At 31.7% G+C, this 72089-nt stretch overlaps 1 protein-coding gene across 1 annotated transcript; it reads left to right on the plus strand.

The window, feature by feature from the left end:
- Positions 1-481: 481 nt before the first annotated feature.
- LOC139527673 (somatomedin-B and thrombospondin type-1 domain-containing protein-like) lies at positions 482-51031 on the plus strand. Its single transcript, XM_071323258.1, has 4 exons — positions 482-1652; positions 14121-14327; positions 35739-35868; positions 47488-51031. The coding sequence occupies exons 1-4, from the start codon at positions 1376-1378 to the stop codon at positions 47780-47782; spliced, it is 909 nt and encodes a 302-aa protein (XP_071179359.1). The 5' UTR covers positions 482-1375; the 3' UTR covers positions 47783-51031.
- The last annotated feature ends 21058 nt before the right edge of the window (positions 51032-72089 follow it).

Genomic DNA, 72089 nt, shown 5'->3' on the forward strand with positions numbered 1-72089 from the left:
TATGTCTTTCATAGTCTAAACAAATATATGTATCCTCGTAATCTATTACGGACATATCGCACATAAATTATATAAGGGTCCATAATAAGATGTCCCATTCGTCAATTGTTGTCTGGGTATAATCGACCCAGACTAACAAGGCGACTAAATACACCATTCGTGAAAAACACCAGTCAATTTAAGGACATATGATCACAAACTTTTTATTGTGATTAAACGCTGAAATTAATTTTATTAAAAGAATATATAAAAACCGAAATATTAGGTTCCCATTTAATGAAGAAAACCAAAATAGTACATTTTATATTTGAAATTAAAGCATTTTTTTTTTATAATCTGATTCATTATATGTCATTTTTTGAAACACGAAGACTAACTATACATCTCTAAATGAATAAAACGCTTGTTTAAAAGATGTACAACTTCATTAATCCATTCATTCATCTATCATCCTAATAATTAATCAACACAGAAAATCTTTACAAGAATGCATCAAATTTCCTACTGACATTCAACTTTAAATATCGTTTTGATATGACTTTCTGGAGACATTATGTAAACTGAAGGAAGAAAAAAGATAGTATTTTAAAGGTCTAGCTGATAAAGATGAACCGAAATATTCAAAGACGAATATGACTGAACTTATTATATAATGTTCGTGAAAGATTACGAAGACAAACTCGTAAGATATATTCGAGTCAGTCCAGTACTCTCCCAGTACTATCTTCCATTAACAAGTTGAATATTTTCAGAGTTGTCGACCTTTTGGTGTTTTGTTCGAGGAAAAAAACAAAGCGTATGAAATTTAATTAGTATCAATGTACATTTAATTATGGGTCACACACCTGGCAAACAATGGGATTTAATTTTAGAACTTCAAACGTTATGATTGAATTAGCACCCATTTAGTTGATTGCAAAAATAACACTTTCATCTGTCAATCTTATGAATATGTATGAGGTGGGCAGTATTAAAGGCGCTTGCTATTTACAAAGTACCCATTCATATGAAAACCATAAATTTGTACAGAGGGACTTTGCCGTGGACGTGGGATTTAGTTCAGATTATCGTTTGATCAACAACACCACATTTGATTTTCTGAGGATATTTTTTTTTATTAATTTTACACTAATAGGTATCATCATCTTCAACGGTTTTGAAACGCCCCCTGTGTAAGCGTGTGCTCGTACTGATAGACACGGTATTTATCACTGGTAACAAAAAACTCGGAGAGTCTGCAGTGTTTAAGTTAGGGAATAGGCAGACTTCTCGTAAATTTGAAACTAGATGCACCACAACAAAAATATACGTAGTTTGCATTAGCTCTTGAAAAGTTTTTATTATATTCAGGAATTTACACTTGTATCGTTTCATTATGTGGAAATCATTATCAGCCGTTTTATTTTGCTTCATTTTGTCAGTAGTGCTTTATTCCAGTCTCACAGATGCACAAACGGCACAACGGACAGTTAATAGATTCCAGACTTGCAGAGATGTGAATTTCTGTTGCCCTGGACGAAATAACACGTGCTATGCTTTCGGACCACGAAGGGACGGCAACGTAAATGAATCAAAATGTTTTTGCGATGATAATTGTAGAGCAATGAATGATTGCTGTATAGACCATGAAAGTTATTGTGAATATCAAAGAGGTGAGTGTTTCTAATCATTATAGTATGTATAAGTGTGTACAAAAATGTATTTGGCAAATGAGACGCACTTGCGTAAGATGATAGCACACGTGTATGTAATTTATCAAAGGTGAAGTTATATTTAGTAGAGTACACCCAACTTGCATTATGTTAAGACAATCATTATTGAATTCCTTACTTTGTCACTAGATTTATTTGGGGAGGGGTGTCCGGCCCGGACGGCTTCTCTTAGATGGGGCTACATTTATATGGGTATTGCAAATGTTGCATCTGTTCCCCTCAAACTTTGCTAGTTTAGAGAGCCACCGTCCTCCTTTCAAAATTTGGGTCTTTATCTGGTTTTGTTGGTAATTTGGGGGATTGTTTAAACCGGGATGTGAGAAAGTGCGTGTGAATAAGTTGGGGGTAATTTCCGTATTCATATTGCAATAATTCAACTGTAAAAACAAGATCTAATAAGAAAAGCAACTATTTTATACCCATTCAAGAGGAAAAGTCTTTATTGGCGAGAAAATCTAATATGTGAAAAACCTTTCCACTAGCAAGAATTTGTGATGAATTGATTCTTGAAAAATCAGTCAGTTGAAAATGACAAATTATGTTCATTACCCACACTTGAACAGCAATACACAAATTGTATGTGCAACAATGCCGACTTTTAGTAGCTGTCTGTTGAGTACATAGAGTAATTGTCTTTAAACATCACATAAAATAACATTATTTATTTTACAAATACTTTGACAGAGACTTAACTCTTTTATCTCCTGAGAAAATGTCATGTCACTTTGATCTTCAATTATTTTTACCTGATAAAATCTTCTTTTTACCTGCAATGAAATTGTAACAGAATTATTTGGAAAGATGTTCGGCAAGGATGACATGAAGCTTAACACATTATTGTCTTGAAAAAATATTGTAAATTTGATCTTAGAAAAACTCTTGGAATGTTTATACAAATATTGTCAATCATGTTACAATGGAAAAATAATCAATCTGAAAATGCAGCTACATACATGCCAAGTTCCATTGGAAAAGGATGAGAAATTAACACCTGTAGTTGAGAAATTTACAAATCTTATTAAAATAAATGACAATATGATTAGGCAATGTATGATATATTTATTATTTGATACACCCATCTATCTTTGGAGAGATAACAAGGATCCGGTCATGTCCAGGGGGCAGGTTAGGACTTACCTGACAAAATTTAATTACATATTTTACAGTTATGTCATTGTATGTGTAATAGATTTGTTGTTGACTTAAGATTAAGGTAGCTAGGGGAGGGTGGAGGAAAATTACTTGTACATTGATAGATTTTGTTATCCTCCCAAGTTCTACCACAACAATACCTAAAATCCTTTGAAGCTTGATTTATTTCTTTGTCAAACAACATCCTTTGTTTTTGTTTTCCACATTATGTCAGTGAAATTTATTTCTGATAAATTTGTGATGTAATTGCATCTTAATAAGTTTTATGAATAATGTGAACACTCTTTAGTGTTTTCGATGGTGTAGAAGGATCAAATAAAGTGTTTATATGTTGCTGATCTTGGGGTGTTTTGAGTTTAACGCCTTTATTATTAACAGTATTAACCTTGCACATCTGTTAAGGTAGCAATTGAAACCTAGGTATAAAATTAAAAGATAAAAGTGCATCTTTGTTAACCTACAGACTTGACAAAGCTCTTTACCAGACATGTAGATAATAGACAAGTATAGGACATCATTTTGACCGCTTGACCAAAAGACCCATGCAGTAGCCTAAGGAATGATGTCACATACATGTACGATAAGATATAAAGATTAAATTGTCCTTATTGTCCAGTGTCCATCAAAAACACCTTAACTGTGACCAGAACATGATAACTCATTATTGGTCAGCAATGGTCAGTCATGTCAGTTTTGGTTTGAAATCAGACAAGTGGAAGATTTTCATTTTGTATCTAACACAAAGTTTAATGAAGCATAGAAGATGGATATTAGACCTCATCAGGTCAGATAAAAGACCAGAAGCAACTCTGGTAATGGAATATTAATGAATTTTATGAAAAGCAACTGATGGTTTTAAAATGAAAAAATAAAATGGTTTTATTAAACGATTATATCAAATTGACAAGAAAATCAAATTTGTGTTAAGCGAAAATATCTTGTGTAAACACTAAAAAAGGTATAACTTTTTGACCGAACTTTAAAAATGAAATTGGTTTTATTATTATTTAAAGTTTTAATCATGTTAATTTGTGAAAAAAATAGTTAAATTAATGCACAAAGAAAACTATGTGATAGAAACTTCAAAAACATGTATATTTAGTTTAGAATCTGTTGCAGTACCCTCTATGTCCTTGTCTAAGGTCAAACCAAAAACTATAAATTGTTAATTGTTATTATATAACAAGCAGCATTAAAAGCATTGAGACCATTTGACTTAAATCAGAATGTTTTTGAATTGAATGATGTCTTCTTGAGCCAGCCGTTAGCCTTTGAATTTAGCTTAAATATGTAGGTTAGATACAAATTTATAAACATTTACATGTAAATCACATTATTACGTTCTTATCCTGAAATCTGATTCTGCCCTAGCTGATTAACATCCCTGATTGGAGGAAACTAGTCTAGATTGTCTTCCTATTTTTTTTTAACTTTTATTTTGACTAAGGAATAGTTTAATATCATATACACATTTTGATCAAGTTATTTGGCTGATTTGTTGTTTACTAGTTTGTGATCACTGACGTTTCAAGTGCACTTTTTACCAAGTTTCTGTTATAATTCATATTACTGCCAAAAAGTTAGATATTATTCAAAAATATCTCAAATATTATTTTGATTTCTAAATTTCATAATTCATAGAAAGAGTTTGAATAGTCATATAGTAAAAAAAGTTAAGAACATGTGTAAACTTATAAGATTATTTAACTTTTAATCAGTTAAACATTTATTTAAAGTTCTTTATTCATTGACACATGAACTAAATATGGTTTTACATGTATTTAAGCCCCAACTGGACGAAATTCTTCCTGCCCTGTGTAACACCTGTTAGTTAGGTTATGCAGGAGCAATGTTAGGTACATTTTAAGATTAACTTATGATTTTAAAAATTCATGCCTCAATGATAATCTTTTGGAAGGTATGGTTAAGAGATTGGATTAGTATATAAATATATGGAAAGTTGAAATTACAAACTCATGTTTATATAGTGCCATTTATGCTTGTACTAACTAGCCACAAGCTAAAAGTAACTTGTATGTTTTATAATACATTTATTTAACTAATATAAACTACATTTATAAATATACAAAATACATTAATTTGGACCACATGAATATAAATCCTTACTAAAACATTGTAAAAAAGAAAAAAACTGCAGGGAAAAAGTATGCACACTTTGAAAGAATAGAGAATGGAAAAGGAGAATGTGTCAAAGAGACAAAGACCCTTCCAGAGATCAGCCCAAGGCCATAAATAACGAGAAAATCCAGCATCTGTAGGAGAGTTTCAGTTGGCCCTTAAACAACTAAGTATACTAGTTCAGTGAAATGGCCACCACACTAAATTGCAAAACATACAAATGAACCAAATTAAAAAACCAACACAAAACTATCAAAGACTATCTAAGGTTCCTGACTATGGAGAGACACAAAAATGCAGGATGTTTATGAGAACTTGTTACCACCCCTCCATTTCCCGACTACCGAAACCTATAGCTGGTGTTGAATAAACAGACACACAGTAAAACTGTTTATAAAATAAGTTTTAGTCAGATGTAAGAATAGGTAACAGGAAACTAATCTAAATATCGAGGTCTATTTTAGTATCTAAAAATTCAAGACTTCTTGCTATTTCTTTAGTTCATTGAATATGCTGTTGACAATTAAAAGATTGCACTTAACAATGCTTAAACTTACATCCTGTGCATGTTTTGAAATAATAGCCACTGAGTCTTATAATTCGTCTCTTCAGCATCAGATTTACAAGTCACAGATTGTACATGTTAAAACTAAAAGACAGAGGGAAATTTTGCAAATCAGACTATAAACTGTTCCCTCGTGATAAACCATACACTGTAGGTAAAAATTAGGGTTAATCTGCAGCTTTACTTAACTAATTAACACTAATAATACTCAAAATGCATAAAAAATCTGTGTAAATTCAGTAATTTTTGAAAATCTTCTGAGATAATTACCTTCATGCTGTAGAGATAAATAAAAAGACTTCTTCAGACACCTAAGTACTTAAACTACATGTATACAGTGTACTTTTTGATAGATCAGACACTTTGCATGTTTATATTGTGATAACACACGACCAGGGTTATCAACTTATTCTTTTTACACAGATAACAGTAGTTCAGTCAATATTTACACCAGAATGAATCTAATAAATGTTTACTTTAATAATAAAGACTCATGTCCTAAGACAACAGCAAACAGTGGTAAATTAATCATATCCACAACCTTGATAACATGCTTGCATACTTTATCTAAATATTGTGTGCTAAGCAAAATTGTCTCATTTGGTATCTAGGGTGGGGACATGAAAAATAGCTTGATAGATTTTCAACAATCAGAAGATTAACTTTTGTCCAAATTTGTTTTGATGAAAGAGCTGTAATCCTTATTTAATTTCAGTGTAGTTGAATGATCATTTGGAGGTTGTTTGATTCAATAAGAAACTTTATTTTTCTGATAAATTTGGAGTATAACTTTCAATCTCAATTGTTGATATTTTGTTTGCATGCTAGAATCTGCAGTATTTAGATCATATATTGCACTGACCTGTTTTTAATTACATGAATTTATTTAGCTTTGAATATTAAACTAGGTTCTGACATTTTTTTCACTTTTGACTCAGCTGTCAGAAACTTGACAATTCTGACTCAACACAAATTTATGACAAATCTGAAACTTTTTTTTATAGTTTTCCTCTTGTTACAAATATGAAAAGTCTTAACTTGTTTATATCGGTATGGAATCTGTAATAAGCTGATGTCCGTCAAAGAAGTTATAAGCTTGAAAGAGAATTTTACTACATGTAGTACCTTTAACATATCTTTTGCCCTTAGCAGATCTTAGCAGGAGCTGCCATTGTCTAAAAATGTCTAAAATATATTCATTGAGATGATTGCAGACAGATGTATAAGTAAATGTTCTGACCCATTATGTTCTTGACCACATGTTGTTTGCATAACAATTCACCTTTAAATGTAGGTAAGATGACCTGACTTTGTTGCTCTGGTCGTTTTTTAGGGTAAAGTTTTAGAACTGATCCATATCTATTTTAACTTGCAAGGCTGCTTTCATGGGAACAACAGAATATGTAGGTCTGAAGATGAATTTGACCTAATAATGTGTAACTGTTATCCTTTTGCTTATCTTGTAACCTTGTTCCAAGTGGAGGGTTTAGGAGGGGGATGTTAAACTCGGTGACTTATCAATATTCAATAAAATGCTCAAATTGTTACCTTTACAAAGAATGATGCACACCTAAATTCCTTTTCATACAAATGTATGCACTCAGTTTTAAATATAAAATAAACACTGGTTTTGAGGTTTTTGAATAATAGAGCATTATAGATGTATAGATCTATGGTCAGATGAACAATGTAACATTGATTTTGAATATTCTATGAATTGTCAGTGCAAAATATTAAAGTTCATAAGCCTAACATGAAATTTTGTAATAAGAAACTTCAGTAAATATAATTATGAGTATTTTTTTTTTTTTTAAATTATTCAGAATCATGCTTTTTCTTAACTTAATTATAGTTTACTTTGATTAATATTCACCTTGATGTAAATAGATGATCAGATTTAAGGATTCAGGTAAAATTGAAAATGATTGGTTAAGTCTGTTGCCCATCAATACCAGTCTTCAGGTGAATAGTGTCATGTGAGTAATTCTGTATGGAAAGAATTAAACAGCAATAAACATTGACCTGTAATTAGACAGTATGTTGTATGCAATAGGTCATTGTGTTGAGGATTAGTATTATTTAGAATTGTATAAGAAATTGTTTTCCTGTGATCATTGGTGGATTTTGGACAGCCCATAATTTATTGTGCCTCCAGAAGTCAAACCACATCTTAAAAGCTTTTAATATGAATGTGATTTAAAATATTTTAAAATTGACTTTCTATCAATTATTATGTTTGGTCTTGGTTTATTTTTGTGTTAACTAATCAGATATACTTTAAAAATTAAGTACATTGGGTTAGTTTTGATACAGAAATGATTAATTGTACTTAGTATTAAATTAAAGTTTAAAAAAAAGCTTCCCCATTTTATCATTAGAGTACTCTCAGTAAAACTTAAAAATTATGTCAGTTCACGTCTGTGGTATGAACCAGAGGGGAGATAAACCTAAATGAAAAATGTAAGGGAAATAACTCTTATATACTTTAATTACTTAGTAAGTTCAATAAAATAAATATACATATATATATTAAAAATATAAAATGTAGATAGACATACAGAAATAAGTGTGGTCATTAACAGTCAAATGGTGAACAAAGGCAACACTGTTTATAGAGTTTAAAGTTGGTATTTATTTGGATTGAAAATATTTTCCCAATGCCTGGCACTTCCAAACAGGAAAAATATACTTTAAGTAAAAGTGATAAAATCTTAATGATAAGTGTAGTCAAGATGAAAGAGCACACAATCCATGCATGCTAAATTGTAAATATTTTATTATCTTCATAATATTTAGATCTTTTATGATTTATGATGTATATTAAAGTGATGACATTATAAGTAATGGATTTTTTTTTCAAGTTGTGTCAGTGATAAGAAAATCTAAATATTTAGGAAGGTTGCAGTACTAACAGCTTAGGAAGACAGGCCTTTCATCTCATTTATGTTATGTTTAAAGGTTTATTAAGTTTATTAAAGATTTAGAAAAATATATATGAAAACAATATCACTTTTATCAGTAAAAAAAAACCCTGAAAAGTTTGAAACATGTGATGCTTTATTATAACATGACCATAGCAAGTTCAGTTTCTAAAAAAATTTATTCAACCTTGCAAGAATTAAAAAAGTAATTTCATTTAAAAAAATATATTTAGAGGTTATTAGCCCTTTATTTAAATATTCGCAACAATTTATCATCACAGCAAATGTCTGTAATTTAGTTAATACTGTGTGTACCATCACCCCATCTTCTGAAGCCTCAATTTATTTGATTTCCAGACAGATAAGCTAATAAAACATGACTTCCACATGGTTAACTAATAAGTAGAGGTGTATAAACACTCCCAAACACCTGTTAAAATTACACTTATCTTCTGCATGTTTAGAGAGAGTGTGTGTTTGTGTGCATGTACCACGTTACTGCAAAGCTAATCCAAACCTTTTATGGGTTTTTAAGAATGTTTGCTTCTGTCAATAGCTGCTGTTGGTGAACCTCTTCTGAAACAAAATCTAACTTCAGTGAGTAATTCATTTGAGGTTCACAGTAAAAATTCCATTTTGTGATGTAAAGAACCAATATCAACATGGCAGCTAGTACTATAAATAGACTTTTTAAATGCATTAATATTTCATTATATTGTGAATAATAATCTCACTCTGAATCCAAATTTAATATAAGTTGAAATATGTTTGAAATAAAAAAATACGCCCATTAATTACTGTACTAATTAAACAAGTAACCATTTGTTATGAAAAGATGTTGTATGATTTCATGATTATTGTGTATTTGCGTTGCTGTCTTGTTATATATATATCTGTACATGTCTCCTGTTTAGGTTTTATTTTGTGATATACATGCCTGATAAACCTTGGATTCAAGGATAGATATATTCATGAATGTTGGGTTTATTAGGTGAAACACAGTGCATTACTGAGTAGTAGGTTTTATGAATGGAAATCTCTCCACATGAGTTTATACAGAAGTAATGTGACTGTGTGAAGTCTTTAAATATGTCAAGGTATATAAAAGGTATATCTGGGTACAATTAAATGCCATTTTAAGTTTGATATATTTTCCACCACCTGCAAGTTACACATAAATTATCTGTCTGTAGATACTCTCAAATGAACAAAGCTAACCAAAAGTAAATGACCTCTCTTAGGCAATTAACAGATATCTTTTTAGACTTTTAAGCAGCTGTTAAATGAATAAACTCAGTTTTTACACAAAGTGTCATGTTAAATTATGTTTTTATTTGAGCAGTTTGTTGATGAGTGTGTCTAAGTAAGGTATAATTACAATATTTCATAAGTGGCAAAAGGCTTAACTTAAACTCCAAAGTTACCTGAATGCAGTTTTATAATGTTTTTTGAAGTGCATGTGAATTGCTTGCTGATTTTTTTTTTTAAATGAAGAAAAACCATTCATATTAGTTAACTAAGTCTACTAGCTGAGTGAGGAAGGTGTATTTCCTATATTGATTTATACAACTGTCACCATAGGTAGTTTTACTATCAGGTTGCAATCTTGTCTAAATAATAACTTCAGAACATACCAGGAAATGAATAAGCCTGGCCTTATTACACCTGTAAGATTTATTAAGATATTGCAGTGAATGACATAATCTGATCATAATTTGAATTTATATCTTACCCCATCTCAATCTGTTATTTTGATTTATGGATAATGCTTTCAAGGTGTTCATTTAAAAAGCATACTTGTATTTTTTGGGAGATGATCTTTTTTTATTTTTATTATGTTCACTTGTTGTCTATGGTGGAATTGGTTACTGAAAATCCTAGCTACCTGAATGCTTATAAATCTGGCACAATTCCTCATCACTCTTCTTTGTCATTATCTATATATACATGTACATAAGTGCTCTTGTAACTCTTATATCTGATTAGATTTAGCCCTTTCCTTGTGCATGTGTACTTTTATTCCCACATGTAGAACTGATGGTAGTGAAATGCATGATTCTGTCTTCTTGTGTAAATGAAACTCTAAGGAAATTATGTTGTTGTTTGTTTTGTTGTTTGGTTTTTTTTTTTTTTTTGGGGGGGGGGGGGGGGTGTAAACTAGTGTATTTCTTTCAAAGGATAGGGTACAGTGGTAAAAGATTCACTGTTACACTAGCACATCATTACAAACTTATGTTTGTCAAATTTGATTAAAATGTATAACTGAATATTAGTATTTGATTTACAGTGATCAGTTAACCTGTACAATATAGTGCTAATATTGATCTGATCTGAGTTTAATAGTAATTACTTTACTAGTACTTATGATAGTTAAAAGAAAATGCCCCCAGTCTTTCCTTACTGTTGTATGTTTTCAAACAGAAGCAAACTTATGCAAAATTTTAATCAAGGATCAAATTTATTTTACTATAATAAAAAATGCTCCTTGATATAATGATTCATTACATTAATGTGGTTTACCCTATAACCACAAAAATATTTAATAAAAACCATCAATTTTAACAGCTCATAATTTTAACAAAGTCTCAATTGACAAATTGTTTATTAAAGGTTGTATGAGAAATTTAAGAAGTTCCTTTTCTCTCAAATCTTGGTATGTGGTTAAAGGGTCATCTTACAGTAAATCTGTATTTTTGAAATCCAATCATAGTTAGAAAATTTTAATAAGATTTTATAGACTGCTATATTGAAAATTAACTTCAGGAGGTGCTTTTAAGATTTAACTATCATTTATCAAAAGAACAAATTTCCAAAATTAATTTAGATTTATCAATATACTGTTGTGTCTGGAATGTGAACTGTAGAATATGTGAAGCATGAGGATAAGGCCATTCATTTATTTAAGGCTTAGCTAGACAACAAAAGAGTACCAAGGACACCGAAGTTTGAACCTTAACTAGAACATTGTATTCTGAAAATATTACATGTAATGCTGTCAGCTTTTTCATACCATTTTTCCTTAATACTGCAGGCAATGACACTGGATATCGTGCTATCCTAAATCGATCTAATGCAGCAAAACACAAGATCTATAAACTAGTCAAGCAACTTCTTGTAAGAGTTATTGGCCTTTAAATTTTGTTCATGCTTAAAAGCAATATTAGATAGAGCGGAGCAATAAAAAGCAAAAATGATCAGCTATATTAGACCTACTAAAAGTTGACTTGGTCGAAATTGTTAGTTGATTCCTTATATGAGTTATTGTTCTTCAAGTTTTTTTTGTTTGAATTATATCAATGATTAATCATTGGTTTATAGAGAGAAATGGTTAACAGCAGAAATGATCAGTAAGACAATATTTTGACCCACAAAGATCAGTAAGACAAGATGTTGGCCCACAAAGATCAGTGAGACAAGTTATTGGCTCACAAAGATCAGTGAGACAATATTTTAACCCACAAAGATCAGTGAGACAAGATGTTGGCCCACAAAGATCAGTGAGACAAGATGTTGGCCCACAAAGATCAGTGAGACAATATTTTGACCCACAAAGATCAGTGAGACAATATTTTAACCCACAAAGATCAGTGAGACAATATTTTGACCCACAAAGATCAGTAAGACAAGATGTTGGCCCACAAAGATCAGTGAGACAAGATGTTGGCCTACAAAGATCAGTGAGACAATATTTTAACCCACAAAGATCAGTGAGACAAGATGTTGGCCCACAAAGATCAGTGAGACAAGATGTTGGCTCACAAAGATTAGTGAGACAATATTTTAACCCACAAAGATCAGTGAGACAATATTTTAACCCACAAAGATCAGTAAGACAAGATGTTGGCCCACAAAGATCAGTGAGACAAGATGTTGGCCTACAAAGATCAGTGAGACAATATTTAAACCCAAAAGGATCAATAAAACAAGATGTTGGCCCCCCTAAGATCAGTGAGACAAGATGTTGGCCCACAAAGATCAGTGAGACAAGATGTTGGCCCACAAAGATCAGTGAGACAATATTTTAACCCACAAAGATCAGTGAGACAATATTTTAACCCACATAGATCAGTGAGACAATGTTTTAACCCACAAAAATCAATAAAACAAGATGTTGGCCCCAAAGATCAGTGAGACAAGATGTTGGCCCACAAAGATCAGTGAGACAATATTTTAACCCACAAAGATCAGTGAGACAATATTTTAACCCACAAAGATCAGTGAGACAATATTTTAACCCACAAAGATCAGTAAGACAAGATGTTGGCCCACAAAGATCAGTAAGACTAGATGTTGGCCCACAAAAATCAGTGAGACAATATTTTAACCCACAAAGATCAGTAAGACTAGATGTTGGCCCACAAAGATCAGTTAGACAATATTTTAACCCACAAAGATCAGTAAGACTAGATGTTGGCCCACAAAGATCAGTGAGACAATATTTTAACCCACAAAGATCAGTAAGACAAGATGTTGGCCCACAAAGATCAGTTAGACTAGATGTTGGCCCACAAAGATCAGTAAGACTAGATGTTGGCCCACAAAGATCAGTGAGACAATATTTTAACCCACAAAGATCAGTAATACAATATTTTGGCCAACCAAGTTTTCATTCAACACAAGCATTCTTGTTACATTGTGTTAATACTGTATGCAAAAATGCAGGGTATCAATACAGGACACTACTTAGCTTAAATAAGGTGTCTTATTAGCTAAATACAGGTGTTACATGTTGACATAGGTCACCTGTTATGTTTCTCACCTGTAATCAAGGTTACCTGTCAAACTTCATTAATCTTATCATAATTACACAATCATTTATTACCTAAGTTGTCTATAAATATTAGGGTGTTGACTTTTAATCCCTATTAATTATGCTGGGTCAATATTTGTTTAACAGTAAAGTGGTCTTTTGAGTCAGGTTGAAGTAGGGATTGTGTGTGAATTCAAATGTTTCCATAATATAAGGGTTATAGACATGTATACAACTGGGTAAACTATATTTTCAAAACCAGACTTATTAAATAGAGATGGGTATGGTCATTCAGGTACTACTTGTTAAAACATTGCATAATAAGACTATGTAGTATGTATTGTAGCCTTAAAGGATATTTTTGGAGGAAAAACAGAAAACCTTGAAATGAATGTACTATATATTATTTTTAGTATCCCCTTATGAAGAAACATTTCAAAGCTTTATATTACATAAAGGGACACATTTACTGACTTTATACCTTCTATTTATTTGACCAAGAAAAAAATGGAATTAATGAGTAACAAATTTCCTGCGTCCGAAGTGCTTTTCTGGATTTTCCTTCATCAGGAACGCTCAAAGTCAGATATTTGAATGCCAAGAATGCATAACAACTGAAAAAGTTGAAGAGACATGTTTATGATGATCATGAATGTATTCTTTCCAAATACGAAATGACTTTGAACTTTACAAGATATCAAGGAAATTGGATAAAAAAAGTTATTGGTAATGATTATGAACTAAAGCAGATGATGTATTTTTCCTGTTGTCCATAAATATATTTTGTCTTACTTATTCTGTGTTGAGAATAATTCTACTTATCTTGTGTTGAGTATATATCTAGAAGAAACCTTTTGTTTAAATATTGATTTCTTTTGCAGGACAAGACTGTGTGCTAAGTACATGGACTGAATGGTCAAAGTGTGACAGTCAATGTGGCAAGGGTATCCAGAAACGTAAACGTCATGTCAAAGAGTCAGCAGCCCATGGTGGCAAACCCTGTGGTCATCAGAGACAGAAGAGGGTCTGCTATAATGAGAACTGTGAAGATATACAAAGTGTAGAATACTCAGCTAGAGAATTGAGAGGTTTGTGGTTAAACATAGGGATAGCAGCATTCATCCTAATGAACCGAACTAATAAAGTCAAACTAGTATGGTCATGTAACAATGCATCAAATAAAGGAGATGTTACAACTACCATATTTTGTATTAGTTTGGGGGAGGGGGATTGTTAATTTTGTAGACAAAAAATTGGGGTCACACCTGGTGGGAAATTATTATCGTTTATATCAGTGTCCCTGTACAAATTGTTCAGAGATTTTACTTCTTAATTTATTATATCATGGATACATACAAGACTTCACTTATCAATCCTTTCCAGAATTTAAAAACATTTTAAATGGATGTATAATTTATTTCCAACTATTATTTTAATTTTCCCCTCCTAATTAGGCACACGCCCATAATTTATTTTCAGTTATCTAAGCACCAGTGCACTTGGAATGAATGCTGTATATCATAACACAATAGTTCTTTGTATAATACATGCCTGTAAACATCACAGACAAGCCGCTATGTATATTCATTCTAATCATAGAAATGCAAGTTTGTATAGTACACAATCATATTGAGATATTGGAAAATTTTAAGTCTGCCATTCCATGAAATATTTAATTAGAATTTGTTTAAATGAACTTTCAACTGACAACTGATCAGACAATAGTTTTAGGTTAACTGAATGCAGAAAAGTACATTAAAGTCAACCCTACAAAGGCATCCATTTTTACTATTTAAAAAATTGACTGGCATAATGGGGAGATAATTTGGATGAGCTGTGCCATGCCAACAATAACAAGTCTCTGTACTCTTTTGAAGTGATTTAATTAAGAAATTAAGTAAAACAATCTGGTAATACATTTATAAAACAACGAAAAACAAATTCATAATGCTTTAAAAATGTTTAAATTGGTGAATTATCAGTAGTAAAGGAATAATGGTAGCCTATACAGTGCAGAATTTTCAGTTTTTATACAAACAATACAAAGTTAACAATGGCATCAACATATTGTTTGTTACATTTAACATTAATTTTACTAAACAGTACAGTAACTTCATTTACAAGGTGGCATGATTTTAATGTTGATAGTTAAAGAAGAGCATTAAAAGACACTTAAGTTTACAATGAGGAAGGTGTATCTAGATTTAGAGGGAAAGTTTATTGGTGGTGTAATGACGTCGTGTAATAATGAAGTATACTTTGATGGTAAAGTGAAAAACTTGGTCAAGTAATAATATGACGCAGATAACAGCAGTGTATAATCTTCAGAATGAGGCAATACCACTGTATAGGTTTTGCATATTTACAAATATGTTTTTCATTATAACACCCTTTTTTGCATAACTTACATGACTTGTTGACTTGGTTTGTGCTCTTTAATGCCAAAACATATTACGTTTTATGTGTTTTTCTTTGTAAGAAGGTCATTAGATGTTAAGACGGAGATGTTAGTAAAAGTTGTGCTTATAGCATACAAAAAAAATGTTATCTGACATATCGTTTATATCACTATGTTGATTACTGGTTAAAAGGGGAAACATTATGGCACTGGCTTTACAAGTGTTTTGGTAATTAGTTCATTGACCTGGCCCTACTAATCAAACCTCTGATAGTAATTATGTTTGGTAAGTTTATTCATTTTCTTCATTGACTAGTTATAAACAGGTGCTCTTTTCAATATAAATAAATACTGCATTTTCTTTTCCAATTATATACAATTGTCAGGTTTGCAAGTTTGTTAATTATTAAGGGTGACTTAAAGTTAACTAAGAGGTTACATATTTTTGTTCATAATAATCAAAATTTAGTACTTTCAGTTGAATGTTGGAGAATTACCTTAAATCATAAATTATATTTTTCAAACCTCTTGACAATTATATGAATTGATTAAAAATAAATGTTAGCAAAACGTTTTTGAAGAAAATGCTGCTTAATTTTTTGGGAAAGAAGAAACAGCTCTGAACAATTGTTTTGGGAACTTTTCCCAACATTACCAATTCTCAATGTCATGAATGTGTGTTGGTCTAAACAAGGCAGGGTTAATATTCATATCAAATTAATGGGTTTTGTCCTGATATGCATGTAATATTTACCCCTGGATGATAATCAGTATCATCTCCTGTTAGTTGTTTTAATCTGCAGTTTGCACCCATTAGCAATTGAAAACTAATTAATACCTGACTATGTTTGCATCAATATCAATATTTCACTATGTTTTTCACATTTAAGAGTAGTTAAATTTCTCAATAGGGTAATTGTAAGCACTTTTTCAACAATTTGTATTTACAATTGTATTATGCAGTAATTTGCATCCTGATTTAAGTCTATAGACTTGTGGGTAAATTTGCATATTGTTGTTATTTCTTCTTTGATTGAGTCCCTCTGGAAATGAAGCATCAATATTTACCCAGCAAATTTGTTCTATTTCCATCATGGTATGGCCTGGTGGAATATTGACCAAAAATGTTTGGCAAAAGACAGCTTTTCCCATTCTTCCTTTTACTATACAAATTAAATTATTCTAAAATGGATTTTGCGTTCATTATAAAACAAATACAACTTCTGACCGTTTTCTAGATTGGATATAAGAGACAATGAATACACTGAAAAACCATTATAGTATTTATTTTTAACTCGAAAGAGATAAAAACTACCTTGATTTAGTAAATTCAGAAGGCCTTCCTCAAGTTTGTATCCAAAGAAGTTCATTTGACAAACTACAACTTACATGTGTAAATTTTGTGTAATTGTCAAATCAAGATCAGCATTGCAAATTTTCAAAGTTTTTAAACAAATCTAAATGATAATTAGAATGGTGATCATTGTTAGGAGGAAGGCCTTCAGATTATCATTCTTGAGTACTTGTTGGGCAGTAATAACAAAATGATGGTTTAAATGTAGTATTTCGATATCAAAATGACCATCAGTATTTGTAGAATTTTAATATAGTTGTGATTTTCACCTTGCTACTGGCATTTTGCAGGTGTGGGTTCCTTGAAAAGACATATTTGTATTAAAATATTTCTCTGGATCAAAGCAGACTGTCACTTCTTGACACAAGAATAACAAACCTTGTCAAACTTTGTCTGAAATGATTTATGGAATCTAAACAACCAAGATAATAGATAAAGTGTTTGGTGGGTACTTAACTTTTATAACATGTAAATGATAGTTGAAAATGGACAATGATCTTCAGGCCACTTAGAAATTTACATGAACACATTATAACTGTAAGACAGTGGAAAGTCAACAATCAAAGCTAACCCCTATCAGTGATTGTCAGGTCATTTTGTTATAGGTATGTTTACACTGTATATATATATACTTATTTTGGGATAGTATGTATGGTGCCTCATGCACATTTCCCCCCTTTTTCCTCAAATTGACATTTTTCAAATTTAAATCAAATTAAACATAGGAACATTATCATCTCAAACAGCAATTCTTCGATAGTCTCAGTTTCATGGGTGCATCATATACGTAGGACTTCAAAGTATACTTTATGGTGAAGGCATTTGACTGAACTTTTTATTTATTTAATGAATATTATACAACCAGCCTGTCAGATATTTTGCATCATCTCATTATGTACACCTGCATATGTATTTGACTTTTTGATGTCCATCTGATAAAAACTGTGTTTTCCAGTTACTATCACAAAGTTTTTTAATCTTACATCCTATTTCATTAGTTCATAGTTGTGTATGATTTTCTCCTGTCTATAAAGCCACTCAGATCACAACCAGAAATGAATGATTTTTTGAGCTTATAAACCAATAACTCAATGTTCTATTTGTTATCAGCCTGCAGGCAGAATCAGTGAACCTATAAATATTACCAATAATGAAATGTTGCACCAAGTTATCCTTTCTATTTGTGTCAATTACAACAAAAAAACAGGAAAACAGAAAGCCACAGAACTGGTTAAGTTTATGTATGAGACTAATGTTTGACAAGTGCAGGTTTACTCTAGCAGAAAACTAGGAAATCAGTATTTTTTTCTTAAAAAATGTTAATTTCTTTCAATGAATGAATGTGATGCATGTAATGTAATGGATTTTTTTTTGGTGATCACTCAAGGATTACTGATGTTAACTTAATGATATGAAAAGTTGGTCAAGTAAAACATGTAAGAATCGGTGCATTTGTGTGTTCTTTGTGGTCTCCCCTGTAGATGGGCTTGTTTTGACACTATATATTCTTTGTTGTCATACAGCATCTTCACAGTCTAAAAGTTATAATATAAATAAGTACAGACTATTGTGCTATTGTAAACTTCAAAATGACATCCATTATTGGGAATGATTTGTTTAAACCAGCAGGGAGAATAATTTATCAATCTCCAGGATAACATCACTGTAATATAAACCACAAAAGTAGTGAAACCTGGTACATTTGTATACATTTGAAAAATTAATTTACTTAATCACGTCATGAAAATTCAGTAAACAAAGACTGTAAACAATGGTATACAAATAAGATTGAATTTAATATGGTAAGGACTGTCAAAATGTAATATATAGAGAAAGTTACATCATTACAAACACACTTCAGAGATCTTTGTTGTTCCTGGTTGGTCTTTGTGGTTTGTAGTGTCATCAGGTTCATCAATGCACCATACTAAACTGTGATCTATAAAGTTAAGTGAGAAAGTTAACACTTTATACATCAAATTTAGTGTCTTTTAAAAAAATGAGGTTATACAAATTAGGTTTATTAGTCTTATTTAATGCAGAGACATATAATTTAAAGGTTTCTGGTCTTAAAATCAAATTATGCACCCACTAAATGTTGGTGCTATTCCACCACATTCCTTGCTTCAACTAAAAGTTGTTGTGTTTACTTCAACACTACAGAAACTTATGACAGTCAATAAAGGATATACAATTTTTCGCAGTTCTCTATTTATGGTATTTATGCCAAATTTTTAGCTATTTTAGTTTAAACTTAAAGGACTGCATTGACACTTGGCTTGATAATATGAGGCAGGCATAACCTGTGAATGGGGACGAAGTCTGTATGTATTATATTTTTAATTCAAAATGTTGATAAAAGAGAAGGAAATACTGTGCGTAACGTTCCCGAATTTGGTTCTGTTGTTAGGGAATTAGCTGTGACGTTCTTTAAGTTATGACGTCATATTCGATGTAAACAAAAGAAACGCTTTCATCAGGAAACGTAACATTTTTTTCATATCAAACAATTATTAAAATTGAATTTGTATTGAGATCCAATCTTATGTTTTACTAGACTGGTAAATATAAAAAAAAAAATCAAAGTCTCATGCAAACAAGACAGATTTCTGCGCAAATGCGGGAAAACCGGAACAGGAACTAGATCTGAAAAAAAAAGTTAACGATTTTGAGTTCATTAGTACAATGAAAAATTCGGGAAATTTTCCCGATTTTTTTTTTTTTTTTTTTTTTTTGAATTTTCTACCGTAATTGGGGACTTCGTCCCCATATTATCTTTTATCCAGCAGAGCAGAGTGCCTCAGCCATGACTTATTATTTCTGTGTTAACTTCATTAAATCTAGACTACTTCAACATCTCCCTGTGGTTTGTCTGTTTCTTTCTTTGTTACATCTTGTTATTTCATTACAATTATTATTTGCTATAGACACTGTTGGAAAGGAGTAGGGGAAAATTTCATTAAAAATTTATTGAACTGTATGCAACTTTACACTTTAATAGTCTGAAGCATACAGATGTAATTGAATGTTTTAAACACACGATGAGCTTAATTCAACCTCATAATCTATTGAAAAAATAATATCAAGAAAACCGTTGATACTATTTATACAACAGATATTGCTTTTAAGCATAAGTTCTTATTTGCTGCTGGAGTCACATGATGATGGTGTATCAAAGAAACATACTTAGAAATGTTATGTTGGCAGATCTTTTGGTCTCTGTAATAGGAAATATATATTTGATTAGATTAAATCAATTTAGATCTTGTAGCTAACCAGTTATATTAAGCTAAAATCTCATTACACACAACTAACTCAATAAGCTGTATTGTGACTAAATGATGTAAAGCCATGTTAAGATTCTTATTAGATTTACTGGGCATTTGATTAATAATTATTAACACAAAGTTATTTATAAGTTTTGTGAAAATTTATACCCAAAATCAAAATCTTTAAATAATTAGTTCATACACCTTTTATTAAAATAATACTAGCCTTAAAGACTACATTCACTATAGCTAAGAAACATTAATTATTTTTACATCCCTACATGTCTTTGAACTTCTTTATTTATACCGGATCAGCTGAGTTAAGCATTTCTGGTCTGTTTTAACCTCACTGTTTTGTATAGAAGGGATGTCATTCTGGCTTATCAGATGATTCAGTGAAGTTCAGTTCCATTCATCCACAAACACATCTGTTCATTAGAATCTAAAGTGTAGTTAAATTGTTGCCCCATTTGTGAATAAAGTTGTGGTTGGATGATAACCAGTAATCCAGTAAAAATTTTCAAAAATGGAAGACAATGGAGAAATGACAGCTATTGGTTATATTTACTATTCTATATAAATTTTATGCAGATACTATAACCCTCCCTTAAAATATGGGATGGTAGTGTAGAGCTTGTACAAGACATGACATGGCTAAATAATAAATTAGACAAGAATTAATAGCTATCTCCTTGGGCTTTTGAATTGATATTTTATTACCAGTTTTAGCTACTGGACATAGAGAATGGGTGTAGTATGAAAGTTGATACTAAATCTTAAAACTTATGTGAATCTCTTGACAGGTCATTTCTTTAAGTTTAACTTTTAATTTCCCAATAAAAAAAGTTATAGATGACGACCAAAACTTTGGTATCAGTTTTATGACCTTTGAATAACTATATGTGACCTTTGAATAACTATATGTGAAATCTGTTGAAGGACAATAACCTTTTTAGTGTGGTCAAATTTTAAAAGGCATAAAAATTGTAAGATTGTAGTCAGAAGATTTTCAGCTTGCAGAGGTTATTTGTAATTGACTGTGCAGTAATAGATAAGAACAGTAAACTCCCTCATCACTTAACATCTCCTTTTATTCATATATTCAAATCTTGTGTTGTGCTTTTCAAGCATTGTCCATGTTTAGAAGAGTAATAGCAATAGTGAGATATATTCATTTCAGAATATGAAATATCTACAGAACACAATAAATGGCACATGGCACTATCAAGTTTTTGTTCACTTTCAATTAGTTCAATTTTGCTAACATAATAAAAAAAAAGAAGAAAAAAAAAAGACACCATTTAAAACTCTTAAAATATGAATTTCTATTTATAAGGTCGTGTTAAAAGTCTTAACATCTTCAGCACCATGTCTGTGGATGTATTTTCACTACGGGGACTACCAATGCTTATATCCCCAAACTCAGCAAAAATCACACAATATTCATTGGTTAAATGAAGCATAATTGTTGTTAAGTTGATAATATACGCGACAGCGGAAGTAAGGTGTCGTAAAATGTAGTATTGTTAAGTTGATAATATTGGCCACATCGGAAGAAAGGTGTCTGTCGTAAAATGTAGCATTGTTAAGTTGATAATATTGGTGACATCCGAAGTAAGGTGTCTCATCTGTTATAAGTAACATAAGATAACCTTTTGATAGCCCATAATTATATAATCAATGGTTGTTACCAACTCAAACAGGATTATCACTTCTTTGCATATTATACAAAAGAAGTGAAGCTTTATTATCATGTTTTAAAAGAAGGATTATGCAGAGAATTTTACTGGATAAGATAAAAATATTTATTTAGGAGTTTTTAAATAATATTTGTGAATTAAATTGAAATTTTTCACATGCCACTGATTTTAAGATTTGTTGATATAGCAAGTTCGAAATTAAATTTGAAATTTTGCATTAATTTATGATCAATATATCATTCCAATGTCTGTCATTGGCATGATTTACTTTTGCATTTTCATAAATTTTGTCATTAAGTTGCAAATGCTTTTCCTTTCATTTGAAAAAGGGTCCCAATAAAATTTGCTATACTGAAAAATGAATACCCTATTAATCTTGGAAGAAAAAGAGGTATAAAGTGAAATGTCTGTAAAATTGGTTGTCGGTAATTGTCATATAGATTGTTAAATGTACTTTTTAATGAAAAAGTCAATATCAGACAAGCTTTTTAATAACTCTTCATTCAAAACCTTCTTCAACTAATTTCTTTGAAAGAGATGAAAATCTATTTAATGTAAAAATGTATTAAATTAAAAAGTCAACAAAAATTATTGTAAGCCATGAATCACAGACATTGTCGTGCCTGATGGGAAAATTGATTGGAAAATGGGTTTTCGAGATTGGGTTATGAATTGCATCGTTTGGTTTAATGTGTTGCTTCGATTTATGTTATCCTGTTAAGTGTCATTAAAAAGTGTTTCTTTTTTCAAGAAACTTTTTAATTTCAAAATTGTTCTGTGCATTGTGCATGCATGGTACACATTATGTTTTCTTCAGGTAATTAGAAAGGAAAGACAGTAGCATATTAAAAGAAAAAAAATAATAAAGGGGCTTCATATATAAACCCAATACTATTATTATCTAATTTTGATAATATGACTTTAATGTTGCAGGCCGATCAAAAACAGTGGTTAAACAAAGTAAAATTGAAGCAGAAGTTTTTATAAATTTCCACTTCATTCTCAACTCCCATTGCTATTGACTATAGGACTGTCAGTTTTTGTGCTGAAGGAACTTGTTCATATCATTTGCTATGCTCTCTCGTAACCACAATGATATTCTGCTTAAATTAGTGTAAAAACACCAACAATCAATCATGATTTTGAGGATTGAATGTTTGTACTATACAGCAATATAGCCAACCGATGCTCTATCTGGCTTTCATTCAATATCTGATCTCATACAACTCCTTTAGTACTTTGTCATAAACCTATACAGATTTCTCACTTTTCAAGGTGTTCTGTGTGAAATATACATGATCAGGATAATTTACCACTTGAGAGATGAAAGAAAAGCCCAGGTATAAGATAGATATGAGGATAATTATAACCTGTTACAGATCTCAAGTGATGATCTTTGTTAATTGGAGCAGAGAAACTCAACAGTTAGTTCAAGCTGTTAATGACTGAATATTTCTTTTTTATATTGATCAGATGCTTGGGTGTGGAATCCTCAGATTTGTATACACTTCAGTAATTTACTTTTTTTATCCCAATTAAATTGGAACTGAGGTGGGAGCAAGAGCCATCCAGACACATCTAAAATTATATTTTACCTAACAATCTCACCACTTTATGTGAATAGAAAAATTGGATCCTTTTGTAAGTTGACTGCATATGAGGGAATGCAGTTGGTATGGGGTGTGCGGGAGCAGTGTGCACTACCATCTGAACACATCTAAACTTAAATGTATGCCTTGTCAAGATTTCACGTTAGTTGGAACTTAAATCTTAAAAGGAAAATATAAAAAAAAATTGGTGCACATCTTTCCTTTTATGATGAATACTTGATGCTGGAAAATTTAGAATTCAGGTAGTTAAACCATTAACTAAGTTTAACATGTAAATATTAAAGATTAGTAACTACTGTTTTTCATTTTTACCGTAATTTGTTCTGCAACATCTGAAGACATTAATCTAATTATATCTGACTCAGACTGTAATAGAACACTGATTTACATGTGATGAATTTAGATGAACCTGATTTACCTTTGAGATTTCCCCTATAATTTGTACAATTAATCAAAAACCTTTGAGATTAGCCTGTGATATGTCCAAATTGATTAGGAAGAGAATCATTTGTCACCAGAGACATGCAATGACCACCCTTAGTTATGATAGATTGTTTAATGATATGAGCTGTTGGTCATTAGTTACACCATGGTACTGTTAATTAGTACCTAAATTATTGAGATATGTCTCAGGATAAATGAAGAATAGACTAGCTAATCAGAAGTTGCAAGACAGTATTAGCTAAGTATTATGTTATTAACAACTCAACGTACGTAAAAATTTTGTTTTCAGACATTTTCTTTGCATCTTATTGGTTTTTTTTTTAGGCTAATTAAGCAAATCAAATAGATTAATTAAAATCAATTCAACTGGATATATTTTATCACTCTTTCAAGTTGACCAAGGCCCTCACCCTGCTGAAACTGTTGTAAAATAAATGAGAAGTGACATTGGAGAATAAAAAGGGGAGACATAAAGTTACTTGTTTTTGGTGTACCTGTATTTCTAAAGTTTGATTCTGTTGGTGTTTAATAAATACATAATTAAGACTAACTATTCATAATGGAATTCAATAGCTGATTTCCCCCCACTAAGTTGGGATTGGCAAGATAGATTTTGACGTATGGTTTAGGCACAGTCATGTCTAGGTATGTTGACCAGTAGATGTGCAATGGTTTTTTTTGCGTTTCAATTGGTTGCTGTCTCATGGACACTGAGTCCCAATCTATCCGTGTAGTCATACTAATCATATTTTTTTACAAAAGTTTCAGCAATAACACTAAGACGTGAGTATTGAACATACCAAAATACAGTAAACGTATGTAGATCGCTTCAAACATTTACCTCTAACTATCCTTGCATTACAACAGTACAAATTTGTAATTTATATTCCTTGTTATAGATTTTTATTTTTTGGCTATATTCAATTATATCTTTAGATAAGCTGTTTAATTGTAATATTTAATTTAATTCCTGTTAGATTTATACCTTTGCTTAAAAATAGGTGGCATTATAGAAAATACTCCATTCCAATTTTTTTGGCACAAAATGTAATAGAAAAATCATAAAATTGAAATTGACTTTTATATTGTCAGTTCTTAGTAGTCATTAGTTTTTGAAACCAGGAAAGATTGTCCCTTTTTGTGAAAAGTATGCAATCTTTGATGATTATTACATGGTCTATTAACTTGATGGAGTTTCCTAGCAACCATTTGTTCATTAACAGTATGTACGCTACTGACTTCACCTTCTCATGTATTCTCAGGGGTGGATGCAAAAGTGATGTTTACTGATCAAGTGTATTTCATCTGAATATAAAGCGGTCAGTTGTCTTACATTGACAAAGCGGAAAGATGTCAATGAAAAAAACTAAATATTTGTATGCTCAATTAACATACAACTATAGAGTAAAAGTAAATGTGATCTATTGAGGAGGGCTTCCTGGATACCCCTGCTGATGTTAGTGAATTATACTATTGTCCAAAGATTACATTTACCTCATTTCATATTCCTCCCCTACTTAATTAATTCAATTCTGTGTTGAATGGGTGTAAAGATAAAGTAAAATGTGAGTCAAAGGTAAAAACTTAGTTTAAATCTGTCTTAAGATTAGCACAAAAAGTAGGGGTCATCTCAAAATATCTCAAGATCTGGTAGGTTTAGATATCCTTTTTAGTGGGTATTCTGGAGTATGGTCTGTATACTTGAAATGTTTGTAAACATATGAAAACACATTATTTATTTTATATAAAATAAGTGCTATTTAAATGGTCTTCATTTACCCTGAAGTTAAGGGTTGGGTTGTGTTAAGGCAAAGGGGTAGGTTAAGTTTATTTTAGGTTATGACTTAAATTTTGGGTTAGGGAGGTCAGGGTAAGAATAAGGATGAGTTTGTTGAGCATACTACGCCCTATATGGGTTGGGTACCAGTAAAATAAATGACAACAAGAAACTATCAGTTTTAGTTGTAGTTATGATTTGCCTTACTGCCAGCTATTTTATGAGAGATTGAAAAAACTGCAACATTTACCAGAATCTAGTATAAACAACAGTGTTAATGTGTGAATTAAGACCTTTATAGGTAGGGGATATTATATCAAGAAGCTTTCTGTACCCTTATTAGAACTTCACAATTTCAGTTTAATTGACATTTGAGAGACTGGAACACTTTACTGATCATTAGTCCATTAAAGACAATCTTCATTTACCTAAAGTTTAAGAAAATGTTGTATGTTGAAACATTTAAATTTACTAAAAATTCATTTGCTGATTCACATTATATTCCATAGATATGAGATTCACAGGTGTGCATTATGTATATCTTTTAAAATATATTTTGTCAGCTGTCAAATTCAATAATACTTATTTAATTTATATCTGTAAGAAAATATGCTAACCAGGTGGAGAAAAAATAATTTGCGTCTCACAATTAGTGCAAGATCTTTTTAAAATATGGGTCCCTTTAAAAAAAGAAACTCTTGCACAATGCATATATTGTATAGAGATTGTGCATAAACTGACATTTCTTGTTGATTTACGACTTGGGTGCAAGGGACATCATGTTATGTCAATGAAATTTTCATTCATCCAGTTTTCTTTAATTGCAACATTTTAAAGAAAAAAAGTCTCATTTGTTCAGATCTGTAGATATTATCAGTGAAGTATATAGCTATCGTGACAGCGACTATGTTTGATACTGTTTTCATCCAATACATATCAGAAAAAATCTAATACAACCCAACATGTTTGATTATCTAAGATAGCATTGTGGTTAAATGAACCATAAAATCATTTGAATAGTTTGCCATTCTACCAATTTACTGTATTTTTTATGTAGGTCAGGTTTAATCAGTTAATTACAAGCAGATCATTTACTAAGAGCAATGTCTTGAAATGTAATGAGGGGGTGGAAGTGGATTTACATTAAGTCATTTGGCTTTTGCACAAAACTTAAGTGGGAAATAATAGTAAGGCCAATAACACTATATTTTATGTTTACCAGTAAAATATTGTGGTTCTTGATAGAAGTCAATGGTAAACATTTCTGGTAGTGTAACAGGTTAGATCTTCGGATGTTCTTTTTTCGGTGAATTAACAGTAATCGTTCCAAGTAGAAATCCAGTTGAAATTTATGAAACATCACAACCATGAAAAGTGCACACAATGTCAGTATACAGGGCAATCACAAGAAAAAAAAGTCCACCAAATGTCAGTAAACTGGCCGCTCACAGCAATAAATAGAACACTCAATGCTAGTGAACTGAGTCATCACAGAAATAAATAGTATACCTAGTATCAGTAAAGTGGGACATAACAGCAATGAAAAGTACTGCACCCAATATTAGTAAAGTGGGACATAACAGCAATGAAAAGTACTGCACCCAATGTTAGTAAAGTGGGGCATAACAGCAATAAAAAGTACTGCACTCAATGTAAGTAAAGTGGGACATACAGCAATGAAAAGTACTGCACCCAATGTTAGTAAAGTGGGACATAACTGCAATGAAAAGTACTGCACCCAATGTTAGTAAAGTGGGACATAACAGCAATGAAAAGTACTGCACCCAATGTTAGTAAAGTGGGACATAACAGCAATGAAAAGTACTGCACCCAATATTAGTAAAGTGGGACATAACAGCAATGAAAAGTACTGCACCCAATGTTAGTAAAGTGGGACATAACAGCAATAAAAAGTACTGCACTCAATGTTAGTAAAGTGGGACATACAGCAATGAAAAGTACTGCACCCAATATTAGTAAAGTGGGACATAACAGCAATAAAAAGTACTGCACTCAATGTTAGTAAAGTGGGACATACAGCAATGAAAAGTACTGAACTCAATGTAAGTAAAGTGGGACATAACAGCAATAAAAAGTACTGCACTCAATATTAGTAAAGTGGGACATACAGCAATGAAAAGTACTGCACCCAATGTTAGTAAAGTGGGACATAACAGCAATGAAAAGTACTGAACTCAATGTAAGTAAAGTGGGACATAACTGCAATGAAAAGTACTGCACCCAATATTAGTAAAGTGGGACATAACAGCAATGAAAAGTACTGCACCCAATGTTAGTAAAGTGGGACATAACTGCAATGAAAAGTACTGCAACCAATATTAGTAAAGTGGGACATAACTGCAATGAAAAGTACTGCACCCAATGTTTGTAAAGTGGGACATAACTGCAATAAAAAGTACTGCACCCAATGTAAGTAAAGTGGGACATACAGCAATGAAAAGTACTGCACCCAATGTAAGTAAAGTGGGACATAACAGCAATGAAAAGTACTGCACCCAATGTTAGTAAAGTGGGACATAACAGCAATGAAAAGTACTGCACCCAATATTAGTAAAGTGGGACATAACAGCAATGAAAAGTACTGCACTCAATGTTAGTAAAGTGGGACATACAGCAATGAAAAGTACTGAACTCAATGTAAGTAAAGTGGGACATAACTGCAATAAAAAGTACTGCACTCAATATTAGTAAAGTGGGACATACAGCAATGAAAAGTACTGCACCCAATGTTAGTAAAGTGGGACATAACAGCAATGAAAAGTACTGAACTCAATGTAAGTAAAGTGGGACATAACTGCAATGAAAAGTACTGCACCCAATATTAGTAAAGTGGGACATAACAGCAATGAAAAGTACTGCACCCAATGTTAGTAAAGGGGGACATAACTGCAATGAAAAGTACTGCAACCAATATTAGTAAAGTGGGACATAACTGCAATGAAAAGTACTGCACCCAATGTTTGTAAAGTGGGACATAACTGCAATAAAAAGTACTGCACCCAATGTAAGTAAAGTGGGACATACAGCAATGAAAAGTACTGCACCCAATGTAAGTAAAGTGGGACATAACAGCAATGAAAAGTACTGAACCCAATATTAGTAAAGTGGGACATAACAGCAATAAAAAGTACTGCACTCAATGTTAGTAAAGTGGGACATAACTGCAATGAGAAGTACTGCACCCAATATTAGTAAAGTGGGACATAACTGCAATGAAAAGTACTGAATCCAATATTAGTAAAGTGGGACATAACTGCAATGAGAAGTACTGAATCCAATATTAGTAAAGTGGGACATACAGCAATGAAAAGTACTGCACCCAATGTAAGTAAAGTGGGACATAACAGCAATGAAAAGTACTGAACCCAATATTAGTAAAGTGGGACATAACTGCAATGAAAAGTACTGCACCCAATGTTTGTAAAATGGGACATAACTGCAATGAGAAGTACTGCACCCAATATTAGTAAAGTGGGACATAACTGCAATGAAAAGTACTGAATCCAATATTAGTAAAGTGGGACATAACTGCAATGAGAAGTACTGCACCCAATGTTAGTAAAGTGGGACATAACTGCAATGAAAAGTACTGCACCCAATGTTAGTAAAGTGGGACATAACAGCAATGAAAAGTACTGCACCCAATATTAGCAAAGTGGGACATAACTGCAATGAGAAGTACTGCACTCAATGTAAGTAAAGTGGGACATAACTGCAATGAAAAGTACTGCACCCAATATTAGTAAAGTGGGACATAACAGCAATGAAAAGTACTGCACCCAATGTTAGTAAAGTGGGACATAACTGCAATGAAAAGTACTGAACCCAATATTAGTAAAGTGGGACATAACTGCAATGAGAAGTACTGCACCCAATGTTAGTAAAGTGGGACATAACAGCAATGAAAAGTACTGCACCCAATATCAGTAAAGTGGGACATAACTGCAATGAAAAGTACTGCACCCAATGTTAGTAAAGTGGGACATAACTGCAATGAAAAGTACTGCAACAATGTTAGTAAAGTGGGACATAACTGCAATGAAAAGTACTGCACCCAATATTAGTAAAGTGGGACATAACAGCAATGAAAAGTACTGCACCCAATGTTAATAAAGTGGGACATAACTGCAATGAAAAGTACTGCACCCAATGTTAGTAAAGTGAGACATAACTGCAATGGAAAGTACTGCACCCAATATTAGTAAAGTGGGACATAACAGCAATGAAAGGTACTGCAACCAATGTCAGTAAATTAAAAAATCACAGCAACAAATACATAAATGTTACTATCATTGTACATTGAAGCTTGTCAGAACAATTGGTTGCCCACCATTTTCTACATAAGAAAATCAGCCTGTACCAACTCAGGAAAATGACAGTTGTTATCCATTTGTTTGATGTGTTGGAACTTTTGATTTTGCCATTTGTTTAGGGACTTTTTGTTTTGAATTTTCCCCATGGTTCAGTATTTTTGTGATTTTACTTTTGGCTATTTAAATATCTTCTGGTTTTACAAATGGTAGTAATCTGCTGAGGATAGGAATTTAATTGAAAAAGTTGTGACTAGTGTCAGCCACACAAAAAAGTAAGATTACTGAAAGAGTTCACTTACTATTTGCCAGGGCAAGTTGGTTTACAAAGATTCAGAAACATACAGTGGCAAAATCACACTATACACACAAGACTTTTTTTTTACAAGCTATGGTGCATTTATATATCCATATCATCACATACAAATGGCATTTTTGGGATGTATAAATCAGTAATTTGCTCTGTGTCTTCAGAAATAAACAAGGATACAGATTGTTCATATTTTAGTCAAAACAAACACAATGACACCATTCTTGCACCCTTATGAAAGCTAAGGATCTTTTTATTGGCTAACCTTATTTGTGGAATGAAAGTTAAAATTTTATTGTAACATATTTTACTTTTATGCATGTATTTATGATAATATTTTACCATAAAAACGACAAAGATCTCAGTATTTTTATTATGTACTTTAATATCATTAAAGGAAATTTTAATATCCTGCCAGATGCACATCATAAATTTTGGACAACTAAAAGGTGTGTTTATGATGATTGTATTAACTGCTTTGTTAAATTTGAATATAATTTGCTTTATAAAATAAAGGAATAAATTAGCTGTTATTTTCATTAAGTTTTAGTGTCTGTTAATGATATTAAGTATTTATCATAGTTACAGGTTGGAAACAGGCTTAGATTGATTTCATTGTCATGTTTTCATTAAATGAGATGTAAAAGGTGTCTTTATCAAGCAGATTTTCATGACCTCTTTTTTTTTAGAGGGGGGGGGGGGGCAAATTATTGGAGTGAATAGAAGTGTACTCTGAAAGATGTTAGTTAACATTAGGGTTATTTAGTCCCTGTATTTACCTAAATTGTCGTCAAACTAAAACTTACGCTGCAACATTCATACCTGTTCAGCTAATATGGTAGAAGTGTAAATCATCATCACAGTACTTAGTATTATACATAATAGAAATTTAAGGATTTGAAAAATGATTTGTGCTATAATTGAGAGCATTCAAAACAGTTTAAAGAAAAACAGTTAACCAAAAATAGCACATAATCTGAATTTTGTCACAGTACTACCTTACAGGAAGGTTTGTTGAGACATGTCCCTGTGAGGACACTGCTAATATATCTGAAGACCATTTGTTTTATGTAATGAGGTAAATAACATAAACCTGTCAATTAATTGATATTGGGTAGGTGTGAAGTAGGTAATTACCTCCTGGTGATGTAATTAGTTTACCTGTCCAGCACCTGGTCACACCTGTAAACTTGTCAGGTGGACAATCTGATAGCTCAGTTGTTTGCATACTAAAAATGCGGTGATTCGAGAGAATTCAACATGCACAGTGGAACATTCCTACATTTGTCAGATTCTTTATGAAAGTGACTGCCAAAATGATATAATCACAAGGCAAACATTTAATTTGCAAAATTAACATTCCTAGAAACATTTATATATCATTGAGGGGAAAATGAGATTGAACTTGAATAAAAAGTCATGTTATATCTGATTCTTAAGTGGATTTTCTTGTGCATAATAGATCTTAACCCTGTTATAATAGATCTTTAGATTTTTACTTTTTCTTTTCATTAAAAAAAAATCACTTTTGCTAAAGAATTTTAACTTCCTTTTTTTTTTTAAATACTTGAAAAGTTTCACAACTAATTATGTTCTTTAATGAAACATATCTTTTTAAGGTGTCTACACCATAATGCTTCAAATGGTTATTGGAGTCCCTCTGATAACTTCAGTTGTTAAATTCTGCTGAGTCAGACTAATTCTTACTTGTAATTTAGTCTTTTCAGTAATTTGGAAAAAACAGAAATCATACTTATGATAACCATATTAGCTATAGTGTATATTATGCCAGAGCATTAAGATATAAATAATTCTGTACAACATTAAAATTAAGTCCTTTTATCATTACACTTTTCATTAAAAATTGAGGTAAATTATTGAGACTCCAGTAATGCATGATTCCTGTTTAAATTATAAATGAATATTTCTCAGAAACAAAACATTAAAATAGAACTTTTACATCAAATAGAAGTGAAAACAATGGATTGGCAGTTGTGTTTGAATTGGTGTGCAAGAACTGTGATAATAAATATTAAAAGCTTCAGATTCCAAAAGAGATACTTCAAAGAATTTAAAAAAATATTGAAACTGCCATTCTCTAGAGAAACAAATTGTAAAAGACTATTAGTATTTTTGAAGTTTATTTGGATTTGACTGAACTAATAAACAAAGGAATCTTAAAGAAAGAAGTTATTTAAACTAATTTCCAATAAGCATTTATGCTTAACATTTGTTGTCTAACACTATTATTTCAGCAACTGAGTAGAAAAATGTCAGTCAAAGTGTTGTTTGTTTCTTAGTTTTGATTCCTAGTATATTGTATGGTTTAATGTTATCTTTTTATCCCTGACCATTTTTATACTGAGCAGAAAATTCCCACAGCCATTGGATGGCTAGAGTCAAATTCATCACTCAGTATGATTGCTTGGCAATATCAGATACAAGAACCAGTATTAATCGGTCTATAACTTGACTAACTGGTATATATCTTGTAAAACTTCACTCCAGTGATAAATAGTTTAAATATCGTTAACAGTGATTTATAGTTTTTCAGCTGAGCAAAATCACTTTTAAATTGTAACCTTATTTAGACAATTTAAATAATTGACTTGTATTAATGTTAAAAGTAAGGATATTTTTTTCTACTTTGAAGGTTAAGTTTGTTTCACAAGCAAAACCGCACCAAAAAATTTAAACATTTTAAGTAGTTAAAACACTCACATCATATTTTGAAAATTAATTGAGCTATCTGGTGTTATTTTTGAAAAAAGGAAAAAGTTTTCATAATGAAGAAATATGTTTAACTGAACACATACTGGACATGCTTTGTCCCTAGTATGTTTGTGTACCGTCAGTGTAGGTCATGTGGGTGATAGTTGGAAATGATGGCATTTACCTTATTTTTTTAAGATAAGCTGACAGTTTGTCATGTTATTAATTAGTGTACTGTATAGACTTGCATATAGAGGTTGTGAATAATTTAACACAATTTGATTAAAAGATAAAAGAAAATATTGACTTATTCCAGGAATTTATTAGAAAGTATTCATCAATGTATTATTAGTTTGGAAAATTAGATGGACTAAAATAAAGCCATTAAAATCGCTTTCTTTTATGCAGCAATTGTTAACCCAAACTGAAAGCAGCCTTAGTTTAGATGCTGTATCAGCCATATTGAAGAGAGATTAATCTAAAATATCCTCTCTTTTTTTCGTAGATTGTTTTTCATTACATGAGCTGAACTGAATTCCTTTAACAGCTGTAATTGTTACATATTATAGAAATGTCACTAACTACATAGATTAAAGACACTCAAATATTTAAAAATACAAGTTGTAAGAGCTGGCTGCATACTCAAGAGAGTAATAGATAAATGTTTAGGTTTATACCAGGGTGTTTTAAAGATCTCATATTAAACTTGTTTTTATTTATTTCCCATCAGATAAATCAATAGGATAAGAGTTGAAACATTTTTTTTTTCAACAGACAGTCTAAGATATTGCAACTGAAGTATTGTTACAAAAAACTAAGTGAGCCAAACACAACTTGTTTTTGATTGATATGTCTCATTCCAACTTAATCTTAGCTGCATATTTAAGTTGGTAACTTGCACAGTCATAAACATGTACTCTTAGGGAGACAGACTACTTGATAACAGTAATCCTGAGGAAACAGCTACTTCATATTTTGTATAAACTTTTTGAAATAACAAATGATGGCCACAACAGTTATCAAAGGTACCAGGATTATAATTTAGTACGCAAGACGTGTTTTTCGTCTACATAAGACTCATCAGTAAAGCTCATATCAAAATAATAATAAAGCCAAACAAGTACAAAGTTGAAGAGCATTGAGGATCCAAAATTTCAAAAAGTTGTGCCAAATACGGCTAAGGTAATCTATATGCCTGGGATAAGAAAATCACAAATTGTCTTTGCTTAGAAATTGAAATTTTAGTTGTTTGGCTAATTTTTATATGGATAAAAGTGAATGTTTTTAAAGCTTTTGAAAATTTGTCTATAATAACCTTCAAAAGTCCAACAAGACCACAGGCTAAAAGCAGGCTATTAAATGGATTTTTATGAATGTAAACATAAAACCCATGACAATGGTAAAGTATATTGTAGACATATAAATCCCTGTTTTCATGTGTGTTGGAATATTAATGAAAGATTTAAGATCATATATGGAAAATATAAAATAGGGTAGAGTACAAAGAAGACATAAACAGATTTAAAAGGTCAGAAAAATGATAAAAGGCAAGACAGACGATAGCCCAATTTGTCAGGACCCTTTACCCACCGTTCTCTTTAATGTGAAAGAAAAGATTTTTTTCCAAATGATAAATTACTTTGATAGAACAGATAAACGTGAGATAAAAACATTTAGCAGAATATGGGTCATTATGCCAGATTGTACTGGGGTAGACAGGTTAAAATTGGGCAGTAATTATGCACCTTGTGCACTATACGTTTTACAATACATTGTTATAATTCAATAATCCAAAATAAACATTTACAGGACTTTTAAAGTACTTCAATTGCAAATTTTCTAGCTATAGATTACTAAGTTTTTCATCAATTTTCTGTAAAATTAAAGAATGGAGCACATGATTTTTTAAGTAGATTTTTTTTTATTTGAATGCATCTTTGAAATTGTTGATCACCTGTCCAATAAAATAACGGTTTAATAGAGAATCTTATGTTTTTGGCAGTTGGAAAGAACAATTGCTTACATTACTTGAATTGTCTATTAAAGTTTGACTGATGTGTGTCCAATAAGATGTGAATATTAAATAAGTCTTGAGAGTAAATTGACTGTTGTTTGCTCATTAACATTTGACTGTTATGCTGCAGTAGTTAAGCCATTTTGGCATTTTGACTGTGACAGTGATCTTGAATTTAATTGAAAACCCAGCAGTGAAACGTTAGGTGGATAGTATTTATAATAAGTTTGAAAAATGTTCATTAAAATGCAGGAAGGAGCCTTAGAAGGTTAATGAGAATAACTTGTTAACCATTTTGATATTGTAAACAGATTGAAGTGTTCCAGAAAGATGTTAGAGTTTTGATTATGGCTGATGTCTGGAGATATTCTCTGTCTGACATGTGCTTATGTAACATGTATTTTAAAACATTAGATCTACTCAAATATTTGCTGAAATGATATGTGGAAGACTTTATGTGATTTAAGCTACTGTTTTTTGTTGAGTATAGTTCCAGTGCTTATTATCTCGCTATTGTTAATTAAATGTTTTACTGGTCAGACTCATTTTCTAAACTTTCTTTTTGTTTATTTTATTGCAGAGGTAGGAAGAATACTGCCAGCAGAGTTTGGTATTTACAGAACAAGTGAAGTCTATAATCCACTTAAAGGCATCAGAAAGAATTTACCATTCTTCACAGATCTAAAGAATGAAGTACCCACTGTCACAGCGTAAGTATTAAGATCATTGTAGATCACCATGCCCTGGAAAATATACTTTTTACTGTAGGGTTGACATATTTGAGGACTTATAAAACCTTTTACATACAAAAATGATCTTGAGTGGTTGACAAGATGAAAGAAAGTTATACATTTTGTCAGAGATTTCTAATTTTGAGTTTCGATAATTAGTGTACTCCAATAAGTAAGATTGAGCATAGAATTGGACATGCCAGATGGGAATAGGTGTTACCATTATTTTTAGTTTGAAAGACTTTTTTGTGACATTATTCAACCATGTGTTAACTAGAAGTTATTGGCTTTTTGAGTTGAGGACATTTATTGTCATCAGATTGTGGTATTAAAAAAAGATTCATTATTTGACTTGGACATCACTGTCTTCGCTGACACAGAACATGACAACTGAACTAAACACTATCATTACGGACAATAAAACTGGACAGTGGCCATTTATTGGCAACTTCTTTTAACAAAAGCTTTATTTATCACATTCAAATTGCTGGTCTTAAAGATTATTTTACTTTAAAATTTAATGAATATTTTCAACAGCAAATTGATACCCAGGGGCGAGTATAAAAGATATAGCATTGACCAGTTAGGGTAAACCTGATACTTAAAAATTAATTTTAAAAGTGTTTGATTTTAGACTCGGTTAAGCTACATTGAGACCCACCTTTATTGAATGTCAAGGTTAATTGCTGAAGATGTTATTTTAGAATTGATGGTAGATTACCTGAAATAAAAGCATATCAATAAACTCATCATAGATACCAGGACTAAATTTTGTATATACACCAGATGCGCGTTTCGTCTACAAAACACTCATCAGTGACGCTCGAACCAAAAAAATTAAAAGGGCCAAATAAAGTATGAAGTTGAAGAGCAATTAAGCCTTAAAATTCCAGTGAATATAGCATGAACTGTGTACTTTTAAAAATCAAAATGGAAGTTTGTCACAGGTCATGAGTCTTTGAAATATTAATTTTAAGTGTGATGCAGGCATAAACAGGCTACAAAACTCAAGAAACAACACATCTGTTGTATAACAGCATGGAAATGTCCCTCAAAAGGGGGTTAATATTTCTTAATTTCATTTTGATTGTAAGTATTTTCAAGGTTTTGCTGTAAGCACATATTTGAAGGTTTTTTTTGTGCATCCTTATATTGACTACTGGTAAAGATCCTGCATTATGAAATTACCTTTCATCAGATAACAGTGTGGGAACATAACCTGCCTACATTAACAAAGTACACATATCTTATGGTATAAAACTTGTAAGGTCAGCAGTTTTTAGTTTGATAACATTTCAGCCCCTTTAAATGTACAAGATAAAGACGATATTTAAACTTTAAAACTAGTTTATCTGTCTTCTCATCTTAGAGAAATTGACTTTATCATTTTTATCCTGAAATAAATATATGAAAATATATATGGTTTTAAAATGTTTGAATTATATATATAAATGTATAACCTTTAATGATTCAAATGATTTTAAAGCTACAAAATTTTAAGATTTAGGTATTAAGATGTCCCAATCAGATTTTTGGCAGCCTAGTGATAGTGAAAAATGTTATAAATCATAAACTTTATAACAGTATGTGTCACTAGTAAAATTTTCAAGATCAAAAGCAAATATTAAATTTATACATGAACTATAATTAACTGGTCTTAATAAACAGTGATTTTTTTTAATAAAGACAAATGGACAATAAAAAAAATAAAATATTTGTGACCATGACTGACAAAAGCAAGTAAAATGAATGGTTTTATCTACCATTGGCCATTAATTGCTCACGCATGTATCAACAAACAGTTATTGTCTTATTAAGTTGAAAATGATCTAAAGCCACCCAAAGGGTAGACAATATAACCTATTACTTCTGATCAGAGCATGAATATGGTTAATTTTCTGCCACAAGGTTGAATTCTTTTGAGCATTAACCTTAAATAGAGGTGTTAGCATGACTCTATATCTATACAGATGTTATCTCAAAAATATAAATATTTATATCAAAGTAACTTTTCTTTGATTATTTGGTATTAAAAAGTGATTTACATAAAAAGTATTAAGCTACTGCACAGATAGTCATTTATTTGTTACGGCAGGCTTTTGAAGGTATTTGTCATACATTTTTGTGATTTTCTGAGACAGCTTTTTTTTGTGTGTTAAGTTTTGATGCATGGTAGAGATATTTTTTAAAACCATGCCTATTTTTCTCATTAGAATTCTTGAAAAGAAAAATTGAAAGTTTTATAGAACCAGCTTTTTTGTGCTTGGGGATTTTAATCTTCCAAGATTTAAATTCAAATAAAAATTACCTCTTACTAAGATATTGTTGAGATGAAAATTTTTCTTGTGAAATATAATAACGTCTGCATTATATTTCAAAGCAGAGGAAGATTCAGGCATGAAACACATAAAAAAATTCAGGGTATGCTCCCACTCAGTGCTCCCACTAATCACAAGTTCTGGGTTGGCAACTGTAATGCTTGTTATTTTTTTTTAATTGATTTAAAGATTTGTTATTTTTTTTATTTATAAAGAGCGTGCTCAGTAAATTTAAAAACTAAGGAAAAAGGGTATAATCAAATTAATGTGGTCTCTATATAATTTTTTCTTTACAAAAGACTGAAACTGAATATTTCTTTTATCTATTGAACTCTGAAAATAGGCTATTGGAGTAATAGACCATTAGTTATAATTATCCATGTTTTGATTGAATAGAAATGTTATCTAATGGGATATTTTTTACCAGTTCACTGATAACTACCACCCACTGTCTGTGCAGTTGTATCTTAAATTACTGGATTTTAAGGAAGTCACCAGGACATTGGTATTTTTGGTAATGTTTAATGAATGGTATTAAAACAGAAGATACTGAAAAAATAACAAATGACTGATTTTCCCATGTCCACACGGCAGAGTTCATATAAGTCAGTTTCGTCATTGCTTTTGAGTGCATCATAAATGTTCATTAGAAAACTTAAACTTCATTGATAGGTCACTTAATATATCCATGCAAACTTTCAACAGTCATATTTGAAACAATATTTATGTGTCTAAGGATATTCTCCTACATGTTATTCTTCAAAGCTATTTTATTTGCTTCTGGTTAAATGGATTCTGAATTTATTTTTGCAATAATTTCAATATGCGCAAAAAGAGGTTATCATCACTTTTGGCACAGCTGTTTATTTCAATTATGGCATAAAAGACAAATAATTAATTGACCTATAATGAGATATTTAACCCATGTTCAAAATTCGGCAAACAATCCCTGAATTTCATTCAGAAGAACATTAAACAAATGTAAACTATTGGTTGTCATTTATTTAGTGTACTATCTTGGACCGTTTTGTTGACTGAATTTATGTTGTAGACGTCAAATCAGTGGTCATTTCATTACAGTTTTGTAGTACTAAGATGTTTTTTGAACTAGTTTATTTTGATCGATATTCAGTAACTTTGATATTGTTATTTTCAGTCAATATTAAACAAGAGAATTGCATAATAGTTTTCCCACCTTTAATTTAACACATTTAGAATTCAAATGTAGACTGATAGTGATCAAATTTGATTATCTACAGAGAATAGGACGTTTTTTGGTCCCATTACAGTTCTATCACACTTTCTATTTTAGAACTTGAAAAGTTTGATGAGCTACAAGTCAGACAGAACCAACTATATTCCTATCAATAACTAGTTTCATGCATTATTCAACTTGTTAAAGATAAGCACCGGAAATTTCACAGTTACATGAATTGGAATAATTTTGATTCATAGAACATAAATCAGTTGGCAAATTATGATGTAAATAATGAAAGTTTTGTCTGGCAGATCAATAATAAACTAATTTGTTGCCTATCTTATCAATGTAGAAATAGATAGTGCCATGTCTGGGAATTTATGAAAACTCTATCAAATTCTTTCTTTGTTATCTTAATATCTTGTAACGGCAGAGAATTTGAAAACATTCGGTTCTTTTGGCAAGACTGGTTGTTATGCAAATGAAAATGTTGGGCTGCTCTTTCTCACACCATATAGATACAGGAACTTTCATAACATATAAGGAAACTTTTATGAATCTCAATAGGCACATATCACGATCTAGTCACTTTGACTTTTTAAAAAGAAATGAATGTAATGTAAACCAACTGATCATACTTAGTTATTTCTTTCATTTGATGCAATTTTATAGTAAAAGATAGTTATGTGTTTTGTTATAGTAATTTTTCAACGTACACTGTGCCATTATTACAGAGATATACCCATAATTATATAACACTATCTTAAAACTTGATTTGCAATTTTGAAATCTAATTGTGAAATTTTATGACAAAATTTGAGATTAAAGTGTGAGATAGAATTCGGTGAAAATCTATCACACACGCTGATAAAGATATTGATTCAGTAAGAGAAGATTAAAAAGCCTTATTTGGAAGAAAGTGTTATTATGGATTATGTAATTCATTGTTTAGGGTGAAATATTGAATGACTCAGTGACAACACTGTGTAAAAAGTCATGTAATTTGATTTAACAACAGAAATGTTTATTGCTTTATCAGAAAATAGTGGCTTTATTATGTTTCGTCTGAAAGTCCAAAAGGTTATGTTGATGAAAGATTTTGGAAAAAGTATCAAATTTATAATGCAATAATTATGAAAATAGTGTCTGAAAGTTCAAAAAAGTATGAAATTATCCATTATAAAGAAAAAAATTAATATGCTAAAGTACTATTTTAAAAGTCATAATATTCTTGACACAAGTATGAGGTATAGTGAATCATCAGTCAGTTAATTTCAAGCACTACTCTAATAAGGTCAATCTGCACTTAAATGCAAAATTATTCTTTGGGAACTTAGTTTGATAAAATTCAAAAACTAAAAGATTGTTTTGTGAAAGAAATTATGGAGATAATATCAACATTGGTCCATTACCATCTTTTTTCCATCTGTTTGAAGTCCACCTTGCTCTTCTGCTTCCTTTAAAACAGGACCTTGATGATTCATTTCAAAACAATTTATTTTCTATAGAACATGAATGATATTTTTACAAGTGTCCTCAAAGAAATGAAATTATGTCACCAATATTTGATATAATCATAACCATTCAGTCCTGAATAATAAAGTTGTTGTTTATTTAAAATTTGTCAATTATGACTCTTTAGATAAAAAAAAAATATTGATGCTTGATTTGAAAATATGTCAGTAGGCCTACATGTAGTTCTTTGAAACTTCTGTGTCTGCAGCTGGTGCTTGACTTTTTACTGGAGAAACACCATACTTTGTCAAATAAGAATTTTTGATAGATAAGGTATATTGGTTAACTTTTTCTATTCCCAGACCCCAAAGTGTTTCTAGTTGACAATTATCGATAAGTAAATATATGTCAAAATTTAAGCTAACTTTTTCAAGTCAGTACTGTAGGAATACAGAAAGCTAACTTTTCTCATGTTAGTACTGTATGAGTATAGAAATGAACAATGATTTGATACTATGCTTTTAGATTTGTGAATATGGAGAGTTTTCAGATAAAAATGCCCGACACAAATAGTGATATAGTTAGCTGTTCATTTTATCCTAAAATATTAAGAAGTTTTAAATTTTTACAAAATACAGATGTTATGGACTGTGTCAAAGTACCATCCTAGATTTGTTTGGAAGACCTAATAGCATAAACAACAAAGACACTCTTACTTCTTTATGCATGATGCCTGCACATGCAGCCTGTTCAAATTTACATTGTTTGGTTAATGTGAATTATGACTAACAGTAACAAATGTAAAGATCAAAGACATTTCTAACAATGTGATTTCATCTCTCTCAGTTCTGGAAGTGTGATTTTCATTTACTAGATCTAATTTATCCAGATCACCTGCCTAATGCTTTTTTGTTATAACAATTAGAAATCGATGTAATTTTGAAATTCTTGTAGGAAGCTGAATAATTAGTTTAGTTAGATCCTTTGACAAATCAACTCTTATGCAAAATTAGATATTTATAATATATTTGTTTATTTAGATGTTTCCTTTTGTTGTGTAGATTTAATGGTTGCAAACCCATATGTCCCATCTCAAGAAATGTGTAAACTAAAAAAACTTTATTAGATTGTGAAGGATTGTGGTAAGTAAAATACAATATTATGACGATAGACAAAAGTTTAAAATATGGTACCGTCAATTTCTATATATCATATGCTGAAGCTTAAAAAACAGCAAAAGAGTACCAGGAGGGGTGTACATTGTCTAAGGAGGAATGTCTGTTGGTTCTTCATTTTATAGCATCTGTCAAGTTTTGGATACCCACCTTTCTTAAACTACACTAACGTTGCTGAGAGTTAAACTGGACATGAAGTAAATATCTGTACAAGAAAAAGAGACAAAAAGGTGTGGAGAAAGAGCAGGAAACTTTAGACCCATGGTCTGCCATTTGTCAAAACGCTCACTCATTCAGGCCTCATATGTGTCATATTTGTTGTTTGAAGTATTTGATTTACTGTTTATTGAGGAACCCATCATACCCTTCCTGATAATGAGGGATTTGCACTGTGTAAAATACAATTGATGTGAAGGGAATACTTATGCCTATCTATATAAGTATACTTCAAAGATACCTAAAGGTAAACTTTTTCATTTTGGGTATTAGGATAACACTTCATCTAATAATCTGGGCCAAGGGGTACTTCACATTTCTCAGTTGCTGTCCTATTACAGATTGGAGTTGAATGAACTGCATATTGCTTCTTTTGAAATAGATAGAAAAGACGTCTAGAGAATATAGAAATAAATTAGCTTTATTACAAAATGGATGGAATTAATTGCAAGTCCATCAATAATGCATAAATGCAAATTGATTTGTGCACAGACATTTTTGAAAGGATGAATAATTTAGAAGAAATATGCAGTGTTTGAAAATTTGAAATCTTTCTCAAATAAATGAATGTTGTATTAGACATGGATTAGGCATAGGTAGTCTTGGCATTCCATTTTATATGTGATTAGTTTTAGAAACATTGAATACCTTTACTGATCAGAATGTGAGAAAATGTATGTTAAAAGTCCTGAAATGACACTAATTTGTGGTTTATTTGATTGAATAAACATTTGAAAATATTGTATGTATTGAAATACGATATTGGGTTATTTATAAAAGTAAGGACAATGAAAAATGAAGGTGTCCAACTAACCTATATATCTTGCTAGGGTACAATTTCACTTTTACTGTCAGTTATAAATCACTTGATCTGCCAAATACCTTTTTAAATGTTATTTCTCAGTAATTGTAAATCATTTTGTTGCTAATAATATTTTTCAGACTTCATTTTCTTTTATATAGATAAAGGTTAGTATTAACATTTTTGAAAAGGGGCAAAAAAAATTCCACAAAATGACTAGAATAATGTCTTTCAATAGTTCAAAATTGTTCTAAATTCTAATTCCTTGTTTGTACATGAATTACATTTCTTTTGAAAGAATTTTGTGAAACATCAGAGTCTCTCTGTTTTCAGTAGCAATAGAAATAACAAATGTTATCCTTAAGAATATTAATTTAAGGAAGACTTGAGATAAATATATATAACAAATTAATGTTAATGTTACAATTTCTTTCAATAAGGATGTCTAGGTCATATTCTGTCGGAACAAACTTTGTAACATGCTAGAGACACCTTAAGGTTAAAATATTGATCACTATAGTAACATGAAAATGACAATGTAGAGAAATTAATGTAATGTTTTATTTATAAAAATAAACATTAACTTTTAGACATAAGTAATTAGTAGGCTATTTAAATATTTTTCGAAGCTATAATTGGTAATTAGTATGTGTAATGACAAATTGTAATACCTCTGGCCTAACTTTTATTTTTCTTAAAAGAAGTAGTTAAAGTCTTAGTAACATACTTACACATTAACAAATAGTAACAGATATGAAATAAATGTCAGTAATTGACAGTAACCTAACTACACATGTATACCATTAACAATAGGCATCTAAAAGGAACTTAAGTCTTAGACTGAGCAAAGGTTCAAACCATTTATCTAACTAAAAATTGACACATTGTCTACTGAGGTAGCTGTAGGGAGTAAAAAACAGTATGAGAGAACCACTGATATTGACTGAGACTTATACAGATTCAAAATTTAGTCTGGCATAATATTCACACACATCAAGAATTCATTCTGATCTGATATTTTAAGGTCATCTCCTCGATTGAAGGCCCATGTAAAAATTGGTTGTACTATGAACAAAAGAAGGTTTAAAATGAAAATTATGAATTCAGTTAATGTTCCTCACCAAGACCAGTTGTTTACAGAAATAACAAAATATGAGATTGAGGGAAGATAATTGTGTAATTGTGGTGGTATTACAGTGATAAGATTGACACTTTTCTGACTCACTTTTTGATAGGCAATTTTCATATCAATTATCGTTTTACAAGATGTCTCCATAATCTTTGAATGTGTGACCATTTACTTATATCCATTATGTCAGATCTTTTAAGGTATGACCATTTACCAATCTATTATGTCAGAACCACAGGGTTTCAATTGTATGTGAAAAGTCTCATATTTCTTCTCTGAATGATTGAGTTTTGTATATTGTTCGTAAAAAGGTCATTAGACTTTGTAAAATATGAGATAGTTAACCTCAAAGAAGGACAAAAAGACGGGTCAATATGTTTTGTAAGATACACATATCCTACTGTATACCAGAAACTCACACATAGTGTACTAATGTCTCTCTGTGGTGCATAGAACATAGGACATAGATAGCTTCACATTATAAAAGGATTTAATGCCATATTCAAATAGCTATGTTATTTGTGGTCCCTTTAATATATACTTTACATTCTGCTGATTAAGATATAATGCATACTGGTACTTAATTTTATATTACATCCTTTGCATTTATTAAATTGGCCTCCAATCAATTATGTACTTTTATTAACGATTTATCACCTTTTTAAATAATAACAATAAAATAAGACAAATTGAAGTTTAAAAGTTGACGAGGCACCAGATGTTCCAACTGTTAAGGGTGTACTTTAGTCTGTATTTTTGTTCCAGTTCCAATTCATACAGGTGTAGTCACACCTGGGTAATTAGCTCATTAAGGACAGGTAGCGAGTGCTACAGTCATATATACCTCTTTCATGTATAAAAAAGTATACTATTGAAAGGTAAAAAATGTTTTTCCACTTTAGATCACCCAAAATTGTACAACTACTTGCACATTTGTTTAAGAGATTTCTCTAGAAAGATTTGCAAATTTGTCTACGTTACCCTCAGTCATCTCTAGAAAGATCTCAAAATGTTTATCTTTTTCAAAAAAAATTTTACCTATGAATTCTTATAGTTATTTAGTACAATTTTTAGCTCACCTGGCCTAAAAGGCCATGTGAGCTTTTCTCATCACTTGGCGTCCGTCGTCGTCGTCGTCGTCGTCGTCGTCGTCGTCGTCGTCTGTCGTCGTTAACAATTTTTCAAACATCTTCTCCTCTGAAACTACTGAATGGATTTGAATGAAACTTAACATGATTGTTCCTTAGTATATCCTGCACAAAATGTGCGCTTCGATTTTTGATCCGTCAAAAAACATGGCCGCCGTTACTTAAAATAGAACATAGGGGTCAAATGCAGTTTTTGGCTTATATCTCAAAAACGAAAGCATTTAGAGCAAATCTGACATGGGGTAAAAATGTTCATTAGGTCAAGATCTATCAGCCCTGAAATTTTCAGATGAATCAAACAAACCATTGTTGGGTTGTTGCCACTTAATTGGTAATTTTAAGGAAATTTTGCAGTTTTTGGTCATTATCTTGAATATTATTATAGATAAAGATAAACTGTAAACAGCAAAAAAGATCAGCAAAGTAAGATCTACAAATAAGTTTATATGACCAAAATTGTCAATTGACCCCTTAAGGGGTTATTGTCCTTTAATGACAATTTTTCACAATTTGTTCATCATATTTGCTAACTTTAAAAAATCTTCTCCTCTGAAACTACTGAATGGATTTGGTTAAAACTTAGCATGGTTGTTCCTTAGATTATCCTGCATAAAGTGTGTGCTTTGATTTTTGATCCGTCAAAAAACATGGCTGCTGTTACTTAAAATAGAACATAGGGGTCAAATGCAGTTTTTGGCTTATATCTCAAAAACGAAAGCATTAAGAGCAAATCTGACATGGAGTAAAAATGTTCATTAGGTCAATATCTATCAGCCCTGAAATTTTCAGATGAATCAAACATCCAATTGTTGGGTTGCTGCCACTTAATTGGTAATTTTAAGGAAATTTTGCAGTTTTTGGTCATTATCTTGAATATTATTATAGATAAAGATAAACTGTAAACAGCAAATATGATCAGCAAAGTAAGATCTACAAATAAGTCAATTTGACCAAAATTGTCAATTGACCTCTTTAGGAGTTATTGCCCTTTAAAGACTTTTTTCACAATTTGTTCATCATGTTGACTTACTTTAAAAAATCTTCTCTTATGAAACTGCTGTATCAATTTCAGCCAAACTTAGGCTAAATGAGTTTCAGAGTTTCAGAGTATCTAGTATAAATTTTATATTTCATTTCCTTGTATGTCAAGAAACATAGCTCCTATGGCTAAAATAGAACATAGGAGAAAATGATTTTTTTTTGCTTTTGAAGAAAATAGGACGATTCAAAGAACATTTAAATAAATTGAAAAGCCAAAATAATCATTGATGAGAGATTAAACCAAAAAAATTCAGGTGAGCGATTCAGGCTCTTGAGAGCCTCTTGTTTTTATTGTCCCAAAAAATTATAAAATTTGAAAAGACTTTGGCAAGGAAGTTTTAAGGAGATAAATCAAAAATTATTTTGGTTGCACATGTTTATTCCCAAATTCAAGTACCTTCCATATATGACTGGTTCTACCTTCTGCAGCATGCAGCACATGAGTTTCCCATGGTATGCCCAATCTTTAGTTTTTTTCTGTGAGGATTTTTATTGACAGTTGTTGATCTTCTTGTCTGTTTTCTTTTGTCTGTAGTGTTTTCTTTCTTTGTCTATATAGGCTTTTAATCATTCTTATTTTCTTATGTTCTTTTTATTCCGGTTAGTTCCAGCTAATGGTCAGTGTTTTCTTGGAAAAGATAATAATGTCAAAAATTAAAGGAATATGGATGCTTTAATAGTAACAATAGGTTACACTGGCCTTTTGGCAATCATTCAAGAAGTGGTTATATATTTAGATTATTTTCAATGGATTGGTCTTGCATTTTTCCACCACAATCAGATACAGATTTTTTTGTGTTGTTTCAAGGAACTGACTTTACCAACTAAGTGATGATTTTAAAAGCTTGTGGTATAGATTACACATACTAATTTCTTATTAAAGACAGCTGATCAGCAGATTTGAAGTGCATCTAAATGAAATTACTAAATTGTTGCATTTAAAAAAAAAAAGTTTGAATAAATTATGCATTTCGAAGTTTTTAAAGATTTTAGTTGTTTGATAATTACTGAGATAATTTCTAAAACCTGCATTCTGTTCAGTTGATCCTGTAAAGAGCATTTCAAAGCTAGATGTTTTTTTTTATTACCAGTATATTGATTTATTTTATTTTACAGATACTGTGGAACCTACAAAATCACAGAATCCTCCAGTAAATGTACCAATACTACACAAGAGAATCATAGCTGGGCTAATGTTTTGAAAATTAATGCTGAAGTTTGTGCCGAATGTCAGCCATTTGCCATGCATAAACATTTTGGAATGAGATGCAAAGGACATGGTGTACCCGGTAAGGTTACCCGCTGGAGAGCCATTGATGTACCTCACTGCAGTGGAAAATGGGAGCTGAAAACTATTGATAGAGCTTGCACCTGTAATGTTCACCAAAACAAAGATTTCATCTTCATCTAAGCTCGTGGTTTTTATAAACTTGTATATGAAATCATTTTAAGGGAAAAAAATCAGTGTACTTGAGATTCTTGGAGACTTGTACTTGTATGTCAAATTGGTTGAATGGTTTTAACTGTAAAGATTTTTGAGCATCCAAACTTTTTTTTTGAATTTTAGAATCATGTTTTTTTTAAGGATATTTCTTTACAAAGTATTTTATTATTTTGTTATTTGTTTGTATATTAATCAAAATAAGAATAAGATTTATGATAATCCTCTTATTTTTACTAAAACATTTTAAAGTCTTAGTATATACCAATTATTGAGTATGCTGCAAATACAATAAATAACCTATCAGAATTTAGTGCTACTGTTGTGATTAATTTGTGACCAGAAAACTTGGTATGTAACTCTCAAATATGCCAACTAATACAATGAAGTTTGTATCTTAAACTTTGAACACATAAAATAAAATCATGATATTTGACCTCAAATTTATACACCCAAAAGCCATCTTTTTCCTTACACAAAGTTGTTGAAAATAGAAGCATATTTATAGTAAGAAATATCAGCTGAGGCTTTATATAGATATTTATATATATTATATTTAAGAGAAAAAAAAAGATGTTAAAATTTTCAAACTGGTAGCAATAAGAGGCATTTTTTGGGTCTAACATTTAATAAACTTTAGATCTTTACATCCAGCACAAAAATTCATGAACCACAATATTGTTCAATGAGAATGCAATTTGAACATCTTTGTAAACACTTTTGATGATACTTTTTGCATTGTGTAAAATACTTCATGTATTGTCGAGATATTCAGCTGTAGTAATATTTTACATTTGTTATGGTAATGTTATAGCTTCACTATGAAAATTTAATTGGCCAGTAATTTTTATCTCTTTTTATGTGCATTTTTTCTGGAGAGTATATGTTCAAAATTATAATAATTTGAAAAATTGTGTCTTTTATAGCAATATTGACTTGTATAGTCATAGATGAGTCACCTTTAAACTGTGAATGTGAATCTTACTAGTTTTGCTATCTGGTGTGAAGCAGCAGTAATTAGGTTGTCTGTTATTTATAATTTTATTAATTAGAATCACATAAGATGTAGACTTGAATGGTATGTATAGCCATGTTTAATGTTCCTGTGTGTAACCTATATTGCATGCTCATGATCTACATTATATGTTAAAGTCTGAGATATACTCACATAACTTCACAACTCGGTGTACAAGTTGTCATACTCACATAACTTAACATCTCAGTATGCAAGTTATATGACTTAGTTGTTTTCACACCACTGTGTACAAGTTATCTGAATCACCTTCAACCCATGAAATTCACATGTTTTCTGATATATATTTTCACACTTAACATACAAGTTATCTTATTATCATTGTTTCACACTCATTGTGCAAGTTGTCTTTTTACATACTTTCACAAACAGTGTACAAGTTGTTTGACAAATAGCTTCATTACTCTAAGTAGGTCTTAATGTCCTATAAAATATAAATGATTTACTCAAGGCATTTGTGTACAATTTGCCTCTTTTTGTTAATTTCAATGAGTCACAAACATTGAATGATGAGCAACATTTTATGTTGAGTTTTGTATTAGACTTTATAATAATGCAGTCATATATGTCATGTGTTTTCAGTACCAATTATGCATTATATTGATACATTGAAATCTTATAAATCATATAAGTAAATTTTAGATCTGAATTATAGCAAGAAATTGTTTAATCAAATGCTAGATCTATCTCATAGTTATGTTAAATATGTTATTTTTGTCTAGTTTACATACTTTTATCACAAAATACACCAATTTGATGATTTTAACATCTGTTTTGATGCAATCATAGAAATTGTACATTTTAAACTTAAATATTTCCGAAATTGTTAATGTCAACAAAGAACTTGTTCTCTTCTTCTTCTTTGTGAAACTGGTAAATCAAAATATTGATATTTTTCTCTCTAATTAACTCTTTGTTAAAAAGTTTGAATTTAACAGAGTTAAAAATTGGTTCAATTTATATTAAAAATTAAATGGGTTCTTGAAATGTCAGTGGCAAGGGAAAATGTTGTTAAAACAAGCAGATTATTGGAGATTTTGTTGATGTAATATACATGTATCAAAGCATATGTAATATACATGTATCATAGCATATATAGATATAAACACAAATTTAATTTGAAATAATTTTTGAACGTTTTGTTGATCGTGTTTGTAGTAGATTTTTATCACTAACTTGAATATCACTATGATACCATACTTGTATAATGGGTGATTATCTGTTTATGGTCACATATATCTAAATAATGAACTCGGCATGAACAGGAACTACATTCTTCAGGTAAAAATAGGAAATCCATGGTAGTTTGCTTGAACAATGTTTGTACACACATACCTCCAAAAGGGTTTTAATGTTGAGTTTCTGATATGAAGGCGACATTCTACATACCCTTAAATCAAGAGCTTTCTATCAAAGCTATCTTTCAGGTTTCCAACAGTTTAGGAATATGCAAGGGTGGTGATAAATTACTGTAAGAAAGTAAAAAAGGATGAAGACAACGAATGCTGATAAAATATGATACCATGAAAACATTTGTGGGAAAGGCCAAAAGATGGTCAAAAAAGTGGAAATACAGGGAATATAATTAAAACTTTCTTTACATAAAGTTTTTTGTACTTAATGTTATAATTTCAAATCTCTCAAATCCCACACATTTGATCTGAGAGGCACACATTTGAATCCCACATGTCTGGAAAATCCCTTTAATGTTTTGTGTGTCCCCTTTGATCTTCATTCATTGAATCAAACTTCACAAATCCAACAAATTTGGATTTCCAAATTTTGACATGCCTTCAACTTCATACAGAAATGCTACATCATTATGGAGTTTTTCAAGGTAACCCCTAATATTCTTTCAAAAGTGACCAGAGTCTTTTGTATTTGATTTATTTTAATTTCAAGAAGAAATTTAAGGAGTGATGATAAACTTTTATTTTCAATTTCGTGTAGTCATGTGCAGTATAGCAAATCATGTACATCTAGGCTATAGAATTATTCTTTTGTACAGATATTTGTAAATATTTTCTCTAAATTTTTGATGCCATTGTTTATACTAGCATGTCTAGCATATATACATATAGGGGTAGATATTAGCCTCTGTCCTGTTATATATTGTGTAAATAACTCAGCATTTCAGTTTTATACACTAAATGGACTTTTAAACAGTAATAAATACATTTAATTGACACCTGTTTTTTTAATTTTCTGCTAATGTTAATGAACAAGCAGTTACAGACACACTCCTTCATAAGCAGACTAAAACTCGGGAATATATTGTCCAATAATAAACAGGCATATGTATTGTTAGCCAAGCACCTTAATAAAGGCAATATTAGTATACTGCTGTTCGAAAGTCATAAATCAATTGGGAGAAAACAAATCCAGTTTACAAACTAAAACCGAAGGAAACACATCAACTATAAGAGGAAATAGTTATCAAAAGTACCAGGATTATAATTTAGTACGCCAGACGCGCGTTTCGTCTACATCAGACTCATCAGAGACGCTCATATCAAAGTAGTTATAAACAAGGAAACAACAGAAACACTGAAGTGCAACAAAAACAAATGACTGCAACACACACAGAAACGAACCATACCATAACTGCCATTTTCCTGAATTTATACAGGTTATTTTAAGAAATAATGGTTGGTTGATCCTGGTTTTTTGGCTAGCCAAACCTCCTGCTTTTATGGCAATGTTTTATATAACACTATAAAATGACTAGAATATAGGAGTGAATGACTTTAACATGAGCTACCAAGGATTTGACATAAAAAAATAATCCTGAATGGGCATATAAACACCACTTATGATGTTTCGACTTTGCATAGAATAGCTGATATAGTGTGGATTATGTAGATTTATGAGATATTCACCCACCCACAATAATTTTAGTTTAAAGAAAAGTGGAAAGAAAAAAATCAATCATTCTAGAAAAAACTCTAAAATTCTTGAAGTAGACTTCACAAAACTAGACAATATCTTTCTAAAGAATGATTGCAGTAACCAAGGAGGTTATATAACCTCCTTGCAGTAACTGAAAGCTTGTTTCTTGACGTAGAAACCATTATTAGAGTTATACAAAAATGTTTACCAGGAACTGCTATACAATAACTAGAGTGAAAAAATCAGTAATTACCAAACAATAAGATGGATTGTTATGTTGGATGAAAATAAAGATTCTTGAGCAAAAATTGACCTTATCCTTTGTTTCTGTTAACCTCAACTGTTAAGCAGACCTTAAAACCGATTATTGACATGTTTGCCAGTTTCTTTGTTCCACGTGTTTTGTTGCATAGATTGGTAATACTTTTGATGGAGTAGGGTCACCACCTTTGTCTAGTTAAAAAAAGACCAGATTTAAAAACTAACATGGAGAATTTATGCGATATAAGAATTGGAAAATTTAGAGGATTCCTTGAACATCCATGCACTTGAGAAGATGAACAAATTACAGTAAATTTATGTATTGAAAATCAAAATAATTAGATGATATTGGAAATTTTTTAAGTACGTCTAAAAGTCAAAAATATGATAAGGACGAGTGAATTTTTAATTTACATTTATAGTAAAATCTCTTTTGATAAACTTTTCATCTGACATTTTTTTCTTTTAAAGGTAACTTTATATTTTTTTATAATGTTTCAAATAGTTAAGATTGCAAAAAATTATTATTTGTAAGTTTAGGGAAATAACAGATCTTAATAAATAACCTCTTTTCACCATTTTTTTCCAGTTGATAAGCACAGTGGGTTATATTTATCATAGTTCATTCTTATCTACATCTCTAGAAAATAATTGATTGTCATTGTTATCAACCAAATCAGCTCATTAACACAATTAATGATCCGACAAACACATTCACAATCGTTCAATTTCGTTCAACCATAAAAATACAATGTACTCATACAGGCAAAATATTAATTAGTAAATCTCAATTAATATCTGGTGATTTAAGACTTGGCTTCTGTGACAGGCTTGGAATTTAATGTTACAGTGTCAACTACGTACAGTTCACATATACTGTAAATATATCATAGGGTAATAAACCCAGTTTTATAAAGAATTATAAATATCTTTTTAACATTATATTTACTCAATGTTTATACTGAAGAGCAAGCAATGAAATATGATTTTAATGCCGATTTAAAGTCCCAGTTGACAAAGAAGAAAGTTTTTATCATAAAGTATTAAAAAAAAAGCAGAAAGTTATTTGAAACTGAATACTGTAAGATTACAAAAAGAAGAAATTCATGGATGGCTCTTTACATATTAATAGATATTTTAGTGCGCTGAACATTTACAATACGTGTAATAAGAAAATTGATTAAGTAACCAAACATTGTATAATTAAAGGTAACAGTAGTAAACCGCTGTTCAAAAGTCATAATCGATTTAGAGAAACAAATCCTGGTTACAAACTCAAACCGAGAAAAAAACAACGGAAAACGAAAGAATGAAGTGCAACGGAAACAAACGCCGTCATACATACGGACTATTTGACAACAATTCCTTTTCAGAAAGTAAACGGTGGGCTAGCCCCAGCCCCCCGGCTTATATGTATATAGCAATGTTAAAAAATATCGACCGGGGAAAAACAAATAAAATTCATAAAAACACATTGGTTATGAAAGTACAATGAAGAACATAAAGTAGTCGATATTTCAACCTGTAGGAACAAAGAAAGCTTCTGTGTTGTCTATGTTAGTAATATAACCATCTATTATATTGCTTTTTATCATTTGGCAACAAGGACTACCAGATTTGAATAAATATACTAATTTTGTTACTTAACAGTTGACACTTCAAAGCTATCTTTTGCACAATAAAGTCTTTTTATCTATTTGTGTACATAAAAGGTGCACATTTCTCATTTAGATTAATGATATATGAACAAGTATTAGCTTAGTATCCCGTCAAATCTTGTGATCAAATAGAGCCATAAGATCTGTTTTGCAGTTAATCTTTCTCCTGTCAAACTACCAAACCATACCTTATCAACAAATGGCTAAATGAATCCGATTTTTTTGCTTAATGTAAGAAATTCTGGTTTTAATGGTTGATACAAAGGACAGGGTAACCTGCATTATTAAGCACTTCTGTGTTGACCTGAAAAATCATTGATAACAATTGATACAGTCAATAAACTATAAAAGAACTGTCTAAAAATGTTGAAATTTTCGAACAACTGAGGATTTTCTACCCCGAGAATACTTTACTTTATGTCTACAATGCGTATTATATCTTCTCCTTTTACCTCTTTTTCTTCAAAAAAGTAAAATCACAAAAATACTGAACTCAGAGGAAAATCCAATTGGAAAGTCCATTATCACATGGCAAAATCAAATGACAAAACACATCAAAAACGAAAGGACAAGAACTGTCATATTACTGACTTGGTACAGGCATTTTCAAATGTAGAAAATGGTGGATAAAACCTGGTTTTATAGCGCTAAACCTCTCACTTTTTTGACAGTCTCATCAAATTCCTTTATATTTACAATGATGCGTGAACTAAACAGACATAATAAATAATATAGTCAAAATATGGGTACAGCAGTCATCATCGTGTAACAATTTTAAAAGTAACAATTTAACAGAATACAAAAACATCTATCTACAAACACATTCATTGATTCGCGTGTCTGACGTCAGAAAAATATATACGTCACATATTTTTGTCGTTCAATGTTTATACAAACAATTTTAAAATTTCACATGGGCAATGTAAGCAGACAGGGTTAAAAAATCAAAAGTGTATGTAAGAAGTAATTTTAGAAATAGATCGAGATTTAAAATAGTCCAAAAGTTGTATATAGAATTTATAAGAATCCACAAATAGTTCATTCCACTACGCGATTGAATAATTTTGACGTTTGTGGTTCAACGTATTTTTTCTAATTCATAATAGAAATATAACATAATGACATATAGTAGAACAATATCATACTAACAGTCTTTTAGAGTACAGAGTCACGTTATAAGAACCAAAGAAACACAAAAAATCGTATATACAAAACGCACCAGCAAAAAATGAAAAATAATACGAACACATTGACAAAGACGTATTGTTTAAGTACCGAGCCATGTTAAATGGATATCACATAAAACATTTCAACAGTAAAAGTAATATTAATAATAAAACAAAGAAAAATGAAAGAACAATATAACACGTTTTTAAGATGATAAACAACATCAGTACGCAGAATCTTTACATCTAGATCATCATGTATTATTTGTGAAGTTGATACGGAATATTTATCAACAAGGTCTTGGTACCTTCCAATGAACTTTTTTTAGAAAAAGGACGAGACGTTCTTTGACATACCCCTGGTTCATCAACTTTCTCCTCAGACACTAATGACGTTTTACAAAGTCTGAGTAGGAGCTGCAAGCTCTTGAATATCGAATAAGTTGGGAAATATATATCCCATATGCAGGTGAAGTTGGTATATTGCTTTTAAGGTGGGGGACATTTATAATTTCAAAATTAAAATCGTCACGTTTGTCATAGATTCTGGTACTGAGATGACTGTGTAAGTCAAATTCGAGATATAAGTCTAAAAATGAGGCGGAGGAAGCCGTGTCTGTTGTTGCTTTAATTTCTAGTTCTGAGGGATATATTAATGGAACCCAATCAGAAAAGTTCGGATTGTTTATGGAAAGAACCTCATCAATATATCTGAAAGTGAAATTAAATAATCTGGCTTCTTTGATCCTCTTGTTTTTGACAAGTGTCTGAAGGAACTCCGATTCATATGAAAATAAGAAGAGGTCGGCAAGAAGAGGCGCACAGTTTGTCCCCATAGGAATGCCGACAATTTGTTGGAAAAATCTACCTCCAAACTCAACAAATATGTTGTCGATAAGAAACACCAGCATACTGATCACTTGTTCTTCTGTGTAGCATGTTTTACCTTTTTGTTTGTCACTATTAACGAAATATGCCTTATGATATCCCAAAGTAATAAATTTATAGCGTATGCTACCATTTTTATGTTGAAAGGCATTGTAAATTATTTCATTCAGGCGATTTTTCAATTTCAAATGGGGAATGGTGGTATACAGGGTTGAAAAATCAAAAGTTTTGATAGAACTAATTTCAGAAAACGACCGAGATTTAAAATTGTCTAGAAGTTCTTTAGAATTTTTAAGAAACCACATATGGTTAATACCACTACGCGAGTAAACAGTTTCACAGTATTTCTGAAGACCCCCTTTCACTGCGGACAGAATTTTAGTCAATCTAATGGACAATTCTTTAGTAGAACATGAAGATGAACCAGCAATATATCGTTGTTTGTACGGAATTTTATGAAGCTTTGGTATCCAATACAAACAAGGTAAGTCCTCCGATTTGGTGTTCAATGTAATGTTTATTGAAGCCATGAAGGACTTATGATTTGCTAAAATCTCATAAATGATATGTCTTTGTATGTGGGATTACCTGAGTGCTCATTTATACATAATTCTTTTACAAGACATTCGAAGTAATACGATTTACATACAAAGACAATATTATTTGGAGCTTTGTCCGCAGGAACATCAACATACTTATCATGAAGAGACGATAGACATTCCATGGCCTCTTTGTCTCTGAAAACGGACTTTGGACGATCGTTCACACAGTTTTTCAACTTGTGAATGCAACGTTTAATCAGAGGCCTGATAGTTTTAACCCATTCTGACAAAGTGTCCTGTTCAACTTTTTCTCGCTTAGCCCATGCTCTGGCGTAGTCCTCAATGGAATCCATAATTATTTTGAAGTTATGGTTCCAATTGATGTGTTGGGGTTCTCTAAACTTAGAACCATGAGAAATCACCTTTCGGAAATTTTCATGTTGGATTATGTTTAGATCCCCAGTTATAACGTAACCAGAGGTGCTGTAATTATAAGGCAAGTGGGAACAGTCACATGTCGGAGAATTTTTTTTTAGGTATTGTTCTTAGTCTAGGTCCTGCAATGCTTGTTTATAGTTAAATATTTTAGGTGCAATGGTTTTGGTGTAACTGTAGGATACAATAGGAACAGACTGATTTTAAATACGCACATATGAATTTGATGGAAAAGACTGTTTGTCGTCTACAAAAACACTACAAACCTGTGCTTTGTCTTATTGGCAATGTCTTTCTTCACTATCCAATCTAGAAACCCGTAAGTAATGTTTACTTATATAATAACTTGAATTTACCTTTTTTTCTGTTTGCGTAATTTTATTTCTTGACTTTAACATTGAAAAGTATTCAAATATATACAATTTATAATGGTATTGTTTATTTTTTAATCTTATATTGCGGTTATTCGTGTCGTGTAGTATCATTGTCCATCTGTAAAGCACTGGTCACAACGAACCTACGACACATCTATACAGCTGCACGACACGAAACTTTGTCAAATCGTAGGTTATCTGTGGTCGTCGTACGACAATCGCACGACAGTCGCACGATATTTTGCGCTTCGTGGCGCTGTCATGTGTCGTGGGGCAAAAATTGGACATGCACCATTTTTGCTCTACGATTTTTTTTTATCGTGTCACTGTCTTGTGGCTGTCGTGAAAGTGTCTTACAATCGTCGTGCGACTGTCGTGCGATAAACACATTGTTGTGGGTATCAATAAAATGCATTTAAATCAAACAATCGTCGCACGTCTGTCGTACGACAAGCTCACGACTGTCACAAGACACTCGTGATACACTCGCACGATTGTCTCACGAATACCAAATTTCGTACGATGATCGCACAACATTGATTGTTTGTAGTACGACCGTGGTACGTTCGTCGTGCAACATATTTTCGTTGTATTTAGATGAATACAATTAGACGGGATGAATGTTTGGAAAAACATACCGTCTACCGTTTAAACAGGATGGCTATTTTATCAGAACGATTGTGTGTGGCCCTGCCGAATAGGCGCCTTGGCGGACTACAACAAGAGCAAATAATGGTCCTGTTAGCGTTGATTCGAGCCCGTGAACAGTATAGGAACCAGCGAAACGCCTGACGTTGGTAGGTTAGGCCATGTATCGAACGGCGCCTGATGTTTGGGCAGTGTAGTACACTGATGTACGAGTTGGAGCGGGAATCTATCGGTGATTTCTTTGGATTCATGCGGATGGTGCCTGGAATGTTTCAAGAGTTTTTGTTGAGAGTCGCATCACAGTGACACGACAGTCGTACGCCAGCGGCACAACAGTGACACGACAGTGACACGCGCATCCATTGACATAAAAAACCCAAACAACTCATGATTGTCGTACGATTATCGCACGACTGTCGCAGGACTGTCACACGACCGACTTGTGACAAACCCACGACAGTACGATTACAACTTTTCTTTCTGGCTTGTACCCATCGTGGAACCATCGTGGACATGTTGTAGCTGATGTGACCACTCGAAATATATTTTTGACATTTTGCACGACAGCGCCACGACTATTATTTTATAGATCTTCCACGACAAAAAATGGTACGATCTGTTGTATCCGGGGCTGTAGGGTCAATAAAACTATTCACGTTGGAAATTTGATTTTATGTACTAACTGTAATGTCACTCCATCCATAAGACCAATAAGATGGTTATCCGTATCTGTAATGTCACTGTATATCTAAAAAGACAATGATACAGCTATACATAAAGGTTATGGCAGTGTTCGTTATGACTGTAATGTCAATCACCATATATAAGGCTAATGTGTAGCTCTCTATCTTGGTAATTTCATTGTTCATTATAATTGTATAAGTATCGTCTATCTACAAGGCAAATTTGTCAGCTATCCATGTTTGTAATTTTATGTTCATTTTAAAGGTGATTTCACTATCTATCTACTTCGTACTTTATTTGGCCTTTTTAACTTTTTTGGATTCGAGCGTCACTGATGAGTCTTTTGTAGACGAATCGAGCGTCTGACGTATATACAAAATTTAGTCCTGGTATCTATGATGAGTTTATCTAAATGGCAAATTAGAAAGCTATCGATGTTTTTAATTTCATATTCATTTTAAACTTTATTTTACTATAGATCCATCTACAAGGCAAAGGAGACAGCTAATCACATTGACCATTTCATTGCTCATTGTTAACTTGATTGCGGCTGTTCATTTACAACTCTCCTTATTGATAATTTCATTGTATATTATAACTGAAATGTCACCGTCCATCTATAAGGGCAATGAGACAGTTAGCTATTCGTGTTGGTAATTTCATTGCTATGAATTTCAAAAAGGTAGAAATACTTGGACGCTTGAAGGCCAATGGTCAACCATCCACGTTGTTAAATTCATTGTTTATTATAACTGTAATGTCACTGTCAACTTGTAACGCGAATGAGACAGTGATATATGTTTCGGTTGTCATAACCAAAATTCCGTACTCTTTTTCTCGAATGTGATCGACAAACGTGTGCTACATGTGGAGCATGATTTGTTTATGATGCACAGCATAAAATCATCTCCCGTTTTAGGTGGGGTTTGTATTGCTTAGTCGTTAATAATGTTCGGTTTTGTGTAAACGTTCTGTTGGTTATCTTTCCGTCGTTTTTCGGTTTTTTTTTACATGGCATTGTCAGCTTGTTTACGACTTATGAGATTGGTATCTTTCGCCTCTCTATCAATGTTGATATATTTTATATTATTTAATAACTGTAATGTTGCTGTCCGTCTGTTAATCGAAAGAGATAGCTTTCACTAATGGTTATGTCATTTCAACTAAAACGGTTATCTCAGTTCAACTATAACTGTTTGGGAGAAGACTTTATAAGTTTGATTAACTTGTGTCTCATCCCTTTTGCACATTTACGCAAATAAAATATGTTTAAACTAACTATAACTGTAACGTCTCTATCTTTCCATAGAGGTAGTTTCACAGATTGCGTATACACCATGGCATTGTTAATTTATAACTGGTTTGTCAATGTCAGTTTATAAAGCCATTTTGCAGCTATCTATATTTGAATTTTTGGAATCGTTCTTCTAAGAAATCAACGTGAACTTTATAACAGGAAATTGACAGCTGTTTATGAAGGTAATGTCATTGTTAATTTCTGCTGTTATAATCTCTATTCAGCTATAAGGGAAGTGTTGCAGCTATCCATTACAAAAACCATGCCATTGTTCATCTATTAGGCCAATGAAAAAGATCTCCATGTTATTAATTCTATTAGCGAAAAAGAAATCATATGAGGTATTAATACATGGCACAGAATCAGTACATGCCCACAAAAAAACCACCACCAAATGACAGCACTTTGTTCCTTATAACTGGATGTCAATTTCCAGTTCTTGTTAAGGATCACAGTGATTCAAACAAAAAATTATTTGAAACTGATATCATCAAGATGCTTGATTTCTTGATTGACAACATATTTGTTACGTTCGGAGGACGTGTTTTTCAACAGACTGTCGGCATTCCAATGGGAACAAATTGAGCCCCTCTACTTGCCGACTTGTTTCTTTATTATTATGAGCCTGACTTCATGCAGGAACGTCTTAGGAAGAAAGATAAGAAGTTAACGATATCCTTTAACTCTAATTTCCGCTATATAGATGATGTTCTTTCACTAAATAATTCAAAATTTGGTGACTATGTGAAACGCATCTATCCCATCGAACTAGAGATAAAGGATACTAACGATACAGTTAAGTCGGCCTCATATCTTGACTTACACCTAGAAATTGACAATGAGGGTCGGTTGAAAACAAAACTTTACGACAAAAGAGATGATTTCAGCTTTGCAATTGTGCACTTTCCATTTCTAAGTAGCAACATTCCAGCAGCACCCGCATACGGAGTATATATCTCCCAATTGATACGATATTTCCGTGCTTGCATTTCCTATCATGATTTTCTTGATAGAGGGTTGCTGCTTACAAGGAAGCTATTAAACCAAGAGTTCAAAATGGTGAAGTTGACATCATCCCTTCGTAAATTTTACGGACGCCATCACGAGTTCACAAATGATATCGGATATGTTCCTTACGTCGTACCTACAATCTGCTTTCCTTTCATGAATGTGACCTACCGAATTAGACTATTTACCAGATTTGTTATCACATTAGCAACACGACGGGTGCCACATGTGGAGCAGGATCTGCCTACCCTTCCGGAGCACCTGAGACCACCCCTAGGTTTTGGTGGGGTTCGTGTTGTTTATTCTTTAGTTTTCTATGTTGTATCATGTGTACTATTGTTTGGCTGTTTGTCATTTTGATTTTTAGCGATGGCGTTGTCAGTTTATTTTCGATTTATGAGTTTGACTGTCCCTTTGGTATCATTCGTCCCTATTTTCCATCTTTAGTACCAATTAGCTAGCTAACCATGTAAGTTTTTCATTGTTCATTATAATTGAAATGTCATTGTACATGTATAGAGCCAAAGAGATATGTAGGTATCCATGCTGGTAATTTAATGGTTCACTATAATTGAAATGTCATTGTACATATATAAGGCAAAGTAGCCAGCTATTCGTGTTAGATATTTCATTGTTCATTATAATTGAAATGTCATTGTACATATATAGGGCCAATGAGCAAACTATCCGTGTTAGAGATTTCATTGTTCATTATAATTGAAATGTCATTGTACATATATATAGGGCAAACGAGCCAGCTATCCATGTAAGATATTTCATTGTTTATTATAATTGAAATGTCATTGTACATGTATAGAGCCAATGAGACATGTAGGTATCCATGCTTGTAATTTGATGGTTCATTATGATTGAAAATGGCATTGTACAAATATAGGGCTAATGAGCCAGCTATCCATGTAAGTTATTTCATTGTTCATTATAATTGAAATGTCATTGTACATATATAGGGCAAATGAGCCAGCTATCCATGTAAGATATTTCATAGTTTATTATAATTGAAATGTCATTGTACATGTATAGAGCCAATGAGACATGTAGTTATCCATGCTGGTAATTTGATGGTTCATTATGATTGAAAATGGCATTGTACAAATATAGGGCTAATGAGCCAGCTATCCATGTAAGTTATTTCATTGTTCATTGTAATTGAAATGACATTGTACATATATAGGACCAATGCGCAAACTCTCCAAGTAAGTTATTTCATTGCTCATTATAATTGAAATGTCACTGTACATATATAGGGCCAATGAGCCAGCTATTCATGTTAGATATTTCATTGTTCATTATAATTGAAATGTCATTGTACATATATAGGGCCAATGAGCTAGCTATTCGTGTTAGCTATTTCATTATTTATTATAATTGAAATGTCATTGCACATATATATAGCCAATGAGCAAGCTATCCGTATTAGATATTTCATTGTTCATTATAATTGAAATGTCATTGTTCATATATAGGGCCAATGAGCCAGCTATTCATGTTAGATATTCCATTGTTCATTATAATTGAAATGTCATTGTACATATAAAGGGCCAATGAGCCAGCTATCCATGTTAGATATTTCATTGTTCATTATAATTTTAATGTCATTGTACATATATAGAACCAATGAACAAGCTATCCGTGTTAGAGATTCCATTGTTAATTATAATTTAAATGGCATTATACATATATAGGGCAAATGAGCCAGCTATCCTTGTTAGTTATATCATTGTTCATTATAATTGAAATGTCATTGTACATGTATAGGGCAAATGAGCCAGCTATCCATGTTAGATATTTCATTGTTCATTATAATTGAAATGCCATTGCACATGTATAGGGCCAATGAGCAAGCTATCCGTGTTAGAGATTTCATTGTTCATTATAATTGAAATATCATTGTACATGTATAGAGCCAATGAGACATGTAGGTATCCATGCTGGTAATTTTATGGTTCATTATGATTGAAAATGGCATTGTATAAATATAGGGCTAATGAGCCAGCTATCCATGTAAGTTATTTCATTGTTCATTGTAATTGATATGGCATTGTACATATATAGTACCAATGCGCAAACTCTCCAAGTAAGTTATTTCATTGCTCATTATAATTGAAATGTCACTGTACATATATAGGGCCAATGAGCCAGCTATTCACGTTAAATATTTCATTGTTCATTATAATTGAAATGTCATTGTACATATATAGGGCCAATGAGCCAGCTATTCATGTTAGATATTTCATTGTTCATTATAATGGAAATATCATTGTACATATATAGGGCAAATGAGCAAGCTATCCGTGTTTGAGATTTTATTGTTCATTATAATTGAAATGTCATTGTACATAAATAGGGCCAATGAGCCAGCTATTCATGTTAGATATTTCATTGTTCATTATAATTTAAATGGCATTGTACATATATAGGGCAAATTATCCAGCTAGTCATGTTAGAGCTATCCGTGTTAGAGATTTCATTGTTCATTATAATTGAAATGTCACTGTACATATATAGGGCAAATGAGCCAGCTATTCAAGTTAGGTACTTCATTGTTCATTATAATTGAAATGTCATTGCACATATATAGGGCAAATGAGCCAGCTATCCCTGTTAGATATTTCATTGTTCATTATAATTGAAATGTCATTGCACATATATAGAGCCAATGAGCCAGCTATCCATGTTAGATATTTCATTGTTCATTATAATTGAAATGTCATTGTACATATATAGGGCAAATTAGCCAGCTAGTCATGTAAGAGCTATCCGTGTTAGAGATTTCATTGTTCATTATAATTGAAATGTCACTGTACATATATAGGGCAAATGAGCCAGCAATTCATGTTAGATATTTCATTGTTCATTATAATTGAAATGTCATTGTACATATATAGGGCAAATGATCCAGCTATTGATGTTTGATATTTCATTGTTCATTATAATTGAAATTTCATTGTACATATATAGGGCAAATGAGCCAGCTATCCATGTTAGATATTTCATTGTTCGTTATAAATGAAATGTCATTGTACATATATAGGGCCAATGAGCCAGCTATCCGTGTTAGATATTTCATTGTTCATTATAAATGAAATGTCATAGTACAAATATAGGGCTATTGAGCCAGTAGATATTTCATTGTTCATTATAATTGAAATTTCATTGTACATATATAGGGCAAATGAGCCAGCTATCCGTGTTAGATTTTTCATTGTTCATTATAATTGAAATGTCATTGTACATCTATGGTACCAATAAGACATCTGTCCATGTTAGTTATTTCATTGTACATTACAACTGTTATTCAACTGTCTGACTTTTAGACCTTCTATGAAAGTCGCAGAATGCGAGCCTTTGCGATGCTATTCGGCGGCGGCAGTGCAAACTATTTGTATAAGGCTTCATATTCCAGAAGGTAGAAGACATAGATGAGTCATATCTTGTACGCAGATACTTTACGTTACGAAGATTACGTCTGTTATATGTCCATTGTCCTGACCTCATTTGTATGGTCCAGCAACTGTTTGAATTTTATTAATTTTTGTTTTTTGTCATGTGAATTCACATTTATTTTGATAGGGTACTTATATATGGTATTTGAACTACGTTTCGACCAGTTAGAGTTGAAATGACACCGACCTCATATAACGTTATTGTGAAACTACCTATTCCATAGATGGCGTGAATCAGATTTGGGGTACTAACAAATTTCAAATATCTTATAGAGTACTAGTACATGCAATCTACGACTATTTCATCTTTTTATAATATCAAAACATTTGTCTTTTCTACACTTTACACAAGTATTCCTCATTCCAAACTAAAATGCAAATTGAAAGAGGTGATCCTGCTTTGTCGCATAACGTAGATACAAATATCTTGTCTTAGGGAGGGATTCATTCTTATTAGTAAAAAAGTCAATCCGATTCAAACAACAAATTTTCTGAAAATGACGATATCAAAAACACTTGATTTCTTAATTGATAGCATATTTATTACGTTTGTAGGGCAAGTTTTCAACAAACATCGGTATTTCCTTGTGAACAAACTGTGTCCCTTTTCTTGCCGACTTGTTCCTTTACTCATATGAGGCTCACTTCATAAAGGAACTTCATAGGACGAAAAAATTTCCGCTATATAGGCATGATGTTATCGCACTAATTAATTTAAAATTTTGGGCCTATGTTGAACTCGTCTGTCCCATCGAACTTGATTTAAAGGATACAACAGATACAGAGTCTGCCTCATATCTTCACTTACATCCAGACATTGACAATGAGGATCGGTTGAAAACCAAACTTTACAACAAATGTGATGATTTTAGCTTCCAAATTGTGAAATTCTATTTCTATGTAGCAACATTAACGCAGCGCCTGCATACGGAGTATATATCTCCCATTTGATACGATATCCCGTGGCTTGTATTTCCTGTCATAATTTCCTTGATAGAGAGATGCTGCTCACATGGAAGCTATTGAACCAAGAGTTCCATGACGGGTGAAGTTGAAACATCCATTGGTAAAATTTACGAACGCAACCACGAATTGATTGACTGTTATGGAATATCTGTTTCACAGATGATATCGAATATGTTCCTAATGTCGTAACTACAATCCCGTCCATTTTTCTCAAATGCGAGCTTCTAAATTAGACCAATTACCTAGTATGTACTAACATGAGCATGGTAATGTGACTGTTCATTGATACATGAAATGTGACTGTTCTTTCAAACAGGTTACGTCATTGTTCATTAATACAGGTAATGTCATTGTTCATTCATACAGGTATTGTCACTGTTCATTGATACAGGTAATATCACTGTTCATATATACAGGTAATGTCACTGTTCATTCATACAGATAATGTCACTGTTCATTCATACAAGTAATGTCACTGTTCAAACATACAGGTAATGTCACTGTTCAATAATACAGGTAATGTCAATGTTCATTAATACAGGTAATGTCACCGTCCATATATACAGGTAATGTCACTGTTCATTCATACAGGTAAGGTCAATGTTCATACATACAGGTAATGTCACTGTTCATTCATACAGGTAATGTCACTGTTCAAACATACAGGTAATGTCACTGTTCATACATACAGGTAATGTCACTGTTTATTCATACAGGTTACGTCTCTGTTCATACATACAGGTAATGTCACTGTTCATTGATGCTGGTATTGTCATGGTTAATTGGTACAGGTAATGTCACTGTTCATTCATACAGATAATGTCTCTGTTCATTCATACAGGTTATGTTTCTGTTCATACATACAGGTAATGTGACTGTTCATTCATACAGGTAATGTCACTGTTCATTCATACAGGTAATGTCACTGTTCAAACATACAGGTAATGTCAATGTTCATATATACAGATAATTTTACTGTTTATACATACAGGTAATGTCACTGTTCATTCATACAGGTAATGTCACTGTTCATTCATACAGGTTATTTCATTGTTCATCCATACAGGTAATGTCACTGTTCATTCATACAGGTAATGTCACTGTTCATATATACAGGTAATTTTACTGTTCATTCATACAGGTAATGTCTCTGTTAATACATACAGGTAATGTGACTGTTCATTCATACAAGTAATGTCACTGTTCATTCATACAGGTAATGTCACTGTTCAAACATACAGGTAATGTCACTGTTCATTCATACAGGTTATTTCATTGTTCATTCATACAGGTTATGTCATTGTTCATTCATACAGGTAATGTCGCTGTTCATTCATACAGGTAATGTCACTGTTCATGCATACAGGTAATGTCACTGTTCATGCATACAGGTAATGTCACTGTTCATTAATACAGGTAATGTCACTGTTCATATATACTGGTAATGTAACTGTTCATTAATACAGGTAATAACACTGTTCATTCATACAGGTAATGTCACTGTTCTTTCATACAGGTAATTTCACTGTTCATTGATACAGGTAATGTCACTGTTCGTTCATACTTGTAATTTCACTGTTCATTCATACAGGTAATGTCACTGTGCATTCATACAGGTAATGTCACTGTGCATTTATGAAGGTAATGTCACTGTCCGTCTATAACAGTTATGTCACTTTTAATCCAAATGATTAATGTCACTTTACCTTTATACAGGTTATATCACTGTCCATCTATAACTATTGTGTTATGTCACTGTACATGTACATCTTTATTGTTTTTCAGTATTCATAGTACAGATTCATTTAAGAATTTTGCTGCCTAGAAAATTAAGGGAATGCTACTGTCAACTACAAAGTAAAACACATGCTAATGTCAATTATACAAAAAATATAATAAATGGTCTTGTCTATCAATAAATCCATTGTCACTATTAGCTTCAAAGGGAAGATACTTTCAAATGGATAATGCCACTGCCCACAAATAAAAAGTAAAATCACAAAAATACTGAGCTCCGAGTAAAATTCAAAACCAAAAGGCCCTAATCAAATCGCAAAATCAAAAGATAAAACACATCAAACAAATGGACAACAACTGTCATATTCCTGACTTGGTACAGGCATTTTCTTATATAGAAAATGGTGGATTGAACCTGGTTTTATAGCGCTAGATCCTCTCACTTGTATGACAAATTCCATCATATTGGCAATGATGCGTGAACAAACATACATAATTTAGGTAAACTTGTCATAATAGGGGTACAACATTCATCACCGTGTCACAATCTCAATCAGAACAAAAACAAACAATTATGTAACAAAGAAGCACAAAAGCATTTATCAAATTTAACAACCACGTTCATTGTTGGCCGTATTAGGCACAACTATTTGGAACTTTTTGTCCAATATGCTCTTCAACATTGTACTTGTTTTGGTTTTCGAAATTGTTTGACCTGAGCATCACTGGTTAGTCTTGTGCGGACGAAACGCGAGTCTGGCTTATTAAATTTTAAACATAATACCTTTGGTTAGCTGTTATTCATGTGTTTCTCTGTCCTATGTGTTCTCCGAATTATGTGTACTGTAGTCCTGTCATGTAATGATGCCATTTTAATGTTATATTTAACATTGCCATAAAAGCGGGAGGTTTGGCTAGTCACAAAATCAGGTTCAACCCACCATTTTTTTTCTCAAAATGTCCTGTACATAGCCATGAAAATGGTCATTGTTATATTATAGTTCGTTTCTGTGTGTGTTACATTTTAATGGTGTGTTTCTGTTGTGTCGTAGTTCTACTCTTATATTTGATGTGTTTCCCTCAGTTTTAGTTTGTAACCAGGATTTTTTTCTCTCTCTCAATCGATTTATGAATTTCGAACAGTGGTATACTAGCTACTGTTGCCTTTATTCATTGCTTACTTAGTATCATAGAGGTAATGGCACCGACCTTTAAAAGTAATGTCACTGTCCGTATACAGACTATATAATTAATTATTTCTGTTTGGCGCATATCTTATATTATGTAATACAAACGATCATATGGGAAAACTGTTCATTCATACATATTTTCTCAATCTTTAAATTATCTTAAAGTAAATCTATATTTTACACTAAACGTATACTTACAGTTCGGAAGCGATACCGACTTATATTATAATGAGTCTTGACAGATCAAATAGATTTTCCTTTTTTTCAGGTATGAAAACTTGAGGACGTTCTTATGAATTTCTTTGTAGTTTACGTCTGGTCATATAAAATCTAAAAGAAAAGAAAAAAACACTTGATTGATGGTATATAAATCAGCATTGAGTTACCATTCTCTCTATATTTAAATGAATGTGATTAAAATAACTGTCAGCAGAAAAATGGAATCGCTAAACCATAAATTGTAATCGGTGTCTTATAGCCAAAAGAGCACACCCCATGGGTCTTCCCAGATGAGCGATTTACGTTTAACTTCAAAAGTACAGAAGAAATTTGATGCCAAAATTGGAACTTACATTAGAATACATGATATTTAAAAGATATAATAACATTTTTATTAACGATTTAAGCATTTTTATTAATGAATTGTCTATTTTACTCTCTCGCATAAATAAAATATAACAAAGGTCGAGTTCTTTTAACAGGCAACTGTCACCGTAGTACACATTATTTGTATATTCATTTTTTATTTTATTTATTTAACCATTTCTATTTGATAAGTGACATTTGAAAAAAATGATTGATTAAGTTAATGGTTTAATAGGAACACAAGCATGACCAAGAAGTCATTAATTAAAATTAAAGCGGTCAGAAAATGGTAATATTTTGTTCTTACAAAAAACAATAAATATTTTTATTGTTTTTGTTTGTTTCAAGACTTTGTATATAACCAGGAGCTCGGGTTCCATTAATAAATCTGTGACAAACGTCTGTATCCTGAATACGAACGCTCTTCGGTTATAACTGACCTGTTAATTGATTGATTTGTTGTTTGCTTAAAAACTTTAGTGGCAACTATTTCATGCATTTTCACGGAGAAAATAAATCCAACGGGTAGATTCTGCACAGAATCATGTGATTGATGAGAACCATACACTGATACTTGGATTGATTCCTAGTAAATTGGAATTACAGTATTTACATGTATACATACCATAAAGATTCATTTCTTGAAATTTGGCTGTGTTTTTTTCATAACCAATTAAGTACACATTAAGTACACATAAGTACACATGTATACCATCGAGTCTGGTCCTGTGATCCATGTAAGATTTTAGAAAATATTCACCAAATCACCCCTGAGTCAGAAAATATCAATCATAAGTTGCATAAAACTGCACCGAGTGTATACATGCCATGCTTAATTAAATCATTATATACACATTCTAAAAACTGGTATTTTAACGTTTTATAGAGTGAAAATGAGATTTTTACAAATCAAATGACGACAAATAATGTACCGCTAAATTGAAGGATGTGACTATGTTCTGCCAGTTTATAATATGTCAAACTTATTAATCTTGACGAGTCAACAATATAGGAGTACGTGGTAGCAGAGACTATCAAAGTATGATCAATATGGTAACATCTTATGGGTACTTGATTTCACAAAGAAGTTCAAATAAGTTACATTAGAAAACCTTATAGAATAACAACTTCATGCTGATGTAAATGACAATCACTTGATTAAAACTCATTATGTAAATTAAATTTGAACCACATATATATCTTATAAGTTATCTGTATACCCCTTTGTTTGTCAGATTCTCTCAGTTACTAGCCTGTGTGGTCTGGATGATATACAGGATGTGCAATTAAGCTTTCAGATGGGTTATCTTTGGCAACAATAGTTGCAGGTTTTTCAATTAATAATTTAAAACATACCAATAAACCATAATCCAATGAGAAGTGATTCATCCTTAGCTGTATTTGGCAACACTTTTAGGAACTTTGGATCTCAATGCTCTTCAACTTTGTACTTTATTTGGCTTTTTTTAAAAACTTTTTTGGATTCGAGCGTCACTGATGAGTCTTTTGTAGACGAAACGCGCGTCTGGCGTATATACAAAATTTAGTCCTGGTATCTATGATGAGTTTATTCACACATATACCAATGAATGGTGACGTTGAAATTAAAACAATTATGATAAATTTCCAAAACGCATTAACTTTAAGAGTGGAGGCCTCAGTAATAAAATAGCAATTGCTGCTTAAAGCCTTTAATTGAACGCTTAATACGCATTGGGACATTCAGTGGAACCTTTTCAGTTTTAAATTTTTTTAGATATCAAAACGCATCAAATAGTGACCTGAGACCTCAAACATTGTTGTAAAATATGCAATGTTAGTTTAGCGATTTTGGCGATACATTAAAAAAAAACCCATTGTTTTGCATTTATGAATTTGTGTTCAAAGACTGTTACTAAGTAATAATTAACATGAATATAGCAAACACACAGATACTGGTATCTAAAATATGAAAACAAACATGTGTTAAAAAAACATATCAGAAAATCGGATTTTCTGATTTTCTGATATCACTTATATAATATTCAAAATAGTTTGATAACTTTACCAAAGGGAAACAACACACATTTCTATGTGAGACAACAAACAGATTTACCTCCCATAGCTCCCGACAATATAGCATATAGTTTTTAGGACCGAACATATTATCATTTGTTAAAAAAGGAGTGAGTAGATTTCCTTGAGACATACTACATGTCACCCTTTAACAATTATACTGATATAACTAAGAGATTTATACCATTTATATACCGACACCTACAAGGACAATCAGTATACCGTTTGTATTCAGTAAACAAATAAATTACGAAGAAATAAATAAAAGAAAGGGCATTGTAGCAAGTCTAGATTCTCTTGTGCTTGGTTCATAATAATCATTTCTATCAATATGCATTAAACCTACAGAACATAGAACACTAGAACGTCTATGTAATATATATATTTAAAACTTGTCAGTTTACAACTAGCTACGAGATAGTACATACAAATTTTTGTTGCTATTGAAATAACGTTAACAGTTCCTTTATTATTCAAGACATGGTCAAAACCAATGTTTTTAGAAACTTGTATGGCCGTTTTTCAATAAAGGTGTGAATTTCAGACCTAAAAAAATGGAAAATCAACTTGTCTAAAATTTTATTTCAAGAGTTATTTTGAATACCTCTATTATAGTCATTATAGACATGCTAGAGCTCAATTTACATCAGATCCTTTCCAATTCACATCAAGATTGTTGGGGAAGAAAGGATCAGGACAACTGAAAGCTAATAAAGAGGAAGTAGAAGAATATCTAAGAGAAATGCACAGTGATCCAAAAAGGGATGAAGAACTACCGGAGATAGAACAACTAATACGCCCGGAATACCCAGAGCAGGCTTTTGATGAATCACCACCAAAGTTGAGGTAGTAGATGTTATCTAGAAAGGGAGAGCAGCATCAGCACCAGAAGGGTGCTTTATACCAAAGGAAGAGAAGTCAGAGACATTGAAACAGTTTAGAACCATCTCACTGTTAAATGTGGAAGGAAAGATATTACTTTCTATTCTTGCCAAAAGGATGACAAACTACATGCTGAGCAACGAGTACATTGCCATTGCAGTACAGAATGGAGGGGTACCAGGTGTATCAGGCTGTATTGAACACACAAGCGTATAATCACAGATAATCCGAGAAGCAAAAGATTCAAAGAGAGAGCTCGCAGTCGTCTGGTTGGATTTAACGAATGCATATGGGACAGTACCACACAAGTTAGTTCAGTTGATGCTGGAAAGATACCATGTACCTATATATGTGGTGGTGTTTAACGACCTTGACTGGCTATACAGCCCTCGCACGGTCAGCTCGGTGCCCGAAGGCGATTGGTGAGCGTTTGAATAATTTCTGCCGTGGGTCAGGAACAGGTAGTAAGGACGCCGAATGGAGGCCGCCATCTTGGTTTTGTTGAGTTGATTTTG

The sequence above is a fragment of the Mytilus edulis genome, chromosome 6, assembly GCF_963676685.1.
Source record: "Mytilus edulis chromosome 6, xbMytEdul2.2, whole genome shotgun sequence".
NCBI classification, from domain to species: domain Eukaryota; kingdom Metazoa; phylum Mollusca; class Bivalvia; order Mytilida; family Mytilidae; genus Mytilus; species Mytilus edulis.

Coding starts and splice junctions, on each gene's coding strand:
- LOC139527673 (XM_071323258.1), top strand. CDS start 1,376: ATGTGGAAATCATTATCAGCCGTTTTATTTTGCTTCATTTTGTCAGTA. Junction 14,328..35,738: donor CTCAGCTAGAGAATTGAGAG/GTTTGTGGTTAA, acceptor ATTTTATTGCAG/AGGTAGGAAGAATACTGCCA. Junction 35,869..47,487: donor GAAGTACCCACTGTCACAGC/GTAAGTATTAAG, acceptor TTTATTTTACAG/ATACTGTGGAACCTACAAAA.